At 41.9% G+C, this 71055-nt stretch overlaps 6 protein-coding genes across 7 annotated transcripts in view; 4 read left to right on the plus strand and 2 right to left on the minus strand.

Annotated features, from left to right (window-relative positions):
• The window catches only part of cysltr1 (cysteinyl leukotriene receptor 1), a 3661-nt gene extending 2017 nt beyond the window's left edge, over positions 1-1644 (minus strand). Inside the window, exons 1-2 of the mRNA XM_030395756.1 lie at positions 1486-1644; positions 1-355 (exon numbers count right to left, since the gene is read on the minus strand). The exon at positions 1-355 is cut by the window's left edge and continues 2017 nt beyond it. Coding sequence (XP_030251616.1) covers positions 1-334 — 334 coding nt within the window. The 5' untranslated portion in view covers positions 335-355; positions 1486-1644. The remainder of the gene's footprint in view (positions 356-1485) is intronic.
• A 6694-nt stretch (positions 1645-8338) lies between these two features.
• Positions 8339-10768, plus strand: LOC115569096 (uncharacterized). Its single transcript, XM_030397019.1, has 2 exons — positions 8339-8469; positions 9039-10768. The coding sequence occupies exons 1-2, from the start codon at positions 8435-8437 to the stop codon at positions 9823-9825; spliced, it is 822 nt and encodes a 273-aa protein (XP_030252879.1). The 5' UTR covers positions 8339-8434; the 3' UTR covers positions 9826-10768.
• Positions 10769-17548: 6780 nt separating this feature from the next.
• On the plus strand, positions 17549-25109 carry lpar4 (lysophosphatidic acid receptor 4). Its single transcript, XM_030397268.1, has 3 exons — positions 17549-17908; positions 22750-23531; positions 24023-25109. The coding sequence occupies exons 2-3, from the start codon at positions 22956-22958 to the stop codon at positions 24509-24511; spliced, it is 1065 nt and encodes a 354-aa protein (XP_030253128.1). The 5' UTR covers positions 17549-17908; positions 22750-22955; the 3' UTR covers positions 24512-25109.
• Positions 25110-28129: 3020 nt separating this feature from the next.
• p2ry10 (P2Y receptor family member 10) lies at positions 28130-35455 on the plus strand. Its single transcript, XM_030397267.1, has 4 exons — positions 28130-28491; positions 31014-31219; positions 31344-31524; positions 32895-35455. Exons 2-4 carry the CDS (start codon positions 31041-31043, stop codon positions 33819-33821), a joined length of 1287 nt encoding a protein of 428 aa, XP_030253127.1. The 5' UTR covers positions 28130-28491; positions 31014-31040; the 3' UTR covers positions 33822-35455.
• An 864-nt stretch (positions 35456-36319) lies between these two features.
• gpr174 (G protein-coupled receptor 174) lies at positions 36320-43395 on the plus strand. Of its 2 annotated transcripts, XM_030396505.1 has the most exons (4): positions 36320-36414; positions 36668-36845; positions 39859-40285; positions 42411-43395. In XM_030396505.1, the coding sequence occupies exons 3-4, from the start codon at positions 40088-40090 to the stop codon at positions 43215-43217; spliced, it is 1005 nt and encodes a 334-aa protein (XP_030252365.1). In that variant the 5' UTR covers positions 36320-36414; positions 36668-36845; positions 39859-40087; the 3' UTR covers positions 43218-43395. The 2 variants fall into 2 exon arrangements, with proteins under 2 accessions (XP_030252365.1, XP_030252366.1); XM_030396506.1 differs by lacking the exon at positions 36668-36845 and having other exon boundaries at positions 36336-36414.
• Positions 43396-44218: 823 nt separating this feature from the next.
• Positions 44219-54003, minus strand: LOC115568852 (integral membrane protein 2A). The gene is made up of 6 exons (XM_030396507.1): positions 53585-54003; positions 53055-53192; positions 49907-50092; positions 49713-49823; positions 46633-46777; positions 44219-45741 (listed from the first exon to the last, which is right to left on the minus strand). The coding sequence occupies exons 1-6, from the start codon at positions 53654-53656 to the stop codon at positions 45647-45649; spliced, it is 747 nt and encodes a 248-aa protein (XP_030252367.1). The 5' UTR covers positions 53657-54003; the 3' UTR covers positions 44219-45646.
• Positions 54004-71055: the final 17052 nt, after the last annotated feature.

A 71055-nucleotide genomic window follows, 5' to 3' on the forward strand; every position in this document is an offset into this window, starting at 1 on the left:
TGCAGTAGAGGTTCACATAGAGGGCATAGGAGCTGATGCGGCACAGGAAATCCCCCTGGTGCCATTCGCCCTTTCTGACATAGTAGAGAACTCGCAGTGGCAGCGTCATGACACACAGCAGATCAGACACAGCCAGGTTCAGCATGTAGACATGGAAGGGCGAGCTCTGGTTGTAGGTTTTGATCAACACCATGAGGGCTAAGCCATTCCCAAACAGGCCTAAAACGGTGATAAGGGAGTAGGATGTGGAGTAGACCTGGTTTCGGAAGTCATCGATGGATGGACAGAGAGTAGAGTTGCTCATTACAGCATCCGTCACGTTCGTTTGCTCCATTTGTAGGCACACCTGTTGATGCTGAGAGAGAAAAGACACAAGGATGTGAGCTGGCAACTCATCTCTTCGAGAAAAACACTGATGACTGAGATAGTCTTTATTTTTTGCTGCTGCTGCAGAATCAAGACGACACTGGTTAAGACAAAAAAGAAGATAAGCTTTGTAGACTTGTATCACGCATGTTTGGTTCTCTTTGGGTAGAGAAAGAATGAGAATGAGAATGTGAATGAGTCATTTCCGTTTCTGCTGTAATCGACTCTGCAAATCCCCTTAGCTGATAACATTCTGATCAAGTCTATTGTCCTCAAGGAGACCAAAGCATTCTGATGCTGAATTGTTTTGTTTTTTTTCGTATTTGGACATCAGGCTATATTTAAAGGGACACCTTGTTGTTTTAGAGAGGAAATTCAAACTCATAATTTTAATATTTACAATATTAATGAGGTAATAATAGTCACTCAACTCAGACATATTTATTTTTTCCATATCTGAATAAACAAGTTGTTCTCAGATGAAAATAACATCCCTAGAACAATGTTTGACACTAGAAAGGTGGTGGTGTCCGCCACATATAAACAACCTGTGTTGTCCTTTAAGGTCGGTTTGTTTATCCAGTTCATTCAGTCATGGAAACAAAGAGAGATTGTTTATATAGTTTGTTGATGCACAAAAAAACGTCAGAGAAGATCTATCTCTTCTGATGAAAATGTCCAACACAGTGCACTAGAAGTCACTTGCATATTTTCTACGTTAACATCTTAAATTAAAATTCCAACCACAATTTATAAAAGCTTTTTCGCCTTCTGATTAATAATATAAAAGGCATCTGGTGAATGCACTTTCCAGTAAACTTGTTTATCTGTAGCTCTAATGCACTCTTTGCATATATTGTAGTTTGTGTACCGAGTAACACAACAGAACCGTATCAAATAATTTGCTCATTCATTGATTCAAGCAGGCTTCTTAAAAGAACGTCAGATGTACAGTCTGAAAGCATATACAGTAAAGTGCTCTAAGCACAAACATGATGCAACTTGATTTGATCGTAATCTGTCAGTTTCTTTCCTCTCAACAAAAGTGAAAACATCCCTTGTCTTCATTTAATAAGCATCAGCGTAGTAAATAATAAGACTTCATGAAGTTCTCCTTACCACTGAATTCCTGTTTTGGTGCCAGAGATTTGCAGCCACTCTGTTGATCTTTCTCTGCTGAGCTGATGTGCACAACAGCAGCGCAGCTCCAGTTTGTGTTTACTCCGCCTCTCTGTCTCATCTGCCAGATGTCGGAGCAGTGGTGGGAGGACGCTGCAGCAGGTGGCTGCCTCCTAAGAACCTCAGCAGGACCAATATCTCTGTTTAAGCCATGTCAATCGAATCATCACAAAGACCTGTACTCTGGTTATTTAGTTGCTCTGGATTTCATTCATCGTAAAGGTCCAACACGTAAGAGTTAGTCAACTTGAATTCATGCTCCCAACGAATACAGCAGGGGCAGCGTATCACCAGAGTAGCAGCTGGCTGCTGCAAACAGAATTACCTTTACACATCAGTGACAGAAGCTACTGTTAGCTTGTTAGCTCAGTTAGCCATGCAGCTAGCCATGACCACCAGGAGGGCGTTGAAGTTTACAGCACCAGCACAGGAACTTTTGAAAAAAAAAAGGGCTATCTGGTTAGCATGCTTGCTTAAGAAGATATCTCTTCATCATAAAACATTGACGTCTTTGACAGTACCTAAGAATAAACTATTAGTTCTTCACGTTCTGTTGATATGTTTTTTTTTTTTTTGAGAGGCACCTACACACATAGAATAGAATAGATGTTTTTGTCATTGTTCCAGAAACAACAAAACACAGCTAGCAGCTCTTTGTTTAGACAAATAAAAATAACAATTATTAAAACAAATAAACATAAATATAAACAGTATAAAAAAGATAAAAATCCCAACATATATACAACAATAATACAATATATACATTTATGTACAATATAGGTATTTCACTGCCTGTAGGGAGAAACTATTCTTCAGTCTGTTGGTCTTTAGATCTGTATCTCATCCCAGAGGGCAGGGGAGAGAAAATGTCAACGCCCTGAAAAATACACTTCCTCTGCAACTTTTACCAACAGGCAGAAGTGAGATGCAAGACAAGCTCCTTCTCCTCGCAACGTATCACATTACTGTATGTTTACACAGTGAGCATTGCGAGTCCAGGCAGCATTGTTGATTCTTTTTTTTTTTTTTTTGCATGTGTCATCAAACACCTTGTTAAGCCTTGTTAAGCTATCTGTTGAATTTCGTCCCGGTGTTCTGTACAAACAAGTCAAGAAGATGATTAGATGATGAGAGGCGGTAAGCCACACAGCTTATGGACACAGCCAAACACAGTATGTCTCGACCGATGATGGAAGACTTTTGTTATTCCACAGCATTTCCTTTGGATGATGCTAATGAGCGTGAGTAAATGGAGTGCGGATACTGAAGTGGAAATGGCCAAACTCATTCTCATAGCTGAAAGGCCTGTGTGGTGGAAGAGCAGAGTAATACACATGTAACTCATTTAGTGGTTAGGCACCAGCAAAGACAAAGATGCCGCCTCACTTATGCATCAAAACCACTGACTCTACATGGGCCAAGAATATTCATCTATGCGCTTGATAGCGCATTAAGTGCATTGAGAAAGCAGCTATAAATGCTTTGACCCCTCTGAGAGATAATAAAAGTGCATTTGTAGTTTCTGAGTAATCCCATTATTAGTTCTCCAAAGTACCAGCTAAGTCTCTTAATTGTTTATTGATTGCATCGTGATTGAGGTCTCAGTGCTGGTGAGAGATACAAGTAAGCCAAGGAAACTGCATTTATGAACAGGTTGATCACATGCAGATGGCAAAATATAACATAGGTGCACAGATTGCATATTAAAATACTACTTGTCTTCATTTGAAGGTGGAAGACAATACAATGAGATGAGCTCAGTGTCATCAGCTGGTGCAGCTGCTGTGTGGATCATAATTGTAGTGATCTGCAAAATCCAATAATGTGAGTGGGAAGTCGATGCACTGAGTGCATCCTCCTGTGGTTGAGCCAGTTTTAATTTGTGAGTGGATGTTACAGTAATTCACTAAAATCACTTCATGCTGATTTTGTTAATGCACATCAGCAATTCCAAAACATTTTATTTTTTGTGTTCTCACAGTCACATATTAGTATCAAGTACTGGCTCTGTTCCCCTGATGGAGAGGATTGTTGGTTGGCTGGTTTGATGGGTGTCGGTTGGTTCCAGTGTGTGTTTATCATCCGTGTGTGTAAACTTGATGTAGACCTGGTTACGGAAGTCAACGATGGATGAACAGAAATGAGAGCCACTCTCAACGTGCTCTGTCACATTTACTTGCTCCACTTGTGGTCACACCTGCAGCTGCTGTGAGAGAAAAAACAAGATGATGCGAGCAGGCAGGTCGACCAAGGCGAATCTCTTCGAGAAAAACACAGAGCCCTGCAGTGACTGATGACTGTGGCAGATTGTTTCTGAGATAGTGTTAATATTCTGCTGCTGTGCAAAACAATTTTTGTTCTTAAAGTTGGAAAAGCAAAATACGAATAGTGATATGCAAGAAGTTACACAAGAAATACGCATTTATGTTAGTTTTAAGGCAACAGCGTCATCAGAAATTCACTGTAAATACCACATTGACATAACCCTTAAATTGATATTGTGACAGCCTGGCTATACTCATCCAACAAACACAGAACAATAGAAACATTTATTTAGAGTCTTATGGGCTACACTTGACGAACTTCTGCTAATTTAAAAATACTGATTAAAAAAGCAGCTTTGATATGAACAGGAAATACTTAAAATCTCACACTGCATGTTATTTCACTCCAACTTGTGTCTTTACCATGGAGGTTTAGATTAGATTTAGATTAGAAAGCACTTAGAGTTTGTGAGGCGTGTTCTTCCTGCGCTGTCATTTTTCCTATAAACAGTTATAAACTTTTGTTTACTGGACACAGACACCATGCATATTTGACCTGGGCCCAGCAGCTCCTCTGCCTTCGCTCCAGCACCTCTCCTTTCATGGAAGTGAGAGCAGCTGTTGCCCTTTGAGCTCACACACATCAGTTATAACATTGTGATTCATCTAATCATATCTGTGGTTTTTACACTGCCGGGAAGCTGTTAGGATCTCCAGCGCATCAGTTAATTTATTTGTCATCATTTGATAGACAAATTTATGGAGCTGAATTTATAAAAGACAGGATTATATTTAATTATGATTAAGTCAAAGAGCGTTAACACCTAAGAGGTCTGCTTACATTGAGATATGTAGGCCAAATGGTCCTTTCTGTGGCTCCGACAAAGCCGCTCATATAGCCTGCCCTGCAGACGAGGCTGTTTATGTAGGTCGCTTTATCTCTGAAATGTATTGTTCATCTCAGCAGTTGAGATGTGTTTCACTAAGAAGCGTTCAGAGAGACAGACATAAGAGGTCCTCTGTGGTTTCCAAGTTGCTGACAGTTTACATGTATGAGTTAAGACTGCAGATATTGTTCATACGTTCTGGATGCTGCAGGTCAGTGGAATCATCCGAGTCTGACTACTCAGGAACCACATACTGCTTATGTACAAAGTTAATGTTTTATATTTTATTACCGATATTATGGCACTTTATCGGTGCAGCATTCAATAAAAATAAAATGATCATTTACTGCTGCACAAGGCCCCAGGTTATAATGCTTCATATTTACATCCAACAATCACATGGCTTAAAGCCTTGTTAAGATAAGTTAAAATAACTCTTCAACAGAGATGAAAAAAAAAATAGTCGAGCGTGTGCAAACAAATACACACACACACACACACACACACACACACGCACACACACACACACATCTGCATCTAATTTGACAGTACACTCTAAAAAGTGTACGTAAACGTAAATTCTGAGTGAGTGTCATTCAGATTTCTGCTTTAGTGAACGCAGTCTGCATTTGGGGAGTATCAACTTGGAATTACATGTTGTTCCTTCAGTACACATGTAACCTTTATGGAAGCGCATTGCATTCACTGGATAAAAAAAAAAAAAATAGATAATAAATATTTGTGTTTGTGTCCTGTACCCCTCTGTAGGACTCTGGAGCAGATGATGCTCAGAGGGACCTGGAGTAGCTCACCATGGCAGTGTTTGTTATTCGGAAGGAGGGGGAAGGACTGCAGGAGCCACCTGAAGACATTGGCATCACCACTGAGGGTGTGGAAGTGTTGTATGAACTGACTTTGGTTGCCTCAGCTTGTGCCCTGCTTCTAGGTTTGAAAAAAATGTATAGCATAATCTGTATAGCATACTTCAAAGCTCGCAGTAACGACACACTACAGTGTATTCCTCCTCTGGAACAACAAATGGCCTAGTGCCATATTGTGCTTTTACACAGATTTTATAACGGGTTTGGCAGAAGTTTGCTGTTTTCTCCAGACATATTTCCTCCCGTTTGTAGGGAAAGGTTGCATTTCAGTATTGTTATGTTCAGTTACACAACAAACAGTTGTGACAGTGTATAACAGTGTGATTTAAAACTCTAAAAGAAGTGTTCATATTTTTTCATTCCCATTGTTCAGATGCATAATATTCATTGGCTATAGCTGGTTAAAGAGGTTTCTGTATACTCTGCACTTTTTCATAGTTGTGATAACACTATGTGTTGAGGTTGTTAGGTATATTTGTATAATACTTTGTTGCAGTATTTTGCTCTTTGCTGACAAAATAACTTTGTGGTCCTACTAACAGTTACTTATGCATTTTGTGCATGTGTTTTAAAAAGGACAAATGTCTAATCTTTAAATTGAATTGCCTTCATTTTAAGTTGGATTAATGTAAAACGTTGATTTAAGAACAATTAAATTAATAGGTACATGTGACTTAATCAATTGTGTTAATCGAACTTATTAACTTAATTTCAAAGAACTTAATTCATTTAGGTGTTACCAATTGAAACAATTCAATTAAGTTGGTCCAACTATTTTCCTTTTTCAGTGTATGAAAAAGGGAGAGAAGCACAGTTATTTAGAAAAGCACTCTATGACGTTGCCTTTTCATTCGAAGTTATGAAAGGGCCAAGGTAGCTCGTTTTTGTGGAAGTTGTCACTGATCCTGGTCGAGATGTGACTCATCAGATTGTCCTTCCTTCTTTCAACGGCTGCTTGAAATCATCCGTGTCCATTAGTAATTTGAGACATCACGGGCGTAAATGAACAGGCAGATTCACATTCATACCAGGAAATGTTCTCTTCATCTGTAAATATTAGAATTGATTATATATGACCTGTTTTTGTTTAACATAAACATGTACAAAATATAACCATTTCATTATATACAAATGAATGTGTACATTCATCTATCGTATGTTCTTCAGTGAAAATCACATTTCCTCCACAACGTATTTTAGAAAACAAATGTTTACTATATGAAAATAATTTCTAAGTATAATGTATAATGTTTAATGTATATATATTATCATAGCCATAAAAACAACACATTAGAACATGGTGTATGGATCTTAATTGAAAGTAAAAACCAGATCTAACATTTTAACATGACAACAGTTTAGCAGTTTTTGGCTAAGTTGATTTGATCCTACGGGGCGGCTGTAGCTCAGCGGGTAGAGTCCTTGAGCAAGATACTGAACCCCAAATTGCTCCAGATTGGCATCAGCAAAAACCCTGCAACCCCATAAATGGGATAAAGCGGTTACAGATGATGGATGGATGGATGATTTGATCCTTATTTATGTAAACTGGACTCAGAGAGTCTGCCCCCCCATAGTTAAAACAATGACAATACAATTACTTTATTATCTTAGTTTAGAACATGAGCATGCGAACATTTGTTAATTAGCAGTAAACACAAAGTACTGCTGTAACTCTGACGGGGAAATCTCTCGCTTTGTGGGTATTTAGACGACGAATCAAACCTTTGACCTGATGATGGTGCTAGGCGCTATCTGCAAAGCTAAGGTTTATTATCACATTAACCATTGTTATTACAATTCATCCTGAGGGACATTTCTTAGTAGTCCTTGAGATGTCCTGTTGGTTATTTTAGCTTGGATGAAATTCATGGGAAAAAATACAACAACAAACACGTCAGAGTTTATCATGAATGCACTGTGTCACCCCACGCACACAAACACACGTGCGCACACACACCCACACATGCGCGCACACACACACACACACACACACACACACCTGCTTCCACTCTGACACCCCCACATTTCAATCCTTGTCCTGTTATATTTGGCAAAGATGTTCATACCTCAGCTCACTCACAAATGCTCACACGCGTGATACACACTTACTCACATACCTGGCCTATTAAACGCCATCGTGTGTGTTGTGTTTACCAAATTAAAACTGAAGCCACATGTTTCCAGTCGACCATCAGAGAGGCACAGCAGCTAATGAATTAAGCAATGCAGAGTGAGTCGTTGGATTAGTCAGTATAGACAGTCAAGGCGGATGGCAGCGATAACAAAGGCAGTTATCATGGTGATCACGCCCTGGTCGCTGTGGAAACGTTACGTTTCACCCCGCCCACCTTAAAACAACATGCTGAACCCTGCCAACACATGTGGGTAGTTATACCTATGCTGAAACCATAAAGTAAATTCTTCATTAACTGAATCTATACTGATGTGATATTAGTCAGTGTTAGAGGTTCTTCACCCGTTTCTTTCCTGACCTTTGTCAGAATGTATGCATGGCATCCTGGCAACTCACCCCCTGGCACCAGCTCTCCCATACAAAACTCCTTTTTTGGCTTGGTGTTGCATGGAAAATCACATGGACAGACAGGTTTACACTGATGTCAGCAATGCAGGGAAACCCCTCAGGCTCAAATCCTCCACCAACGTGACTCAGTATGGCTCTCCTCCAGACCAGACATGATGACATTTACAGACTGAGACCTAGCCGAGCCGAAGCAGTTGATAAAGTGAGGAGAGAGGGGACTCCTCACACACACTCACTCAGCCTCTTCAGGAGAGGGGCTGACGTGGGAACGAAACAAAAAGCTTTCGGCCCACATCCAGGTGAGACAGGACAATGACTTTCAATCTCAACTTCCTGCCAACACACAGGTGAGTCCCACACAGGCTACATTCAGCTATTTGTTTAAAGTTAGGGACATGGCTAATTTTCTGAATCAGCTGTTGAACTTAGGAGACATTAGGGAGAATGACACGGAGGTCAACATGAGGAGATGCCTGACTTTAGAAGATACTTTAAAAGACAGAGTCAAATAAAAAAAATAATAACTTGAGCTCAGTTGGTAAATATTGATGTTTCCTGATATAAAATACACCTCCCTGACTTTTTTTCATTGTAACCATCCAGAAACTGAATTGATTTTACATTCTTTAAAGACTAGAGTGTCATATTCCTGATCATGAGGCTTCTTTATCTTTAAATGAAATACATTCCATTTAATTTTGTTTCAAATTGGACTTGGATGAGGCTCAACTTCAGTCATGTTAAATAACAGCTGTAAAACTGAAGAATGTATTGGTAGCTTGTTTGCATGCCTGGGCATCTGCCTACTTACACAACACTGACACAGTCATAAAACAGGAGAAAGGTGTAAAGGGAATTTTTTGGAAGAGGTATGAAATCACGCTGAGCTAACCTTCATGTGTGCAACTTTCTGCAGATCAAACCAAGTGTTAAAGTCAGTGTGGGAGATCAGCTCATGGCTCTGGCCTGGTTCCATCACAGCAGGAGGCCTCTCTGCCTATAGAGAATGGCTGCGTTGCTTCCTGCTGCTGAAGCTGGTGACAGTGCTGCTGCTCCCCCACAGTGCAGGCCTCCCCCTGCTGGTGGGCTGTATGTTCAGCCTGCGGGTCCTACTGCTGCTCCGCTCCCCTCAGGTCTCCACCAAGCCCTCCACTGTGCTCCTGGGCCAGCTGGCTCTCACAGACAGTCTTGTGCTGCTGCACTGGATGCTCCAGCTGGGAGGGACGCTGACCTGGTGGATGGAGGGGGCAGGCTGGGAGATGAGGATGGGCCCCATGAAGGATTCAGGGTGGTGGAGGGAGGCTACGGACCTGTTCTGTCTGCAGCTGCTTGATGCTCACCACCTGGCCTCTCTGCTCCTGCTGGGGCTGCTGGGACTGGAGGCCACACTGGTGTCACGCTGGCCACAACAGACGAGGAGATTCAGGACTTCTCGCTGGGCTCAGCTTAGCTGCAGCCTGGTCTGGATGCTTATGCTGCTAGAATTGCTCTTCATGCTCCACTTAAAACAGGAGTCTGGACCTCATATTCCTCATTCCTCAATGCTACAAAACTCTCAAACTTCATTCCTGGGCCTGGTGCCTCTTCCCTCTCTTTCAGCTTTCTCCTCTTGCCTGAGGAGGACATTATGGCTGGGGAATTTATGGCTGCATTATGCAGTCCTCTATAGCAAACCACAGAAGAGAAAGAGCTCCTTTCATTGAAAGCTTAGGCTGTAAAATAGCATTAAATCAACCAAAATTATTGTCTATTCTGTGCCATTTCTATTTTATTTTATTTATAGAATAAAGCTTTATTTAATTTGTGTATAATTTCTGATTAACTTTATCTTATATGGATCTTCCAAAGTTTTATTTTGAAACACAAAAACACAGCTAACTTAAGATTGCTTTTTATTGTTTTTGCACATGACTTCTTATTTGTGAACAGGGAGTGTGTTATTTCTTCTGTCAAAGGTTACATACTCTCTCCACTTTAAAGGGGCAATATGTAGGACTTTTAGTTGAAAACATTCAAAAATCAACTAAAACTATCAAAAGAATGTGAATAAACAGCAGTTTTGACATTATGATGACTGTGTACTGTTTGGCAAAGACTTTTTTACTGAAGTTAGTATGCTCCCCTGGTCGCTGCACAGCTAACTGAGCTAACTAACTCACAGCAGCTACAGTTAGCAGCAGTTAGCAGGCAGATATGCAGCCGCCAATTTTTTTTAGTATGAACTGAAAAAGTGTTTTCTTACATGTTGCACCTTTCATGAAGAGGAGAGTCACTGAAGTTCATATTGAGTTTGACATTTTGTTTAAAAATGTGTGGTACTATGAATATGTTACAGAAGGTGAATAAATATTGTCAAATCTGTGGGATTTCTTCAGTATTAAAAAAAATCAATGCTTCAAAAGCATTTTAGATGCTTAAGAAGTAAGCTGATCACACGTTCACAGTGAGAGATTTAGATCTGTCCATGTTGTAAACGTGTTCTCATCCTGCAGCCTCTCAGCTGTTTGATCTGGCAGACAGCCCAGGAAAGGGTGACAAAATAAAATACTAAACAAATACGTTGGGACGCTTCAACAAATGACATCGTCTGAAGTCCAATTTTATTTCCTGCTACTCTGGAATTTGAATAAACATGTTTGCAGATCATGTTTCTTGCCCACTGATAGTTCACAAATGTCCGTGTTTACATTACATTACATTTTTCTGTAACTGAATCATTTGTATAGCAAACGCTTCCCAATAAACTATGACTCAGGAGCAAGACTTTCACTTTTAACTCTGCTCCAGATTAAATAGTTTTAAGTCTGACATTAACCCAGCAAACTTCTGCACACTCTCTGAATATCTATTCATCACACACACACACACACACACACACACACACACACACACACACACACAGTAGAAAAGCATTTCTGTGTATATGAGTCAAATTCTGGTCAAACTGATAAGACGAATATCACAGACATAGGGGTTTCAGGCTTGAAAGCAGTGCCCTGGCACGCTATGGCTTCAGCTCAGATATCAGCCGCTACGATCATCCTTGCTTTATGCAAATTTGTCGTTGAGGATGTGAAAGATCAGAGATGCACATCCTGTTTGCATTTGTAACATTTTGAGGAGATCTGTCACCACATTACACGGCACAGTTGAAGGCCAAGAGCAGGGAGAAGAAGAACTCTTAAGGTGGCTTAGGGTTAGGTGGCTTTGGGTGCAGGTAAGGGAATCATACAGCTTCACCTTGGAAAATGTACAAGTAATTCAGCTGAATTTTATTGTGTTAGTGGCAGCTGTGGCCAGCAGAGGGAAGCACAAAGCAACTGAGTTCACTTTTCCCAAGCTGTCGACTGGAAGGAACCTTCGACAGAGTGCAACAGTCCGAGGAGGATGGAGCTCCTACACTCAGCTAATTAAAATGGCTGTTATTTGTTGGTTTGTGTGTCTCTCTGTGTGTGAGTGTGTGCAACTTCAAGTGTTCCTGGAACTAATCAATTGAGGCTGAAAACCGAGGAACAACAGGGTGAGGGAGGAGTGAGGAGCACGGGTGGCAGCTTCCTTCCCATGATGCTCTCTGCTCTGCTTGGCAGTCGTAGGCCTGCACAGCGTACCTTGGCACTGGGACTGTCAGTCACGAGTAAACAATGTGGGAGGTCAGACTTTTAAAATAACAATAGGTCCTTTTCTTATCCTCTTCAGCAAGTCAAGGTTCATTTATTAACCAGAGAGGAGCATGTACTGTGGTAATTAGTAACAGACATAAAGAGAACGGACTTCACCTGTCATGAAATCACCACAGGAAAGTGTACAAGTTAAAACATTTTGCAAATAAACTAAATTTATGAGAAACTCTGTAGATGTCGTAACAATTGTCTGTCTCTGGATGATGGTTGAAGATAACAAACTCAAATCATAGCGTGTTCACTTCCTGCTGCTTTTACACACCACATCCTTTCTAATACACGCATTGCGCTAGCTACCAGAGTAGGATAAGGAGATAAGTGTTATTTATCACAGTCTAAAACTGTCCAGTTCAGGTGTCCCAACACTTAATAACAGCATGAGAGGCAGCACAGGCAGCCAAACAAAATTCAGCCATCATTCATTAAAACAACACAAAAAACGTATATTAAAATCAACATGTACAGTAATAAGGTGCCTGTGTTCCCAAACAAGCACTCAGCAGGCACATTTAACAGATCTGTCTCCAGTTTAACGTAGGGTAAAACTGATAGAATTGCGTTTAGAGGTAAAGAAAACCAATTAAAAGTTTCAGTTCTTTTACATCAAGGCTGAAGACTTGCACAGCATGCACTGTTCCAAAACTAGTATAACGTGTATATCAGGTTCAGTGGTAATAACAAGAATCAGAACAAACAAACAAACTTCTTGTTAAGGATGTGGAGCATGATACATGCATGAGACAGCTGCTAATATGTTGCCAAATTGCTTTCATTGGCATAATAAGCACATCATTTACAAACCATGATACCATATGTGGCTGGTTGCATGTGCAAGTCGGTTTGCAATTCAGCGGTAAACACAGAGAGGAAGGGTTGGATAGAGAGGATGGTATAAAGTCACAGCAAATCTTATCACATCAATAAAAAAATGAGAAATCATCAATTTTTGCTCACTACAGCCTCACTTTTCTTACCCTCAGGTATGAATCGGTTATGAACTTCTTTCCAAAACACAAAAATGTGAAATTATTGTTGATCATTTCGGCTAAAAATAATCCATAATGTGCACCCCCACTTCTTATTTATTGTGAGCAAAAAAGAAAGAATGCTTTTATTCATCATCGTTGTCAAAACAATTTTATTGGTGAAGTTCAAAGAACAATCAGCATTGATAGACTCTGATTGATCTGTGAATAAACCAGCCAGTCAGACTTCCTCAGTGAGGGAGTTGTGGCCAGATAAGGAGACACAACAAAGAGAAATATCACATGTAAAAGATAAAAGATTAATAACAAGACTGGAAACATAGAGCAAGAGGCTATATATAAAGGGCCATACCATCTAGATATAATGAATGAAAACAGAAATCTAATTGTTCCATGTTCAAAACTCTCCAAGACTCCATCACATTCTGTGTCATTCTTGTGAAAGTGATATCTCAACATCTCTTTGACATATCACTTGGACTCAAGAGTGAACTGATTACAGTCAGGTAGTCGGAGGTCAAAGGTCACTGTGACCTCACAACACACACCAAAACTCAGCAATTTATATTATAACTATGACAAATGTTCCCACAAATGTCTAATAGGATAAATGATGAAGTTATGACATGTACTAAAAGACTACTTCACTGTGACATCATATTGTTATACAAAGAGATTCTCTGCTCATTATTCAACATCGTAGCTCAGGTACAGCAACTTGACTGGTTATTTTACCCCTGAAATCTTATTTGAAGATGAACTATGTAATGTTTTAAAGTGATGACGAGACCTTTGTCCTTATAGTATTCCAAAAGATAAACACAGAGAAATCTGTCATTTTCGCTCAAGGTTTGGTCACGTTGATAGATTTTCATAACTCCCATGATCCCACACTGCTTACATCTTCTGTCATGTTTTGATTGAGAGACCTCTAGTGGCAGAAATGACATACTGTGTCTTTAAATGTGACTTTTCATATTGTCTTTTATGTCTGTGCTGTACTTTTAATTGCCTGGTTGTAAGTGCTATGAAAATGAAACTTGCCAAGAAGACCATGTTTGGAAACGAACTGATCAAATCTTTGACACTTGACTTTTTACTGTATTTATCCCAGGGCACATCAGGTACATCAGACCATTATATCACAGAGACAAACAGCAGGCTCTGTCTGCACAGGCCGGGGTCAGTCTGGTCAGCCTGTCTGTCTCGTCTCTCACTGCTCACCCATGGCTGCTCATGCTGCACCTATCAGTGCTGTGGGGTAAACAGCGCGGCTCGATCTCTGGAGCTGCCGAGTGTCTCCGGTCTGCCTCTGCGGCCTCGGTCACAGCCAGCAGCATTGATCCGGGGTCCGCTCAGCTGTGGATCAGCTGCTCTCTAATCAGGTCAGAGCTGAGCGCTGGCTTACAGGGGCTAAGGTCTCGTATAGACATGTACACATGCACACGTAGGACACCCTACTGCGGTCATGTTAATATTAGTCAATAAAGCCTATAAAGCTCAAGTCTCCTGTGTTGTACTGCCTTGCTGCCTTTGTCCAGCCCTGTTGTCAGGGCAGAGGCATGTATGGCACGACGGGGCTGCCCCTAAACCCTCCTGGAACCAATGAATGAGAGGATGGACAGAGGCAAGGGGAGGAAGGCAAAGGAAATACACTCATCATCGCATTAAAGGAGAGCAGGACAGAGGGGTCGAGGAAGAGAGGAGATGGAGGGAGGGAGAGAGGGTGGAGGGAGTGCAGTAATGGGGTCTTTGTTCTGGTTGGTGTGACTCACAAAGCTTTCGCCGGGGCAGCACAGCTTAGTTACCGTTACCAAACACAGAGAAAAGAGAGGAAGAGAGGAGTGTGTGTTTGTGTGTAAGGACGGGGGGAAGTTTCTGCAACCCAATCAAACCTTACATGTCCTCTGGTTCATCCAATCATGACGTTTCAACACCGTTTCTGCTCCTCTGCTTTCGCTTTAATTAGTTTGTTTCTTGGCTCCAGTTGGCTGCTTCGGCTGTCAGTATATCAGGGACAAACAGTAGTACACTTTTATTGTACCATTACCTTGTTGGACTTTTGTTATGTGTAAGTTACCACAGACCTAACTGATATATAACTCTGTCACTTACTATGTATGTACATGTAAATCCAATCTCAGTGGGTTCATCCAGACAGAAATATCTGGATAACTATAAGATAAACTCCCATAATATTTGCTTCAGACATTTATGTTCCCAAGCTGAAGGAACTTTGATGAACTTTTCAGCAAAGTGATCAGGTCGAAATGTTTTTGCCTAAAACCAAATTACTACGACGAAATAAAAAGCTAGCTAAAAGCTAAAGACGTTAGCATTTTGAAGTAAGCATTTAGCTTAACACACCCCTGTGCTTAAGTGCACAATCCAATGTAGTTGTTTCTGGAACATCATGATTTGGCGAATGTTGAATCATGATGTTCCAGAAACAACTGATCAGTCTCGTTTGTTTAATGTCTTTTTTGTCTCTTTTTTGCTTGCGACTTGGAAAAAAATGATTGGAAAAATATGAACACGGGAGAAGTTATCCTTTGTAACACATGTTTACAGGATCTATTTTATCTGAAACCATGTTTTGCTCAAGCTATCCGAATGTTTTTATTACCTAAACCTTACCAATCAGTGACAGAAAACAGTGGCGACACTAGCTTGCATGACGCCCTGGTGGCTGCCTGAACATGTTTCAATTAGGAGGCAAAACCTCAGTCTCCGGGGTGAGAGTCCTCTGTTTAACTAATTAAACCACACCAGCTTGCTTAAAACATGTAATTCATCACTTTCTCATAAGAGAACATCAACTTGGCAATATCAAGTAGACCTATCATACATGGTGTCATGAAGCCATAATCATGGCTCTGGACAAGACATGTCTCACTTTTGATTATACAGGAATTTGTTGTTGGCATGAGACACCTGCAGTTCAAATCCTCAAGAGACGTTTAAACTGTTTTGTTACATGAAAGATTTTTGTGAAAACTTGTGAATCATTTAAACACCACAGGATGGTTTAAACGTATTTGCAAAACAGCATCATAATCCAGTGAATCAAATCTGTTTTTACCTTTTACCCCCTTTTAATTCAAATCCACCCCATAATGGTCCAGTGTGTCACTGCTGCTGCACTGGGAAAACTCTTGCTTGTTACCTAATGAATGCTACAATATATAAGATGACTTAAGGACAATGTAGGAATCGTGTTATGAAACGTAATTAAGCAAACATGTTCCTATCACAATGTGTGACTCATACACATGACCTTCAACACCAACAATCAAGAGGTTAGAGACATCTGGTGGTATCTAAAGTGTGTGTGTGTGTGTGTGTGTGTGTGTGTGTGTGTGTGTGTGTCTGAGTTCAGCCTTTGCAGTAAGCAGGATGTCCTGTCCTCCATGCTGCTATTGTGGAGTGGTCAGCCTGCCAGGCGCAACCCCCAAAAGACCACTTCCCCTCTGTCAAGTGCCTCTCTCTCTATCTCTGTTGCTCACAGCCACCCACACACACACACGCACACAAACACACAGAGCCCCCATGCCAGCCTGAACACAATGGGAATCTGTCCAACACCGCCCAGTCACCTGGCTAAAAATACCTCTTTTGGGGTCTCAGACATGAAGATTGTATTGTAACAATAGTGTGGCAGCACTCTGATCAACCAAAATAGCTCTATGATGTGAGATGCTGATGCATCACACAGCACAGCGTATGTGACTGGTGTGAGACTCTGAAGATGTCATCCCCATGTCGAACTCTAATGACACTGTCGGCTTCTTTAATTGCACTGCAGTGAAAAGATTATGGTCTTGTTTGGTCTACAGTCTATCATCATGGGACGTTCAGTTATTCCATGATGTACACAAGCACTTAAATCTCAATTCACACCATTACAACTCGTCAAATAGAGTTTATGAACCCTTCAAGGCCGATCTAACTTTATGTGTTTACACTGCAAATTAAATGGAATATAAAATATTTTGTTAAATGCAAGTACGAAATGTGAAGAATTATTATTTATAAAACAAGTAGTATAAAAAGAAGTATGTTGTAAACTTATCATGTATACAATATTTTGTTCTGTTTTTATTAGCCACTGCAAAGGAAGACTAAATCCTAAAATAAGTCAACATAAACATAAAAGGGCTCACCTGCAACTGTTTGATAGCTGTTTAAGAAACGTATTAACCATTTACACACCACTTTTTCAATAACATTGCAAAGTGCTTTCAACATATAGACTGAGGCAACAAATTAGAGCTGATAAGACTATGCAATCTAATCTACTGAAGTTGATTCACCGATTTGAGTTATTTGAAGTTACGGGTCTTATTGTAAACAGTGAAATAAAATAATATAAACATGTTTTAAAGTATCATTTCACACTTTTATTTAGTCGGCTAATAGGGCCGCTGAGCTAACTAGCTGGCCGTTGCAGTTGCAGAGGTTTGGCCATTAAAATGATAACATGATACCCTCTAGCCTATTCATTTTTAATGATAAATTCAATTTCAGTTTTTACATACTGTACCTTTAAATACTTGAATAAAGCTTAACAGCAGCAATGTCTGTCATATGAAAATATAGCGTCATGAGGCCTAAATGCAGGCTAATAAAGGTGCTTCTGCTCCTGGCACACTGTTGCGCTCCAGCTCATGACACCAGCCTGTGTCCCCTCTCTCCTCCGTCTCTCTCCCCCCTCTCCTCCTCCTCCTCCTCCCTGCAGCCCAGTCGAGGTGCTATTGTCTGGTTTCCTGTGGCCGTGCAAGCAGCTCTCCGCGTGCACGCGCGCTCGCGCACGCCCCCGGGTGAGCCTCGCGGTAGACGTGATGCGATGGTCTCATTTCCAGCGGACAGACGGAGCGGGTCGACAGGACCGACTGAGGAACTCGCACCGGCGGGATTTTGTTTGTCCTTAACGAGCACAAAGGCGTCTCCGAGACTTTCAGGCTGCAGTCTGACCCGGGACAGTTCGAGACCAGGACCGAGCAGCACCAGAACCTCTGAGAGGAAGAGTATGGAGCTTTTCTTTTGACAGCTGCGCCGCTGCCACACTGACAAACATCAGTGACCGGGGAGGTGAGCTGTCACCATCCATTCAGCTGCCAGTAAGTGTCCTCTGCTCTGTCCGCGCACAATAACATTTCTGTGCACAGTCACAAAAACATGTTTTGTCTTCAGCTGGGGAAAACGTTCAGTGGCTGCTTTCCACATGAGAGAGAGAGAAGGGACTGTGTTTAAAGTTGACCAAGTACATCCACAGAGATCCACAGTGTACGACAAGTGTTGTGGTTTAAAGGAGCAATATGTAGTTTTAAGGGAAGACAAGAGAAAAATGTTCATTCACTGATTATCATGACTGAAGAAAGTAAATGAACAAAGTGTCATCACAGGACAACACAATCTCAGACTTTGTTTATATTAGCAGTACCCCTCTGATGACAGCTTGTTTATCCACCACATAGATATTTCTGAGTTTGTATTGTTGCCTTATTAATGTTGTAAATGTTACCTTTCTTTTCCAAAACCTAAATGCTGCACCTCTTCAAATAACACCTTTCTGTACAGGCTGATGCATTTTAAATGAATCTGACCTCAATTAAGTGTTTATTAAATAACATTATGCTTAGCACCTGCACACAGTCCCTGCAGAAACAGGCCTTTTTTTGACAGGAATATTATCATCATATAATTTATAGTTAAAATTAGGGTCGACTGATGTGTTTTTTTCAAGATGGATATTTTTGTTTTAAAATTTCGATGTACAATTTACTCAAACAGTGTTCCTAAGTACAATTTTGAGGTACTTTACTCGAGTATGAGGTACTTTACCCGAGTATTTCCATTTTTCTGCCGCTTTATACCAAATTTACTTGATACATTTAGTTAATAGTTACTCTGCAGATTTGCATTGTTAAGTGTTTTATAGGTAATGAATTATAACGTGTGACCAATCAGATGTTGTTGTGAGAGGATGTTGCATCAGAGCCAAAGTAAGACAGTTTTGAGCGAAACAGTGTTGCAGCATTCTCCTAAACAACTGAAGTAGATGAGGACTTGCTCTAACAACTGATCCAGAACTACAGATGCCCCCAAGACCCCAAACTGATTTGAAAAGAAGGTCTAACTGATGTCTTTTCAAATCAGTTTGGGCTTCCTGAGACTGGGAGGAGCTGTATGTCATTTTTAAGTTTTTTTATTTGTTTTTTTTACGCTTCATTACAAGTTCCTATCTGCTTCAGTTGTTTAGGAGAATGCTGCAACGCTGTTTTCACTGTGAGGCTTCAGAACCACTTCTAAGGACTATGAAACTTCACCCGACTTTTCATCAACTTGAGGGAGAGAAAATCATGGCAAGATTTTCATTCTTTAACTAAGGTGTTTGGGCACCTTTCGTTAAAGCCCTCAGGAACCTGCTGCTGATTGAATCCAAATCCAGCTGGAACCCTTTTGTTTCTCCGCAGCTTCATCAAAAATCTGGGTGTGTCTGTGTGATATTCACTCATTTTATTGATTAATTGATTAATTGTTTGGACTATAAAATATCAAAAAACATCCATCACACCACGTTTTTCCAAGGATACTGCTTTAAACAGCTTATTTTGTTTGATAAAAAGTCCATAAAGTCCAAAACATATTCAAATAACTACCATATAATGCTGAGAAAACCTATACATTAAAATGACAGAACAGTTAATTGACAGTTAGGTTAATTAACCAACTGTTTGACATTATTATACCCAAACATTAGAACCTTATAAAGTAGTATGTGGAGGACTCCTGATGTTGGTGGGGTGTGAGTGTGAAGTTAAAAAACAAACTCTGCAGACTGACTCCACAAGCTCTCCTGGCTGTAATCATCACAGATGTCTTGTTGTCCACCTTTAGCTCTCTGTGCCTTCTTCTTTCTCCTTACATGTGAGAGAAAGGAACAGCTGGATGTGAGCTGAGCCTGAACCCGATCCGTTCGGATCAGCGGGTCCCAGAGGCCTGTTTCTGTCACTGCCACGGACGACTGCGGGGGGAACCCCTTTAACTGTGCAGCTGTCCGCGACCTGTGCATGAAATCCATACACACCGACACAGACACAAACACTCAGGCTTCCTAGAAGTTCAAAACATCTTTAAATGTGTCTCTGCTACATGTCTGAGTTTCTTTTAAACATAAACTGTATAGCAGCCAAGTTCAATGTTCTATAGACTGGACTCCCTGCAGAAACAACATCAGCTGAATATGAAGCCGGCTCTGTCAGAGGTCCTGGGACAGAGCCACAGTACACAGAACCAGAGCGTGTGTGTGTGTGTGTGTGTGAGGACTGGCACATATGAGTATTTGCCTGCTTGTGTATGCACGTGTGCAGACTTGTGCATATGTAAGTGTGATTTTGGTGCAGATGGGTACAGTGAGGGTATTGTGAGGGATGCTGGAGACTTTCTGGGAGGCGTGTGAAAACGCAGTAAAGATGTCACACTGCAGCTGGCACAGGACAGGCCTGATGGACTGCATACACTCACAACGTCGCCTTTATGTGTGTGTGTGTGTGTGTGTGTGTGTGTGTGTGTGATGAATAGATATTCAGAGAGAATCTTATCCGGAGACACTCAGAACTTTTACAGGCTATGCCAGAGGCCGACCACCTCACAGTTGCTTTAGCTCTGTTGCATAACACAAGATAAGGCCACTTTAGCTTGTTACATTGGGTACTTTAGGGATTTAGAGCTGCTCTCACGTAAAGCTGGAGGACCTAGGATGGAGGTTTTATTAAAGAAAGATAAAAGAATGGTCAGAATCAATAAAGCAGAGGACAAGATGTCCTGAGCTTTTAGTCCATAATATACAGTGTAAACTCTGTGGATCTTACAAAATAAACAGCCATCTCTCCACCTCAGCTTTGACGTAGGATTTCTATTGTATTCTCCAATCCCAAGGTGAGGTAACCCTGATGACATCACTATAGTTTATTTTGCAGAGCTGCCTCCAAAGCCACGTAAGTGTAGTTCTCCTCATGACTACAGTTGACAGAAATTATGAAATAGATTGTTACTTAAAGCAGCACTACGCAGAAGGATAGTTGATTGTTGAGCGTCTTTCCATCTATCTGTGTTTGCATAGTCACGGGGGGTCTGTAGTCAATCCAAGCTTACATTAGGTGAGTGGCGGGGTACGCCAGTCTCATGCCTAGATCGCCAAATGCCAAGCAAATTCAAATACCAAATCAGATCATGGCCCTGACCCAAACCATTAACCCAAAGCCTTGGTATTTGACGATCTGGGACTCAACAATCAACTGTCTTTCCTTAGAATCACCATAACAGTTGCACAGTGTTGCTTTAATTTAGAAAAATACCTGTTCTGACTGAGAGTCATTTAGATGGCGTTCAGTCTAGCACTGTATATTTGTTTGGCTCGTGCCTTTGTGGTTCAGAGTTTGAGCAATATTTATCTGGCAGGGACTAAGAGAGCTTACTGTGAATCACAGTGTGTCAGTGTTTGTGGAGATTTACACAGCGGTGTAGTTGTTTGTGTTTACTCGCTTGTTTTTTGACAGAGGGTGCAGGGGAGATGATGGGAGGCTCAAACACTGAAACAGAAGTTTGTTGTGCTGCTTGACGCCCCTTACAAGAACACGTGTAGTCTCTCATTCTACTTAGTTGGTTTAATTAAATCCAAACCGATGTCTTTGTAAGCAGCAAGTCAACACCTTATAAAAGTACAGATGTGATCACTTGAATCACATGTAGTGTAATAGTCATGACACAACATGATATTTACATTACTGTTCGAAGGCATTCATTTCATGCAGGGCTATCAGAAAACAGTATAAATGATGTACAGGGTTCAAAAAGTACCCAATCGTCATACTTGAGCCAAGATATTGTGTTGAAATTTTACTTTGGTAGAAGCGAATCTCAACTAGACAAATAGTACTTGAGTAAAAATCTTAAAGTAGCTGATATTAAATGCACCTAAGTGTCAAAAGTACAAGTAAATTCTGTCTGTATTTACGTGTGTGTCATGTAGGTTTGGCTCTGATGAAGTTATCAAAAAAAGTACAAGTAAAGTAAAAAACAACATCTTCCTCCAAAATGTAGTGGAGTGGAAGTAGAAGAAGCAGAAAATGGAACTAGGCAGGTAAAATAAAAAAAACTGTATTTTACTTGCAGCACTTAAAGGGAAATTCTGTAGTTTTGGAGAAGAAATTCACTCATAATTGTAATATTTACAGTATTAATGAGGTAATAATACAAACTCAGAAATGTTTATTTTTTGTCCATAACTGAATAAACAAGCTGTTCTCAGACGAAAATAAGCTCCCCGAACACTGTTTGAAGCTTGAAAGGTGGCAGGGTCCGCCACATATAAATAAAGTAAAACAATATGAAATTGTCTTGTTCTTTCACGTCAGTTTGTTCAGTTTTCACTCATAGTTAAGAAAGTTGTTTATTTAGTTTGTTTAGGCATAAAAAAAAAACAGTCAAAGAAGATCTTTCTTTTCTGATTAGAATATCTCTTCACCAAAACTACAGAGTGCACCTTTGAATTATAGCAATGACAACATTTTGATCCCACTTTACCTTCAACTTTTCAGCCATCTCCGCACTTTGAATGTTGAACTGTGAATATAGAGACTGTTAATATTATACAGCAAACTGTGATAGAGATGAGATAGTTGGCACTCTAAAAAACTCAACACATTCCCAACAATCTAAGTTCCTGTTCTGATGTCACACACTCTAATATATACAACATTGCTTCAAGTAAAACAAGTAAATACATTGTGCTCCACAATGTCAGATCATTTGGATTGTTCTTGTGTGCTTGGTGTGATGTTTAAAGGCGCACAGGCCGACCATATGCTTCATCTCATGGGGAGCTGGAATTGTTTGCTTGTTGCTCTGTAACTTTTATAGTGAGGAAGTGACCGTGTGCTTTTCCTTTTCTCCACAGGATGACTGACCAGCCCTGCAGGCGTGCATCCTGACTGTCTCTGTCTCCGTTTGTGTCTGAACGTCCACGATGACTTGGAGGGGACTCGACTGGTGGATCCCCTGCTGACACCATCGATCCCCAGACATCCGCTGCCTTTCCCCCCTTTCCTGCCGCTTTGGTGTACCTGTTTTCTCTGGAGCCCCGCATTCTTTTAAGCTTTCATCATGGCAAGCCTGGTGCTCAACGAGACTGGAATGGAGGACTGCGGCATCGACGACTCCTTCAAGTACAACTTGTACTCGGTGGTTTACAGTGTGGTCTTTGTCCTGGGCCTGATCACCAACTGTGCTGCCCTCTTTGTTTTCTGCTTCCGGATGAAGATGCGCAACGAGACCACCATGTTCATGACTAATTTAGCATTATCCGATTTAGTATTTGTCTTCACGCTGCCGTTCAAGGTCTTCTACAATGTGAACCGCCACTGGCCATTTGGAGACGGTCTGTGTAAGGTATCAGGAACAGCCTTCATCACCAACATCTACGGAAGCATGCTCTTCCTCACCTGCATCAGCGTGGACCGCTTCCTGGCGATAGTCTACCCTTTCCGCTCCCGCTCCATCCGCACTCGCAGGAATGCGGCACTTGTGTGTGCCGCCGTGTGGCTCACCATCGTAGGCGGCGGGATATCGGTGACCTTCTTCTCCACCATCAACAGCACAAACAGAGCCACCACGTGTTTCGAGGGCTTCTCCAAGAGCACCTGGAGGACTTACCTGTCCAAAATCACCATCTTCATCGAGGTGAGTGATAATTCATGTGAACATATACACTACATTGATACTAAACAAATGTTTAATAGGATATAAATGAGGAAGTAATGATGTTTGATATCCACGGTCGGAGGTTAAATGTACTGTGACATCATAATGTTATGCAGAAAATGCCACAGCTCTGGAACACCAACATGCCTTGAACAAGGGGGCATACAACCATGATGTGGTTATTCTAGTTACTGAATAATCTGCTGATTATTTTCATGATTAACTGATTAATTATTTAGTCTGTAAAATGTCAGAACAAAGTCTTCAAATGACTTCTTTTGTCCGACCAGCAGTCAACAACCCTAAATAGTCTTCATTTATGGCCATTAATGTCAAAGGAAAGCTGCAAGTCCTCACGATTAAGGAGCTGAAACTGGCGAATGTTTGACCCTTTTCCTTAACAAACTACCAAAATGATACTTGATTATCAAAACAGTTGGTAACCAAATTTTAATTTGTGTATTTCACAGATTGTGGGCTTCCTTCTCCCCCTCCTGGTCAACTTGGTATGTTCCTCTCTTGTACTGCGGACGCTGCGGCGCCCGGTGACTGTCGGTCATGGCTGTGACAGTAAGAGACGTGTCCTACGGATGATTCTGGTCCATCTTGGCATCTTCATCATCTGCTTCGTCCCCTATAACTCTATCCTCTTCCTGTATGCCCTGGTGCGGACCCAGGCCCTAGCTAACTGCGCAGTGGAGCGTTTCGCCCGAACTCTTTACCCCATCACTCTCTGCCTGGCCTGCCTCAACTGCTGCCTGGACCCTGTGGTGTACTACTTCACCTCAGAGAGCTTCCAAAAAAGCTTGACGATGGGAGGAAAAGGGTCCGGCTCACGGCCTGAGAGCATCCCCCGCAGCGACACTGAGACCCAGGACACAGCAAACACACTCCCCAGAGACACACACACTGTGGCCAGCAACGGGAAAGACTCAAAGATGTCCGAGAGTCAGTTCTGACTCAGCAGGGAAGAAGGAAGGTGAAGAAGGACACGGTGGGTTTGATTTGAAAAATAAAGCAATCAGCTGTTTGTTCCTTGAAGTGGCAAACACATAACTCAGCAGATTAGTTTAGTCCTGAGGTAAGTCCTGAGGTATGGCCTGGGCTTTACGGATTAATCCACCACTGGAGAGCAGAGGAATGTATCTGTGTGTGTTTGTTATGAGACACTACAGGGACCAGAGACCCAGCCATACGGGGACTAATGTCCAGAGACACGCAGAGCCTCTAAAAGAGACCCCAACACATCATCACTCAGGCTTAACACATACACACAAACACTCACCAACGCACTGGATTGTGGAGGAGACGGAGAGATTTCCGTCCACATTGTTGAAATATGCTGTTTAGTACTTTTGTAATACACTGAGCCCTTAAATTGTATTGTTCTAAAGTTCAAGCTTTCACAGTACATTGTATCATTGTAGACATTAATGTTATGACACTCTAAAGTTTGGTGAGAGCCATTGTTATAATAACACAGCAGCGCGCTGACCTGCTGAGTTAAATGTGTCTCATGTTGAAGTTTGAGGCCATTAAATGTCTGTTTTGAATCGCTTTCGTGGCTGCATTTATTATTTCTGTTCCCCGCCTGGTGCCTGTTGGTTCGCTCAAACGCACTCTGAAGTGGCCTTTGTCAGCATGACTGTAGGTTTGATCTCACGGGGGAGTTTTTCTACTCTACTCGCCTCATTTTCATCTGGCAGCCAGTGAAGATATTGTTCTCGGAGCAGAGGGCAGCGCTGATCCATTCGAGGACCTTGGCCCGTGTGCTGTGTCACAGGCCAAATGCTTATTATGGCTGGTGCAATGGTCCATTGTTTGCTTCTGAATGAGGTCTCTCTGTCTTAATCTGGCCTTAGACTACAGATCTGCTCAAAGTCTCTTACACACAGAAATGTGCACACACTCCAAAGTACGAGGGAACACTGTTGAATAAATACTCGAAATCATTGTGTTACACTGCACGGAGCACAAAATGCAGTGTCAGCAGATCCGGGAGTTTGCTGAATTTGCATGTATACATGTGTGGTACGTTTGGTGAATAATTTTATGCAAATGGTCCTGAGTGCAATATCAGTCCAACTTTAATTGTGCACCACTGCAGTGGGAAACCTGGTCATGCCATCATTTTAAAGGCAAAATCATTTATAACGGGCAAAAGTACATCTGTCTTTAAATCATCTAGTTCATCTTTGGTCATCACAAATTTGCATTGATGACTGATGACAAACCGTCTCCACTGTGCTATAAAGGTCCACTGTGTAGAATTTAGAGGCAGAAATGGAATCTGAGATTCATAATTATGTTTTCATTAGTGTATAATCACCTGAAGCTAAGAATCCTTGTGTTTTTGTTCCCTTTGAATTAGCCTTTGATATCTACAGAGGGAGTGGGTCCACCACCATGTTTCCACAATAACCCAGTTTTTGGACGAACCAAACGCTGGCTATAAAGAGGGCCTTTTGTGTTTTTAGTGGCCAGTGTATGAGCAGGGTGAGACGAGGGGTGTTTATTTGGTTGCAAGCTGCAACTGGACCCCAACGTGCTACCAAATCCTACACACTGGGAATGACTGCTTTAAGGGAATGATGAGCTAGAGTCCAAAATAGGGGAAGATTTGGTAGCATATTAGTTGAGTTACACCAAAAACATTTATTTAATCTCCCTCTATTAGAGTGTAACCTGTGTTACAAATGAGCAGTTGCTTGCATACAGTTATGAGACACAAGTAAATGGTACAAATACTTAAATTTTCCCGTTAGCAACTGAGCTAAGAGGGAATTGGTATGCTAGCTAGCTTAGAGAGCATTTATACTATCTTAAAAGGACAAGTTCATCCAAAAATGTAAATTCAGCCTGTGTCTACTCCCCCTCATGCTGATGGAAAGCCCAAAAAACATTTCAGGGGCTTCACAGCAAAACAGTGTTGCAGCATTCTCCTAAACAGCTGAAGAAGATGGGGACTTGTTATATACACAAAAACAAAATCATGAAATGAAGCTCCAGAAGTGTTTTTTGGACTACAAAACTTTAATTTTTGGGTGAACCTATCCTTTAACTCCTTATTGAATTTAACTTTGTACAATCCTTTAAACAAAACAGGACAGTACAGGGAGATCAGAGTTTAGAGAGCTATTGTGACCACTCGAGACGTGCTCGCTTTAACAGTGACAGCATTGAGCTGTTGTGAGGACCAGCAGTGTTTTGTCTCATATATATGCTTCTATGTGCATACAGGCGTCTGCTGGAGAGGGGGCATCATACAAGTTGTTGATCCTTTCTGTCATAAAGCCATGCACATTTAGAGATTCATGGCCGAACTTGGGAATGTAACAGGCCTCTATACCTGCAGAAGCTGAATGAACAGTGGGTGAGAGAGAGAAAAAAGCTGTAGTAATCCTAGTTGCCCTTGCCCTCTCTGTTAGTGTGAGTGATGTGACCATGTGCATCCAGCAGCAGCAACGTAGAGACAACAGTGGATGGACTTAACTGGGAATTTGGGGTCAAGGGTAATACTAATATACTGGAGTGGACAGAAGTGCTGTTGAGCAGGAAATAAGTGGAGTGGGAGTGTTTGAAAAATATGCAAGAAGCAGCCGTCCTCCCTTTGACTGGTTCATGTCGAGAATGTGTGGAAACACAACAGGAGACACTCGGTCCCTTGGAATGTCTCCTTTTAAGGAGCAATTTGCCCTTTTAATTGTAGAAGAAAAACAGTTTACTGACATGGAGTAAACTGAGCGTATTGGCCTGTTCTGACCTCTAGTGGCCATCAGTTGGAACAAGCATTGTAGTGAAAACACCAGAATAGACACCACTAACCATTAATATCATGTGTTTCTTGCTGATCGCCAGGCTGTCCCGGCTCTGTACTGAAGTGTATGCATTGAGGTGAAACTGCACTGCAGCTGCACAGGAGGGCCACAGAAAACGTGGCATTGCCTGAGCACGAATGCAGAAGTCATTTCCTCAGGCTTTTGACATCATTTGCATCTAGAGGTGTGAAACAGGGTGGGTAAATATGCATCCACGTTGCCAAACTGTGGCTTTAGATGTACAAGGCACGTGAGAAAACTTTTTCTCCCCTGGAACTGAAACCATTACTGGGTTGTCACTGCAAATAGCTGCTTTTCAAGATCGATTACCACAGAAAAAGTACCATTCGGTCACAGGGGACTGTACAGGACCGAAGAATTGATAAGGCAAGAGTGCTCACAACATGTTTGCACACAAATCTACCTTACGAAATCAATGATTTGATATGACACAGCTTTAAAAAAAAAAAAAAAAAGGAAGTGTAGCATCTGATAGGGGAAGCGGATGAGCACTTACATTTTCATTACAACTGCAAATACTGCAGGATGCAAATTGAGGCATTCACTTGCCCATGTAGTACAACATGTTAGTCTACATGTGTCCATAAAAACTGCAAGAAACTGACACTCTGCTGTGTTCACTCACCAGATCACAACATTTCAAAGGTAAGAGGGACACTCTGCTATCTGTCTGTCTGTTGGTCTTCTCTTGGATGAATGTCTTCACCTGTCAGTGCTCTCATTTTGGCTTCCTAACCACAAAAACACCCTTGTGGCCAACACTGCCTGCATCACAGATGTAGCAGATGGTAGAAAAACACTCACATGCGTGAGGGCAGAGCTTCCCCTTCCCCTCATCCCCATTAGACAGAGAGAGTCAGTCTGAGAACAGCCCACGTCAGACATCATCACCTCATGCAACAACACAAACAGAAACCACATCTTAAGCGAGTAGATGCTGAGTTTTTCTCTCTGCTGCTTACAGTGCGACAGGAGGGAAGAAGGAGAGCGTGTCGCTGTTTACAGAGGAGTGTGAAGCCGATGGAGCATGTGGCCACTGGTGGTCACTCCTGGCTCTGACCTCTCCCCCTCCACGCTGATCCTATAGAGGGAAACACAAGGTAATCATACGGCTTTTAGGAAGAGAAATAATGTCTGTGAGGGCGGTGAAGCTTCTATGCTTTGTCTGAACATTTGTGGTTAAAGTCATGCTTCATGTTCTGCTGATGATAGCGGATCTCTTGTTATATCCTCTTTCACTGTCGCATCTAAAGTTATCAGCATGTGTCAGAAGTCAGAGGCATAATTGAACTGGGTGAAGGCGTTTGACTTTTTTGTCTTTTGTCATGCATGAGAAAGTCCTGAAACTGTTCTTTGAACTGACACGAGACAGAGTTTGTCATAGAGAAAAAATGTTCAAATGTTTTTTAGAAGTGACATGTTTTTTTTTTACACAATGTTGAGAAAAAAGCTAAGCACCACTTTAACTTAAGTTTTATGAAAGTTGACTTGCAGTGTGACTTCCTCAAACTCAAGTGTTAGGACACAGTGTTGCGCAAACGTTAACTGTACAGGTAAGACGAGGGGGTCCGTTGGCTGACTGTGCCCCCAACAGCCAATAGGAGGAAGCCAAATTTACAGTAAAGCAGCAAAAATAAAGGCAGTTGCTGGTTCTCTTTTCTCTGGCGTGGGGCTGGCAGAGGAAGGGTGTGGTCTCATCTTAATGGCAAAAGGAAGGCCGATGCTTCTGTGATAAGCAGTTTTTTTCTGTCTGTCTCTCATTGATACTTTGCCTGCTGCAATCTTTGTCTACACAAAGTCAGCTCTGATTTGTGAAACTCTTTGTCGGCTTTTTAGTTCAGCATCCAGCAAGTACATGGCAAAAATACTCCGGTTTCATACGATAATCTAGATGACAGATGTAAGATTGGGCAAGATCTTTTTTGCGGCAGGTTGCTGCACATTTCCTGTTTCATTTATGAAATACAGGATATAATATTTAACGGTATCTCTGTCTAATATTTGGGCACCACTTTCTAATCATGCAGAGAGTTAACAGGCTTTGTTAATAATTAATGAGAAGAATTTGTAGGTTTCCAGGTTGTAAACATCTCGCTGGTTGCTGTTTATCCTGCACTTGTATTCTGGATATCATTCAACCACTTATAATTATTCAATGAGCAGATTGTTGAAAATCCTTATATTAAAGGCCAAGTTGTACTTGTTATAACTTTGTGAGTTCTTATTAACATTAATAACTATCGATTATTTTATAGTTACATGCAGGGAGAGCACAAACAAACCTAAACTATACATGATGTCTGCAAGCTTTATATGCATTTTGTATCTAACTGTATCTCTCTGTCAACCTGCTGGCTTACTACAAAATGAGGAACTCTGAAACAACTCATGAAGTCTGTGGTTGCACATGCTGGTAAAAATAAAACGCGGTCCAAAAGGACATTGGAAGTAATGTCAAAGCCAAATAAAACAAGCGTTAAAGGAGGAAGAACACCAGCCAAAGATAGCTGAGTGACTGAAATTTATACAGTTTCATGACAGCTGTGCAAACACTAGCTGCTGAGGAAGATTGTGATATATTTACTTGAAAAATGTACTCTATTACAGTTACTAGCTTTTAAAATAATGTAGTCAGTAAAATAATCAGTGTTTCAAAATATTTATGCAACTGGATTAATTTCCATTACTTCTGGATTACTGCTATGCCAAACATACAAATAAAGACGAGAGAAGATAAATATCAATAAGATGACTTTTATTTAATCTTAAGTAAGGAGTGTGTATTCTGTGAGAACTCTTACAGTAATCATGTTACTAATCCCCTTTTTTACTGGATGAATACTCTGATGCATATTTTTTTCTGCAACTTTACTGCAATACAGTTTTGGTCAGTTTTTCTATCCTGATTACATATTCCGGTCTGTCACTCCTCGAGACTGTGTATGACCAAAAACCCAGAAAAGCTCCACATAGAACTGGAGGAGAGATTATTTTTCGAACTCCCAGCTAGAAGGAAGAATTGTCTTCGCAACCTGGAAACCAAGTTGCTCTGAACAGTAGTTAATCAGACAGTATTAATAAACAATGTATTAATGTTAACCAATGGAATAAAAGGGACAATATTTCTGGTTCTGCTGTATTGATTTTGATCATTTGTTTGTAAACTGTTCACAATGTTAAAGTATTGCAACAGTAGAACTGTTTTCTTGTAATCTAGTGCCTACACAACCAACAATGCCACTGAGTGACTACATGCAGCTTCCTCTCAAGCCACAAAAGCATTTATTCTACATCTTCCACATGTTCAGTAGTACTCCATAAGACCTGTAAACAAACTTCAATGTGGGTTAGGGTTCAATGAGTTAACCTTTTATGTATTTCAATAATACAATAATAAAGAAATACAAGCTCTTAAAGTATTTTGTCATATATTACATCTTATTTTTCTGCCCTACAAATACTCAGAAGTCTTTAGAATACATATTTGAAATACACTGCTGCACATCTCTGGTTAATGCTCTTATTACACCAGTATAAACAGAACCAATACAATAGTAATGTATACATTATTTTAGAAATGCATCACATCAATCAACAGTCAACTCATTGTTCTCTCTCTCAGGTGTTATGGCAGTGTGAGTACATTCAAATGACTCTGAACACAACTAGAAGCTTTGGGGAGGACCAATCCTCTTCAAATTGTGGCCACAATATGACCAGTTGGGATCAGCGCATGGATACGATGTACTTCTACTTCTACCTGCTGCTCTTCATCCCCGGGCTGCTGCTCAACACCACTGCTCTGTGGTTTCTCTGCAGTCATATCAGGTACACACACACACACACACACACACACACACACACACACACACACACACGTGCACACATGCACGCACGTTACTCAACAAACACAATCTGGAGGTGGTTAACTCTTTTGCATGTTGCTCCACAGCAAGAAGACCAAGGCGGTGATCTTCATGATAAACCTGGCATTAGCGGACCTGGCCCACATCCTTTCTCTGCCCCTCAGGATTTATTATTACAGCACACACTCTTGGCCATTCGGAAAAGGCGTCTGTTTGTTCTGCTTCTACCTGAAATATCTAAACATGTACGCCGCCATAGTGTTCCTGGTAAGCAGGCAGTTGATTGGATTATTGTGAAGACAATAGAAATGACAGTGCAGCAATTTCTCATGTATTTGATAGGAGTCAAATGTCAGTGGACAACTTTGGAAATAACAGGAAGTAATCCCAGTCATGCCTGACTCCCTTTTCCTCAGCTCCTTGGTTCAAATGCACTGCTATGCATCTGGTTGATTTTTGAGTGCCGCAGAAAGATTTATTTTTGGAGGCTAACCTGAAAGTTAGCCGACCCTGGTTGTCTCGACAAAAAGCCAGTGGGATTTTTCCATTTAGGACTCTTGCAGAATTTGTAAGCTCTGTGGTAAACACAAGTTTATGACACTTAGTGGTTTAATTCAGCAAGACAATCTTCACAAGCAAACACCACTTTTATGATTTTTGAAGATGCAATCGCCATAAGTTAAAAGCTAACATTAGGCTATAGACAAACTACACCAATGCCACATGACTTCATTATCACAACCCCTAAGATTCCAACTACACTCAATTTGGACAGTTTGCAAGTCAGCATTTGATGTTTAAGTCCCTGAAAACCACTGTAATCAAATTCAGCAAGTTGTTAGCAACCAAACTGTGAAAGCTTCAGAATCTCAAGTGGGTAATTTCATTACAAATTTCATGTCATGGAACAAAACATAAAAATCTCTTAAAGTGAAACTCTCGCCAAAATGCAACCTAAGATTTTTTGTGAATGTGTATGAGTCAAACCTTCATGCAAAAGCATTATTATGATGAAAGAGGCACTATTAAGATTTACCGCATCTTCGTTTTCGGGTCAAACTCATTTTCAATGGGAGTGCTTGGGGCAAATTAGCACTAGCATCAAAATCGCTATTTTTAAAACACTAAGAAGGCTCGACACAACATGAAACTTTGCTTATCACCAGTTGTTCAAAAGGACCGAAGTTTACCAAAGTTAGTAAACTCTGTGTACACAAACAATGTTCTCAATGCTCGTGTTCATGTGTAGAGACCCTGGTGATACTCAAGCAAAGTTTCATGTTGTGTCAAGCCTTCTTAGTGTTTTAAAATAGAAATTTGATGCTAGCGCTAATTTGCCCCAAGCACTCCCATTGAAAATGAGTTTGACCCGAAAACGAAAATACGGTAAATCTTAAAAGTGTCTCTTTCGTCGTAATTACGCTTTTACACGAAGGTTTGACTCATATACATTCACAAAAAAAGCCTAAGATGCATTTTGGCCAGAGTTTCACTTTAAGCTTGTGTCAACCACAGACTGTGTGATTTCACACATCTGACCCATCGACAAAAACAAAAAAAACAGGAAGTGCTAAAATGCTAACACATTTTTTGGACTCATTCCTCTATTGTCATGTCCCTATTTTTTCTGTTTCCAGGTGTGCATCAGTGTCCAGAGGTGTGTCTTCCTGCTTGATCCGTTCGCCGCTAGACGTTGGAGGCGGCGCTATGACCTGTTGATCAGTATCATAGTGTGGGTGGTGGTCGGCCTGGGCTGCTCACCTTTCATTCTGATGCGGAGCAGCAGCAGCACCACCAGCAATGCCAGCATTGGTACACAGACAGTCTATAATGTGTCCTATCCTTTCGATGCCACATCCACCCAGCATCCCTTAGCTTACTCTGGCCTTTATCCACCACCTGTGAGTGCAAGCACTGGCGAACCCCAGACAGGCTCCCATCCCAATGGAAGCTGTTTTAAGGACCTGCCCATGCGTCGTCTGCCCGTCTCTCTGGCGGTCACCATGATGGGTCTCGCTGAGCTGTTTGGTTTTGTGATTCCTTTGGCTTGCATCAGTTATAGCTCCATCCGCATCACCCAGTCCCTCAACCAAAGAGAGACACAGGATCGGCAGAACTCAACTGCATTCAACCCCTCAGCACGCAACCGACTCCAGTCAGTCACCTCCAATGGTCAGACTGATCATGAAACTTACATGAGCGGTGAGAAGCAGCGCGCTCTACGGATGGTTCTGAGCTGCTTTGCCCTCTTCTTGTTCTGCTTTGCCCCCTACCACCTCAACTTCCTGCTTTACCTGATGGTGTCGCAGGGCATTGTGTCCCACTGTCCCACAAGGCTGGCTGTGCGGCAGTTCCACCCAGTGTCTCTGTGCCTGGCGAGCTTAAGCTGCTGCCTCAACCCTCTGCTCTATTACTTTCTAACAGCTGATTTCAGGCTGCACCTCCACAAGCGCACCTCCTCCTTCACTGCCTCGCTCCTTTCTTCCCCGATCAGCTCCCCGGTCCAGCGTCCTGCACAGCACAGGATGACGAGCATGGAGAGTAGCTGCTCAGACAGGGATTAGCATTATCCAGATGTGTTTATTAATTTTGCCTCATGGAGTGACACAGCTTAATTTGACAAACAGATGTGTCTCCATCATGAATTCTGTTGGACTTGATGAGATTTACATGAGATGAGATGATTTCACATGGCGCAGCTGCCTGAATACAAACTGACCCGAAGGGCTTTGACCCTAATGTGAGGAACCTCCCAGAGGATACGAGTTCAGAACAAACAGCTCTTGAATCTGTAGCTAAAATGATGTCCGTGTCAGCACCCCATATCAATGTGAATCATCATAGTTGCAACACAATACCCAGAATAACTGTTGGCAAAGTTTTTTTCTGCAGAACCACAGATAAATTCAAACTTTTCGTTTCTTTAGGTCCAATTTCCAGCGCTTTGCTTGTGCTCTGGTTAGGTTAAGGTACAAAAACCATTAGGGTAAGAGTAAAGAAAATGACATGGTTTGGCTTAAAAATACTTGTTCTGGTTGCCACAAACATGGCTGGAAATGTCCAGAGGTCTCATTACAAACAGCCAGTTGTCACAAAGGCAGCCGAAGATGGCCTGACTTTCTGTTAAAATATCATTTTATTGTTGCCAACAACATGGCTGCTGACAGGCTTACAGATGCTAAAATGCTGTGGCCCCTCCTCAGAAATATCCAGTGTTTTAACACTCACAAACCCAAAGCAGCAGTCTGCTTACCAGCATTGATGCCAGATGAGATGTTTTTTTTTTTTGTTGTTTTTTTTTTTTTTTTACCAAATTGCACTGTTTTATTATACAATTTACTATTTGCACTGTTTAGCTGGTTTCCACATATACAAACTTTGGCTATTTTCCAATACACCTGTCACTCTGAACTTTTGTCAAGTTTGGGCAGTTTTACCTCAGACTGGGCTCCTCTTTATCAATCCAATCTGGCAACCCTGCTTGCCAGCCTTGTAATCTGTAACTCTTACCACCGTGCCCTCCACCTCTCAATATGGAAGTCAGGTAATGCATGTGATGTGAACGAAGTGACACATTTTGTACAAATGTCAATATGGCACATAGTCCATGACACATACGTATGGGCGTATCTGTGGTTTGCTGAAACATTAAATAAAGGAGCACTATGTAGTTTAGAGAAGGACGTTTTAATTAGAAGAAAATTATCCTTAACAATTTATGTCTAAACAAACTAAAGAAACAAGCTATCTTTGTTTTCATGACTGAATAAACTGAACAAACAAACTGACCTTAAAGAATAAAATAATTTCATACTGTTTCACTTTGTTTATATGTGGTGGACCCTGCCACCTTTCTAGATTCAAACAGCGTTCTAGGGACCTTTTTTTCCTCTGAGAGCAGCTTGTTTATTCAGAAATAAGAAATAAATGATTTAATATTTATGATATCAATGAGGTAATAATTGTATTATTGTCTCATGATGTTATAAATATTAAAACTTCAAGTTTGAATTTCTCTTCCAAAACTACATAGTGCTCTTTTAAAGCGAACATTTTATCCTGGTGACTGAGCTGACAGTTGCCCTGTGTGTAGTTTAACTTTAGTAAAAATGCGACAATTTTAAATAAGCTATGTAAAGCTGCATGTAAACGCATGTGAATGTACTGTAAATAAAGCAGGTCTGTGCTTTTTGTCTCATCTGGTGCTGTGATGTTTACATTTTGTGTTTCTGCCTTCAAAGTGAGGTTTCCTCTGTGCAACAGAAAAACGAAAACAGGTGCCAGCTCTTTTTTGCTGTACTTCCTCTCACAATGCAAAGTGGTGAAGACAGTTGGCAGCAGTTGCAGAAGCTCTGAAAACTGATAACTGCCAGGCTCTGAGGTCGGCATTCAAACTGACAGCCACCCCGCTCACCCACCCACCTCCTCCTGCATCTGCTGAACGCCCGAGTCTGAGCCAATTGTGTGGCTACTCTCACCACCTGGCAGATGTACGCAGCCCACCTTCACAAGAACTGTCTTACTCACCCACCAAATATCCATCCACTTCTTTATTCATAATTATTTTTGCTGTAGTGCAGCCTCAAATTTTGCCTGTTTAGCAACTGAAACCATCATATTGTGAAATATGTAAAAGAAAGAAACCAAAAGCAGTTTAAAAAAGGCCCAAGTGAGATTTCTGTTTCTGCTTTTAGTACTGACTTTCAGTCTTGAAACGTTTTCATCTGTCACCCAAGAGAAAACATTGCACTGAGACCTCATCGTCCAGAAGGAAAAGTAGCCATAATAGCAGAAGTCAGTCTCAAAATTTTTGTTAAACCACACCCCCACTCTCACAGGAAGTCCTGGGTCTGCTAAAACCCCCAGCACAGCAGAGACACACAGAGAAAGAGTGAGTGAGAGAGAGACAAACAAAAAGACAGGTGGAGATATAAACAGGAAATACGAGAGGAAAGAGACAAAAGAAATTGGAGACAAAAAAGTGATAAAAAGATTTAATAAGAGCGAGGGTGGGGCAGAGAAAGTGAGTAGTAATAGAGGGTGGAGGAAGGAGGGGGAAGGAGAGGGGAGGAGGGAGGGTGATGGCATGTGTGTTGGCTGATGCTTCACTGTTCTGCTTTTCGATGCGACGCAGCAGCTTCAAGTCTGAAGACAGAGGTGAGATATCGATTTACAATCATACAGATTCTCTAACAAACCAGTGAGTTCTTTGTGAGCGGCTGTAACAGCTGGATGCTTTCTGTGTGGAGTCATACCTCGTGGGGGACTCCGCAAGTTTCTCCAATGTGAGGAATGTCTGTTATGTTGAAGGGTGTGAATGCGTGTCTGTTGGGGCCAGCGTTCGGCCATGGCAGTGGACAGTGTATGTGTGAGGATGGGGGATCATGACATGTTTTGTTTGATGAAACAGCACACGTGGAGAGACCTTGGTGCTCCCCACCAACACTTAAGGAGCTGATACATGAGGCCAGGTGTCGTATCTGAGTGGAAAAGCTGTTACACGCCAACAACCCACAGACAGATGAATCACTGAAGATGAAATAATGTGTTTCCATTGGCAAGATCAGGAGGACTGAACACTGCTGAAGGTAGGGGTGCAGCTCTTTTTTTGAAACAGAAGCCTCACAAAACTCTTCTGAATCTCACCTCAAGCGTTTTTTTCCCAAACTGTACCCCGAAAAATCAACAAGAGTCAAAGACATACGGCACAGTGACATGTATCTACTGGACATCACATATGGGCTGTCCTTGATCGCTCATCAGCGTACACATTACGGTAACTACAACCGTTAGCCGCAACAAGGAAATGAAAGAAAAGTGAGAGGTCATCATCAATAAGTCCTTCAAGACCGTAAAGATGCTTTCCGACAGAGGCATGTTGTACGTGCAAAGTGAGAGCAATGACAGACAAGTCACGCTGAAACAGTCGCGCACGGGTCAAAGGTCAGTGAAGCTAAAAGGAAGACTGGAACCGAGGGTCCACTGGGAGAACCGTCTGAGTGCTGTGGGATAAAGTGGGATAAAAGGCAGTCGGAGCAGAGGCCAGGCTGTTGTGGAGGAGTTTATGTCTCTGAAAGCAGATCCCCTCTTTTATTTATCCAAAAATCTTCCGCCAATTAGTGTCGTCTCTGGGAAGCAGTGGTGGAAAGTACGGTACTTTACTGTACAATCATTAGGTGCTTGACTTGGGTATATGTATTGTTTTTGCTTCTTTATGCTTCTATTCCACCACATTTCACAGGGAAATGTTGTGATGTTTACTCCACTACATTTACGCGACAGCTTTAGTTACTAGTTACTTGAAATGTGTCATTAAAAGACATTTAAGTTGCTCTACAGTTCTTTGGTTCATCGATCACTGGACTCTCTGTCAACAGTGACAAACAGGCAGATCTGCATTATATCTGCTTCTCTCCTCTATGAATCGTATTGATCCCGACTGTGCTGGATTATTATCGCACCTTCCTGCTCTAATTGCAAATAAACACATTCATCTCTGGGATAAACTGCCACAATGCTTTGAATGTATAACATATGGCAAATTTATACTCGTCAATGACAGTGTTTCTCAAAGTTTAGAAAGTTTCTCCTAACTCAACAATTCACTATATAGGGTGATTTATAAGGGAGTCTCTTTTCATCTCCTCAAGTGCAAACAATCTCAAATTGTTAATTAAATCAATACAAACACATAAATATTGCAAACTATTTACTGTGATGTCCTTATATAGACTGACCACTCAGCACCCTGACATGTGACTTCCCGCATCCCTGGTAATGTATCTATTTGTGGCTATTCATATTCAAAAACTGTTATGGGAAGATAGTGAAACAAAGTATACTTTGTTTTAGTGCTCTACCGCAGCACCACACTGCAGAGCAGCTACTTCCACAGGCTGTGAGGCCCCTCAATAATTTCGCAGCACTCTACCATAAAAAATACTCTTAATTTTATGATTTATACAGTCTAGATATCGTTCTCTCATGTAGGTCATATAAAAGCATCAGAGTTCAATTATAACTCAATTTTTACTGACAACCAGTTAAAGTAGTTAAGAGTAGTACAATAAAAAAACTAAATCAATGGTTCCTAGGTGCTCTTTGTCATGTCGAAAGGCCAAAAACTGAATATAAATTGAACTGACTGAACAGAGGGTTAGTTAGCTCAGTGGCTACGACAGTAAAATGCATCAACAGTCTAACAGTGTTATTTAAATATCTCTCTGTTCAAAACACTGACTTTTACTTTGATAGTACGTTATGCTGATAATACTTCTAAACATTTAAGGTACATTTATATGTGATTTTACAACTGCAGGCTTGTGAAAAAAAACTAAGCTGAAGTCCCTCTATCCTCCTCTCAAGAAGCTGCCCTGTAGTCTGGTGGAGCGGCAGCAGCTATTCTGTATCTTTTGCCAGATGGCAGCAGGGTGAACAGACTGTGTGGGTGGGTTTGTCTTCTAGTATCCTTTGCGCTCTGTGCAGACTCTACTTTTACCTATGGAAAGATTTTGAATACAGGACTTTTACCTGTAACAGAATTTTTAGCCTTAACTTACATATAGGATCTGTTCACTAGCTGTACTCCTGGCTGATAAAACATCCCCAAAAGGACAAGGGAGGCAGATGTTAAGCAGCTGCGCATCATTAGGAGTATTTTCTCAGATTGTTTCCTTGCTGCTTGTCAAGCTTTGCTAAGTAATATTGTCCTAAATTGTTAAAATGCAAGGCAGTAAATGCCTTTCAGTCTCTGGACATGACAGTCTTCAAGGATCTCGGAAATGTCTCAAAAAGCAGCAACTCATTGGCAGTAAACCTGATTCTCCACTGTTCTATAATCACTTAGGATTAGTCAAGTCGTATCAGAAAATAAAAGAGACAAAACGGTAACAGCACAGGATATTCCTAGCTCACATTGTGCAGTTTACACAAGTTGAAACAAACAGAAAGGAAACATACTGAACCAGTGTACTCCTACTGATGTTAACAGCAGTGGGTGATTTCACACCTACAGGCTGAAAGTTCAGCTCTCAACATGACTGTGCATTTCCATTAGTGAAGCTAACAACATCAAGTTCATTAGGCTTTAGAATTAAAAACAGTTTATGAAGCTCATCAATGTCTCAATTTCAAATGTGTGAAAAAATCATAATGAGATACGGCAGTTTTGTCACCATCGGACCTGTAAACCACGCGTTCAGGTCTGACTTTACAGTAACCACGCTAGTTTCACTGGTGCCTCGCTCTGAGCTGTCACACCACCCTGTTGTCGGCTACCCTGCAGGTGGAGATGCTATGTGGGAGACTGTTGCATCGACTTCTCTGTGGGTTTTGCATATTTACTGTAAATGGGGTAGCAAAAGCTGCGATTGCACACATTTGATCTATTATATAATGCACTGTTTAAACACGGGTACAACATGCTCGAGTGGTTTACGTGTGTGTGTGTTTGCATATATGGCTGAGTGTTGTACAAGTGAGGTGTGTCTGAGCGAGAAAGCCTCTCTTTCATAACCTGTGTATCTGCCCAACATGCAAATCATGCTGCCACAAGAAGCCAATTTATTGTGGCATAAACACATATCTTCCTGTTTTCTACAGATACCTGCTTTCATCTGTCAGCATGCACTGGGATTGGGACTGACTGCAGTCTGAAACATCCAACTGGACACACACTTTAACTTCACCAAAGGAAGCATGAACTCCTCCTCGCCATAACAGACAGCATGGATGCTCAAACACGTCCTTCACCAGACTAGAGGCAGCTTTCCTGATACAAGCTTCCTGTTGGCTCACTAGGCAGCTTGTGTTAACGGTAAACAGGCTTAAGATGAGCTCTACTAACAGCTGTGAAGTCAGTGATCTGCGCGCATACCAGCACCAGGTGTATGCTGTGGTGTACAGTGTGATCTTAGCACCAGGGCTGCTGGGTAATGTGCTGGCACTCTGGGTGTTCAGGGCTTATGTGAGAGAAACCAAGAAGGCTGTGGTGTTCATGATGAACCTGGCTGTGGCCGACCTGCTGCAGGTAAAGATCCCTTCATGTCTTTGATTCTTTATATCTGATTATTAGTATCTTTCACATATCTATTTTTCTTTGTTTCAACTGATGTAATTTGACTAGAGATAATGTTTTATCATTGATGTTTCCTGTTTAGATAAATCCACTTCCGTATTGATAGATTAACTTACGAAAGATTTTTTCAAAAAACATCAAACCCTGAAACACTGTAAGACATTCCCCCAACAATTATATTATTATAAGCATCTATAAATTATAAGAATATAATAGTTCCTTGATTGTTTATAACAAACTATAATGTAGTTGCAAGCAGATATAGGAAGCTTTTAATAGTTTATTCATGTTTTTGCCAACAATTATAACCTTATGGAGCAGCTAACTGGTGTGTTAAAAGTAAAATATGTTATTGATAACATGTAGCCACTAAATGTGGTATAGCTGTTGTTCAAACCATCCGTCCCCTCAATGGCTTGCTATTCGATAGCTGTGGCTAACGGTGTCAATGCTAGCTAGCTAATATTGGTGATGCTAGCTAATGTTAAAGTTTCTAAACTAGCTATCTAACATTAATGTTGCCAATGCTAGCCAAGGTTAACACTGCAAACACTAGCTAACTAATGTCAGGAAAGTACAGCATGCTGGGCCCATACTGCAGAACTTGTTTGTTTTCATATAATCTCACTTTCTGCATTGTGGAACCTTTAATATAAAGATGCAATATGTAAAAAGTGGCCACCTCTCAAAAACAACAGCTAACTGCTGCTAACTGTAGCTGCCCTGAGCTGGTTAGCTAAGTTAGCCATCCAACTAGAAGTTCAGACCAGGAACGTCGATGGCTAACTGGTAAGCATGCTAATGTAAATAGATAGCTCTGCAACACCATACAATAACATCATAATGACAAAAATGTTATTTATTCACATTCTGTTGATAATTTTACAGAATTTTTGAATGTTATTACTAAAATTCCTACATATAGCCCCTTTAATTATAAGAACGAGTAATAAGTACAATACATGTTTTCTACCAACATTGGTAACACTTTATATCAGGGCATACATATTAATGAGTTATGAAATGTGACTAAGTACATTTACTTAATTAAATACTAAAGTACAATTTTGAGGTATTTTCATTTTATTTGAGTGTTTAGAATTTCTGCCATTTTACACCTCCACCCCACTACATCTTGGATGCAAATATTGTAATTTTTAGAAACTACATTGATTTGGTATCTTGAATTACTTTGCAGATTGCATGTTGCATTTATAAATTGATATATGTGATTGGCAATCAGATAAAATTTCCACAAAATGTGAGCTCTGAGAAGCAATAGACCCATAGTATATAGTATTTACATACTTGTAAATTGGACTTCTGATACTTTGATACTTTTGATACTACTATATTCAATATCAGATACTTTAAGCGCTGTTCATAAGAATAACTTTCAGTTTTATCAAGGAAATATTTTTCATGATATAGTATCTTTACTTTTACACAAGGATGACTTTTGGATACCTTTTACAAAACTGCACAAAACTACAAGTGCTATTAGTGTCCAGATAATTTCAAATGAACTGTCATTCTAAAGTGAGGTCTTGCTCAGAGCTAATTCACAAGTAGCTGGACACATATTAAACACACAGGTTGAAGTTGGATTGGTACTGTAGGTATGATTGCCAGTTTGCCATCATATTTATTGAATGAAATGATTATATACACTTTGAGCTGCGTCATTAAGTCCAGCTGTTCACCATCCCAAATCCAACACCTGATGACGCAGACTAGGCAGAAAACTGATCTCGTCGTTTCTGGCTTGTCATCAGATGTGAGATTTAAGGTGCTAAATGGCACCTGTCACTGAGAAATATTACAAGTGTCAGTATTTATATTTGTGAAAATCTGTGATCCTTTAGACATCAAAAAGCTGTCAGCTCCACATTATACACACATCCCTTAAGAATGGGAAACAGGTCCTCAGTTATTCTATGTTATAATGAATACTGAATTGCTCAATGTGTCATCACATTAAGATCATATCATCTAAAGATAAGAGGGTTTTGCTTCCTTTTGGCTCCTGTTTGTTTTTTTCTTCTTCAACCATCTTGGCTCTCTCTGCTCTCCTCAGGTGCTCTCTCTGCCTCTGCGGATCTACTACTACCTGAACAACACCTGGGCCTTTGGTCACTTTCTCTGCATGATATGCTTTTATCTGAAGTATGTCAACATGTACGCCTCCATCTACTTCCTGGTGTGTGTCAGCATGCGTCGCTGTGAGCTCATTATGCGTCCGCTGAGGTGCAACTCTTCCACGCGAAAAAGAGACTTGGTTATCTGTGCCTTTGGTTGGCTGTTGGTCTTCCTGGGCTGTCTGCCCTTCCCTCTGATGAGGACCACCAGCAATGACCTGAACTCTGACTCCAGAGAGAAAAACACCTCCAAGTGTTTCTCAGAGCTGCCCATGAGGACTATCAGTGGTCCAGCAGCCGGGGTCCTCCTGATCACAGCCGAGCTGCTGGGCTTCATCATCCCCCTCATCCTGGTGTTAGCCTGCACCTGTCTGACTGCAGGGAGCCTTCGTGAGCGGACAGCGGGGCCGATCCCTGACCGAGGGGAGAAGCGGAGGGCGTTAAGGATGGTGCTGAGCTGTGCTGTGGTCTTCCTCGTGTGCTTTGCTCCCTACCATGTCACTATGCCCCTGGACTTCCTGGATAAAGCCAATGTCCTGAGCAGCTGCAAACTCAGGAAACTGATTAAGCGCTGTCACCCCGTCACGCTCTGCCTGGCCAGCCTGAACTGCAGTCTGGACCCAATCATTTACTATTTCACAACTGATGAATTCTGGAGGCGACTGAGCAAGCCCGACATACCAGAGAGCAGGCTTATGGGTAGGCGCCTGTCCTGTATAACTGGTGGCGAGGAGGCCGATGACTAGACGGCAGCGTGTCCAAATCTCAACCACTAACAACTGAGATAACGTAAATGCATTCCTTAAAACTAGGCAAATATAACAGACATGCAAATGCTATGTGAAAATATGGAAACGAATATCAGAAATGTGAATATTTTTTCTATTTATGTTCTCAATAAAAGGCGTGTCTGTTTTTTCTAAATTTGTGTGACCCCGGTGAAGAGTGAGCCGTTCCTGTTGTGAAGGACGAACTTGTCATCAGTGCCAACATCTCTAATCAGCATCAGGAAACACAGAATAAGGGCACAACCTGTTCCTGATGACAAATTCATGATAAGAGGATGATAAAGGGGTTTGTGTTGGCTGTCCAAAGTTTTCATCAGTCCCCAAAAGTCATTAAGTAAAGCTAAAGATATTAATTATCTGATTTAAACCTGTCAAATTCATAACCCAATCAAATAAGGGGCAGCATATCCGCTAACTGCTGCTAACCAAAGCTGCCATTACCTAGTATCTACAACTAGCGTATTGACTTACAATGTGGATATGAGCTAGCTGGTTAGCATGCTAACCTCAACAGATATATCTTATATTTCATATTATCTTATATACATATTGCACCTTTAAGTATAAACAGTAAACGTAATTCAGAGATTTACATTTTTGTGGATTCTGTATAATGTGGGTCAACATGTTAGTGGCCTGGATCATCAATCTAATGTTTTGTTAGCATTTTTCTGCTTATCAGAATCACAGTTGATTTCTTTTTCAATTGCAGATAAATTTAGTCAGTTTAAAAATGCTACTAGCTACTTCCTGCACTACTTTGGCTCTGATGCAGCAAGCAATCAGCTAAGTCACTAATTACTAAAGATATCAAATAGACCTGGTGCTAAAAGTACAATTGCCTCCAAAGTGTTGTGTATTTTAAGTATAAAGTAGCAGAAAATGTGCTTGGGTAAATGTACTTAGTTACATTCCATCACTAGTTCTTTTATGGTGATATAATAGGCAAACAACTTTCAGTAGGTAGAGAAACGTAACTTTATTCAGCAACAAAGTGAAGTTCATTTCAGTAGCTGCACACGACATTGGTCTGTATCTAATCTTCTAGTATTGTTAAAAAGCTGAGACAGAAACACATTTGTACAAGCTCACTTCCTGTCTGATTGTCTCTCTGTGCAGGCATCAAATGGGAAACCATCGAAAAAAGTTATTTGGCAAAAGGCCATTTTATCATACTTTCAAGCTTTTCCTTTGGGGGCTTTCAAAATCAAGTGCTTTATGAAGATTTGTTTATTTGATTTTTACAAACATTTTGTTTTAAAGGGTGCTTTTTGTCACACTAATGTATATCCTTGCTTCCTTTATTCATGTCTGAGCTCCTCCTAGCATGGATGTGGAGGACAGAGGATGAAAGGAAGCACAAGTTAGCATAAAGAAAAGCACCTGTAGTGTTCTGCTTGAGCTATTTATTGCAGCTGTCTCAGTTGAGCATCTCAAGTCTACAAATTCATAAATAAGAATTCAAAAAAAAAAAATGACATAAAGTGTTTCAAATTTGGTGAAATTTCCCTTTAGCTTATTCACTTCTGTAGCTCGTCATCCAGTCTTCAAGTTTATTGTCACAAATGAGGTTTTTTACACAAACACAAACACTGCTCATATAGGGTGCTGGACTGTTCACCATCAGGTATGACACCATCGATTACATAAAAGTCATCATCACACAGCGGGACAGCAGACGGCTCTGGGAGCAGCAGGGCACTCTGGGAAATATCTACAAAAGGTGGCTGAGACCTCCGGGCTGGAGCATCTCTGGTACCGACACGGACGACCATGTTACATGTGTACTGTAACTGCACTGTACCATACATCTGCTGAGTGACTTGTGCTATATCACACTACAACATACGGTAGATCTTGTTGAACTGCTCTAGTGGGAACGAGTAAGCTGACACACAGACAGGCCTGATATGAAAGACTCCTCACTAAGATATTCAGTAGTAGGACTAACGACTCTCGTCTGGAGGCGTTTGGATGTAAAATACAGTAACAACGATAAGTCTGCAGGAAGCTACAGCAACAGAACAAAAATCAACAGAACAAAGGAAACTTAGTATACCCTTAGTAAGCAGGCTAACGCTGGTTATCAGTACAAGACTAACTAGTGAATATTAGAGCAAGAGAGCTATGACTCATACAGTTCAGGGGAATACAGCAGAGGAGGAGGGTTAGGCTATATAACGCTGTAACTTAAATTCACTTATCACGGGGGTTAAAGCAGGGGAGGCAAAAAATGCAGTTAGAGTTTTATACAAAAGAAACTTTCTGCTAAAAGTTGTTCCCTCCTTCGCCAACTCCCTCCCACTCTCTTTCTGTCACTCTCTCTATCTGTCTCTCTCTCTCTCCTATTCTCACTCGCTCTCCGACCGACGCTCACACTTTCCCCATCAAGCCTTGCAGATCTTTGTCTCCGTCACAAACTTGTTCTCAAAGTGGCGGATGGTGAAACACTCATCTGCAGAGCGCTTCTGGATGCCTCCACCTGCAGGACACAAAGACGCACACAAACAGTTAGTTTTTAAATATTCAAGTGACACCACGTTTGACGCATTTTAGTTACAAGTCAGACAAAAGTTTGCAGAAATCAGTTTCTATGTTCTTAAAAGTCATTTTAATAACATTGTTATGTCGACAAATCATTTAAAACAATAACACGTTTAGAGTGCTTGTAGAAAGGTGCAGAATAAAAGTTTCTCTTCCTTCAAAACATTATTATGATTGTGAATTAATAATTTTATAATGTTTGTCAGGTCCACAATGATTGTTTTGTTGATCTCTGTGTAAGAATTCTGAGAGTTGGTTCCAGCCAACAAGGTTTGTGAGCCAATCATACAGAGAGCCGAAGTCACGGCCCTTTAGATGGAAAACCACGGGACCTTATTCCAGAAAAACTTTATATGTTAGTGAATGGAGAAAGACAGATAAGGTTGTATCCTGCTTGAATTGTGCCATGAACTACACATATGGTAATTTTTCAAGTCAAGAAGGTCACACTTATGTAGTGGGGGTGGTTTTTATAACAGCCTTTGTTTAGCTTGAATTTACTGTTATCGTGTAAATACTGGTTTCATTTAGATAAACCCGAGCAATGATAGCTCCCAGATGTGAGTCCACAGGGAAGGAAAAGGCGCCCAGAGGCTTGAAGCCTCAACACAAGTCCACAAATATGTCCATAAATGGTCGGAAAGAGTGACGAGAATTTAAAGTCAGTTTGACTATATACAGAGAATCATTTGTTAAAACGTATTATAACTTTAAAAAGGTGAAACCACTAGAACAAAAAGGTGAGCCAAGATGAAACATAAAATAACAAAGCATGCTAGTGCTTTTAAAAATGTAATTGGACAGTTTTAGCTGTACAGCGAATCCACACCTGGCAGGCTGGAGCGACGCTGCATTCTGTACGTTTCCTTTCCATCACAAAGCCGGCGGATGTAGAAGCCCAGCGGCTTGATATCATCGATACGCTCCGTCACCACCAGGTCCTCGTGCACCAGGTAGCTGCGGTAAGAACCAGACTAGGACGAGAAGAAGGGATCGTGAAGGGATTATTAAGTAAGGGATAATGGGAGGTTGCCTCCGCGTCGTCCATTAATTCCTGATTATGGACACCTTGAAGGGCATTATCCCGCTTATACCATGGTCACTTGCCAAAGAAAAAAAATTAAGACCATTCATTTATATTTTCATGCGTTTTACAATCAAAACATAAAGTTTTTCACAAGCCATAACTAAGTTTCCCTGGTAACGCCTGAGGGTTTGACTAATACCGGGAACAATCATTACGCTCCCATAAGGTTCTTATGCAACGGAAGCATTGTTCACTCCTCCAGTAAATAGGACGGACCATAGATACGACTTGGCAACGGGAGATATTCTAGTCCGCTCAGTGATGAGCCAGAAAGCTAACGCTATGCTAGCAAGATTCAGAGTCAATAACATTGCGTACGGTTGACATACAGTAAATGTAATTTGACAGTATGTTTAACAAGACTAGCTAGCTATCCGGATGTGAGATTATTCGCGTATCAGTAAGTTTAGAGGGGAAGTGTACTTTCTGCAGCTTGTGTGTTACAATCGCCATCCTGTGGTGTTCAGAGGATAAGACACTGAGGGACTGATGGACTGCACTCAGTGTTGGAAATAAAATATTCAGATTTGATACGCCAGCTAGCGCATTAATTTACAGCGGCGAACAGGCAATGGAACTGGAACTACTTAGTAGGTGTCCATATATTAGGGATTAATGGACACCCTGTAGCCAATCAGAATCGAGTATTCCCCCAGACCATGGTATAAACAAGTTTAAACCACTTTTAGTTTTGGTTAAAATATAAAAGCAGCTCGCTGAACACGACTGCAGCAGAGTGTTAAAACACAGAGTGGGAAGGACTTTGTCTAATCAATGAATCATCCCCAAACTTCTGCATTTGGTGAAACACTTTCAAAGCGGATAAAGAAATTTGCTGATTGCACCACCGCCTACCGGGCGCCCAATGCTGTCAACAACTTGTCATCGTGGAAAACTGAGTGGAGCCAACTATACTCTCTGTGCCTACATGCAGCCTTGAAACTGACTGTTCTCAAACGTGGTCTTGCTGGTGGTGATCACGCTCACTAAATAAAAGACACTACAGGATCCTGATCATGTAGGAGACAAAATCTAAACTAGCAGAACATCTTTATGATAAAAAACACATATTGTTAAAAGAGTGTTGTACGTGACATGTTTTATTGAAACGTGTTAAATAGCTCTATATTCCTACAGTCATCACTGTTATAGAGTGTTTGGTCAGTAACTCATGTCTCTCCTCCTCCTTCTCATGCAGTAAAAGACAAAAGACATTTCTGGTATCCCTGTCCACTTTATCCAATCAGGACAGAGCACTCCATGAAGAGGCAGTCCCGTCTGCTTGTCATCATGCATTATAGATGACGGAGGGGATTGCTAACTGCTAAATGTACAGGAAGTTAGCAGAATAGAAGTCAACTCTCACAGCAGCTTTAAGTTAAAATTATTTTACCTGTCAAAACAACACTAGTTGCATTTATCAGTTTGTATTTTCTATATTCGCTTTCTGATACCCAGAAATATCTGTCTTTATCACTTTAAGCCTTGTTAGCATATTGGCTCTAAAGCCTGATTTATGCTTCTGCGTCACGGCGACGGCGTAACTACGTCGTCGACGCAGACCCCTACGCGGACCCTACGCCGTAGCCTGATGTGCGCCTCCAAAAAATCCTGACTACGCGTCACGTCGACGCGTCGAGACGCGAACGGCAAGGACTGTGATTGGTCCGAGCGGCACGGAAAAAATGGACCAGGCAGACGAGAGAATTATCGAGGAGGTCAGAAAATATGACCACCTTTACAACTCGTCTTCAAGACATTACAAGGATTGACTGGAAGAAAACCAAGGAATCCGATATGAACCCCCCGAAACCAAACAAAGACACAGCCTCGCCCCCCTTGCGGCTTGGTGGTGAATTGCAGAACAACGCGTTCCCTCGACGCAGAACTTCGAATGCTCAATGACGGCGTAGGGTCGGCGATGTAGCTACGCCGTCGCCGCGACGCAGAAACATAAATCAGGCTTAAGGGATGGCAGTGACCGATCACTTAACATAATCGGCTCTGAATTTTAATCTGCAAACGGTTCATCACTTAAACTTTGTACAACTATTGACGTTCTTTGTCTTTAGTGTTAGATAGCCAATGTTAGCATGCTAACTAAGAGAGTGAACATGGTATACATTATACCTGCTAAACACAGCATGTTAGCATGGTGATGTTGGCATTTAGCTTGAAGCATGGCTGTGCCAAAGTAACCTCACAGAGCAGCTAACATCCCTGTAGATTTTCTTTATCTTGTCACTGTTGTTGTCTTGTATGGGCTTTGTTCTTGAGGTATGGGATTTCTCTTTTTTATTTGTTGTGTATTAAATGCTCATGTGAAGTACTTTGTAGCCTGCATCAAAATTACATATAAATAAATTTTTATATATAGTTTTACTTCACTTTATGACCAGGTGAATTAAACTTGGTAAAACTCATTAAAGCCTTCTACTACAGATTTCATTTTGTTTCCTACGGACCCCTTTTGATATCATACATGCAATGAAAATGAAAGAAAAAAGAAAGTGCACTCTACATTCTGGTAATTACTCAGTCTGAGTCATACCGAGTTACTAATATCCCAGACGGTCTAGGATAGCGTTGGAAATTGTTACTTCACAATAAACAGAAATGTCAGATTTGCACAGGATTAAGCACAGACAATCTCTGGAATTATTATAAATCCCTGGATTTCCCAAGGTACTATTTAGTCCACAGTATCAGGGTTTATGCCTGAGCTTGTGCTGTGTCACTGTTTCCTCTATCATCTGAGCTCAATCTCTCCTGCTGGCAGCTGCATCCTGCGATCCCGAGGAAACAAGCTGATGACTACTCACCATCAGCTGTGAGAAGAGGTCGATGAGGTCCTGAGGGGGGAGCACCACCGAGGTGTTCAGAGGAATCACGAAGCAGGTCCTCAGAGTCAGGTCCAGATATGCCGTCAGCTTCTACTCACAGAGAAAAAGTAATCAGGGAGGAATTCAAAACAAATTAACTTGAACATGTGAGGTGCTCAGTGTGTGGGTGTTACCCTGTTGAAGTCATGGAGGATGTAAGCAGGGTCTCCAGGTCTGAAGCGAGGTGGTGGGACGCTGATGACAGCCATGCTGTCAGAGATCTCAACCTCTTCCTCCACTCGTGGCAGATAGTACGGCTGGTTCTCCCCTCCGGCTCCAGCTGACATGTCACTGAACTGCATCGCGCCGTGATACAGCCTCTGAAGCACACAGGGACAAATACAGGCAGAAGCCCAAATATGAATTCAGCATTTTTAGATTTCCAGAGTTAATGATTAACAAATGAGATGTTAATTTGTGAAGAAATGTTTTAATTGACTTCTTTTAGTTAGAGCCCAACAGATATTGGACTTTGGGGCTGATGCCAATACAATTATTAGGCCATAAAAAACCACCTGGTGATAGATCTGCAGCGTCTGCCTGTCTGCTCTGCTGGCAAACACACAGGCTTTGGTCTGAGCAGGAGTGCAAATGAAGTTTAACCTGTACAAAATGAATGCCAACCACAAGAGGGCAGAAAATACACTCAATACTCCATTTGACTTTGTACATTTTTTGGAGATCTGTGGTTTTGTTACTGTGTGTCTTTGTGAAAGCATGTTTTATTAAAGAATAAAGTCAAACTCATTTGTCTCTCTCTCACATTTTTATTGCCTACATGCCTGGAAACAACTTCCTAATTTCATTGTCACACCCTGCAGAAACAAACTAACAAGGGCATGCGGTTGTGCTGATCTTTCTCATTACTCAAAAATGAGTCTTATGCTTTTTTTTTTTAAATGTCGCCATGATTCATCTCCTGAAAATAATACATGGATTTAACCTGCTTGCTAGATGTTCAACTCAGACAGGCTCTCAATCAAATTATCTTTCTTCCACCTGAGTGTTATCTGCCTGCGAAAGCTTGTGAGGGAGCGCAAAGCAAAATAATGAAAATGCCATCTGTATCTTTATTAACAACATATGTGATGCAATAATCAAAATAAACTGGTGCTTAAGAAACTTGTTGCTTGAACGCCGAGATTGAGGATGTAGGAATGAGCCAGAATGTGATTATTGAGTCTTTTCTAGGACGAATCTCTGGAAGAAAGTTGAATTTTGTTTGAACTGAGAGTTATTAATTCATGGTATTAATGGTCTAATGAGACATTTTAGTCCCTGTTCATTTGCATAATGGAAGAACCCCTCTGGGCTCACAGATACTGTATTGGGTGTGAGACACTCCCACTGACAACGCAGCAGATTTTAAAAGTGGTGAAGTCTGCACTTTGAGGGCGGAAGTCAGTGAGAGTCAGCACTCTGGTTTCCCACCAAGGCAGGAGTGTCCCATCAGCAGCAAGAGCAGCCTTAATAATCTGCATTAAACTCAAATAATACCCACACGACTGGTCAGAAATACAGAATTAAAGGAGAGTATCTGAGATTGTACTTGTTCAAAAGAACATACATTTCCTGTATAATATTCTCAGGGACCCGCAAACAGCCACTGCAGCATCGCTTACCTAAATCTATATTTGGTACTTGTCTGTTTTCATAACTCTTGTATAGTCGTCCTGTGTGTTGCTGTGTTTGCACCTTTTTTTGATCAGCTTATTCGTTTACGTCATATACGTGGTCTGAATGTTGGCTTCAATCTCACTGAATGTTGCATCATTCATATTTTTTTTTGTGAAGAGAACAAAAGGCAGTTTCATTCCTCCGTGCTCTGGATACAGATGGATGACATCAAAAGCGGCACCATGTAGTTTTGGAGAAGAAATTCAAACTCAGGGTTTTTATACTTACAATATCAGTGTGGACATAATACAAACTCAAAAATATTTATCTTTCCACAACTGAACAAACAGACTGTTCTCAGAGGGAATTAAAGTAAAATATGAACAAAGTAAAACAGAGTTGTGATTTGTTTATTCAGTCATGAAAACAGAGATTTTTTTAAAATTTAGTTTGTTTAAGCATAAAATATATATCATTCAATGAGGTTATTTCTCTTCTGATTTAAAAATAAAATAGTAATTATATAAAACTACATAGTGCACCTTAAATTTTTTTTTATTTTTTAACCAAAAAAAGGGTGGAAGCAACTGGTTCGCTCTGTTTTGTTTTAGATAACAACAACGATAGAACGATAGAACGATAGATAGATAGATAGATAGATAGAATTACTTTAATGATCCCAGAATGGAAAATTATTTAATAATTTTTAATAATAATAACAGATTAAATCTAATTTTGGACCTGAATTATATGTTACATCACATTTACAGGGAAGTCAAAGATCTTTAGTTGCACAGTTGAGATCTGGTATTCTTCCTCTGGCCATTGAGGTTGGTCGATTTAAAAATATTCCCGAGGAGAATAGAATATGTGAAATGTGTGAGCTAGATGAAGTAGAGAGTGAGTCTCATTTCCTTTTATACTGTACAAAGTATGACGATTTGAGAGAGGTATTATTTCATGAAATCTATGGACAAAACCCTGAAATATTTTCGTGCTCTGATGAACAGAAGCTAGAGTGGTTGTTTAATTTCAATGTGTTTAAAACTGCTAGCTTTATTTGTCAAGCCTGGACAAGAAGACAGGTACATTGGTTTAATTAATTTTGGATGTGCTGATGTTGTTGTGCTCCGGATCTGGTTTGGTTCTTTCTTTTCTTTTTTGGTGTCCTATAAGCCCATGCGGGCTGGGCATACATGTATGCATGACACAATAGTAAAAGTAATTCATTCATTCACTAATAATAATAATAATAATAATAATAATAATAACAATAACAACAACAACAACAACAACATTAGTCTGTCTTCTGGTTGTTGTTTTTTTGGCAATTTGCCTTTATTAGATAGTGAAAGTGTATCATTCAACAAAGCTTCCCAGCCTGAATCAAACCCTGAACATTAGACTGACGGTTTATATTATATATCCTCATAACCCAGCGCTCCTGACCTGCTGCAAATATAACAACGAAAAGAGATTTTTGAACATTTTGAAATGTCAACATGGTCAATTTTCACCACTGTGCCACGGATGAACCACATTTCCTCCCTGCCTGCTGGATCACACCACAACTCCTCTGGGACAAAGTTAACACATGTCAGTGAACACTAATGGCATTAGTTATGACAATGTGCACCAACACGCAGAGAGACACACGTTCATTACCTTCGGGGTGAAGTATCGATAGAGGCATGCTCCCCCCACGATGAGCCCGCTGAGGATGAAGGCGATGCCCAGCAGGGTGAGCAGACAGCGACCTGTGGAGCCCTCGTTGCCCGCTGGAGCAGTGGCCAGCTCGGGGTCCTGAACACACACATGCAGGTATTTAATGGAGGACTGTTTCTACAAGCGGAAAAAACACTATTACATTTACTCAGCATCAACGTTTAACGCTTCGACGTGATAAATCTAACGTTACGTATAATCCCTCTGGGTGTCTGGCCTCTGCAGAACAGCTGTGGAGAAGATGGGCGGTCCCTCTGCGGGCTGCACCAGGCACAGTGTGGCTCTCAATGCATTTTAACGATAACACTGCAATTCTCTTGATAAAACAAATGTGCACAATTCCTGAGAACACACAGAGACAATAATACAATCCTCGGACACAGCCGACTGTCTGCGGCCGGTGCAGGCCTGCCGCTAGGCTGCACACCGACACCGGGCTCAGACGCCGCGCTGAAGCCCCGTTAGCTCACCGTCAGAGCGGCTGGCACCTCTTTGCCGAGCGCCTTCTGCGCCAGAGCCGAGTTAAAAGCGATCTTCACCATCCTGGAGAGGTTAAAACAAACGACAGCTCGGGTTTACTTGTACAAACAGAGGAGGGGGGAAGACTGTCGGTGCTGGACTGCAGAGGCTCCGTTTACTCTCTGCAGCTCCGCGATGTGACGCACTTTGCAACCTCGGCTTTATGTAGCGCTTCCGGTGGCCGGAGGGGATTAAGACGACATCCGAAACGGAAGCTGAAGAAACTCCGTTAACCTGGAGCGGCTGAACATATAAAAACAGCTCACACCTGGGAGACTTCAGAGTGCTGTTACTGCTGCTTTGATAGAGACCACTGAAACCATATATTGCCACATATAGTGCCCCAGTCTGCTCTCCGGAGAGTTCATGTCTGTAGCTTTGGCGCCATCGAGTGGCTGCAGGTGGAACATACGCAGGTTTTCCTCTAATGAAGGAGCTCCCCATCAGGACAAATCAGCTACCATTCATTAGACTGAGCCTAACACCACAAGACTTGAACTATTTCAACTTTGAATTAAACTTGTCTCCTGTTACCGAGCATATTCTGCACAGCGCATGGCAGAAAGATGACTCAAATTTGTAATGAAAGTGATATTTTGAGTGCATAAAGTAGGCTATTCATCTTTGTAGAGTGCCTCTGTAAATACATCCCCGCCTTCGGGCTGGGTACTACCTGCCCACTCAGTACACAGCCTTGCCTGCGCTGTGTGGAAACACAGGCCGGTGCCAAGTCCATGCCATGTGTTTGACACATATCCTCAATCCTCTGGTCTGTGGTGGTCCTCTGCTTCCTCCTGCTTTCACTCTCCTGACTCACTTAAGGTCGAACGTATGAGTAAATAAACACGTACTTCTGCACCGGAGCTCTAATTCCACACAACTCTGTGGCATCTCTCCAGCCCTCCGCACTGCAACTGTACCATATGCATCTCCGAGTCTCACAAACACACACACGAGCACACACGCACTCTGATATTTCCTCTGTTAAACAGACAGATTGGACCGGTAATCACCACTGAAAGGTACATAAACAGAGCAGCTGATTTCTGTACCTAACCCCCCTCCCCAAAACTGACTCTCCCTGAAAACCCTAAGTGGTCCTGAAGGCTTGTTTATGAGCTCGTCTTACGCTGTGTTTGATCTGAGAGGGTTGCCCACACATGCATGCGTGGACACACACTCACACACACACACACACACATACATGCAGCAGGAGAAAGGGAGAGCCAGCATTAGCAGTAATAGCTGAGCTGATAAACAAAAGACTTAGATTTAATCCCGAGGGCTTCTCAACATCACACAACAGAGGAAGAGCAGAAAAGCAAGGCAGTGGGCGAAGGATGATTGTGTGTAGAAGTGTGGGGGCAGGTGGGGGTGTAATGGAGTGATTCTGGGGGAGTAAGTAAAGTGATGACTGGGAAGGGAGTTACAGAGAGAGGGAGAGCAATCTACAGTGTCTGATGCTTGAGTGAGTTTTCCGTGGAGCTGATTAATGGCAGATTAAACTCGCCGTCGATCCAGTTAACGTCTCAAACTCAAGCACGCCTGCAAGGTAGGATTTCTGAGCCGCTCAGACTGAAAAGAGCAAAACACACACACTCACACACACGCCCGTTGTTTTTGTGCACAGGCACACAGAGGCGGCGGGCGTCATTATGGTGGATGGCAGGCGTGGATGATGGAGCCTGCATGCCAGTGTTTTCCCTGTGGTCTGCAACGTACGTCCAAGGAAAACAATAAAAAAAATACACACATATGTGTATAGGCAAACACACACTCATTGCCTGCAATGTCAGCAAACTGTGAAGGTCTGCAGGGGCACGGCTGGCTTCGTAAAGTGTGAGAAAAAGACGCTTTCATGCATGACATCACCCGCACACAGGCCAACAAATGTGAACACACACACGGACACACACCTCATAGATTTGTCATCAATTTCAATACCAGACATCTGAAGCCGCAAGTGACAAATGACTTTGTCCCTTTCACTTCTCCCAAGCCATACATACAGTACACACACACACTCACACACACACACTCACAGACCCAAAACTGCTATGGTAACAGCTGGCCACAGAGTTGCGTTGAACCAAAAAAGTTAGACACTGCTCAGTGCTTCATAACGTCACTGACATGTCTTCATGTGGACCCACCATAATCACCATGTGCCTCCAGTGGGAGAACATTTAGTGGTCAGAGAGAGAGAGGGAGAGAGAGAGAGAGCGAGAGAGAGAGAGCGAGGGGGAGACGGGGAGCAGACAGAGATGGAGGAACACAAGAGTAGAGCTCATGGGTAGACATGTGGCGGAGAGCAGTGATGCTGCTTCAAAGCCCCGTTCAGATTCCCCCTCCAAAATCAGCGTGCATCACACTCTCGAGATCCTTGCCCCACCACACACACACTTTTGGCAATCACATATGGCTCCGAGACAAGGGTGACAAATGAGTCTTTCCTGTGAGTATCAGCTTCTAAAGGCTACCTTCTCTCTCCCATAGCACAGCCTGTCTGCCTGCCTGTCTTCATCCTCTCAGCTTGGCTCACCTCAGGGAAATGTAATAATTTCATGCTGAAGGAGCTCTGGTGGGGGGGGGGGGGGGGGGGATATTCATAAGTCTGTGTGGAGAGCCTTGAAGGTAGAGAAGGCGATTCCCATATCGTCCAATACCAATGTTTTGGGTTAAAGCCTTGGGGGGAATTGACCTTCTTACTCTTACGCTCTCAGTAACTAGACTACTGGCTAGTTCTCAGCTAGCTAGTGTGTGTTGCACCTTTAAAACCTCAGACATGTCGTAGCTACAACAGCCTTAAATACTGTGTGATCGTTAGCTAGGAAATATTAGCAACACAGTCCAAGAAAAGCAGTCAACAAAACAACCAGAGAGTCACTTTAGTCTATGGCTTCCAAAAATTGATCTTAGCGATACTATACAACCCAGGCTATATCTAAATGAACCTGTTTGAATGCCACTGTATGTGTACTGTACTCCATTTGAACTGGGAAGTCGGAATTTCCTAGTTCCACGTCAGCGGTATCAACTCGAAAGTCTCCTGAAGTCAAATTTCCTTCTTGGAACGCATCACAGCAGCCCTGAGTTTAAAATCCAAGATGGCTGGTTGCTGCATTAACAGAAAGCTGTAGATGCTGTTGACCAGCACTTATGTCTTATATGTGTTCCATTAAATCAGTCTCACACAGTACTGTCCAACTTCTATCTGTGGACATGTTTCTCTGGTGTTTGTATGCACACAATACATTATAATGGATTGTTGTCAATTGGGATTGCTATCAATGGCTGACAATGGTCAACTCGGGCATGAAGTTATTCCCAGCTCTGACTTCTTACTTCTAAGGTAAACAGAATCTGAATTAAGTCTATGACTCCTTATGCCAATCTAGCTGGTGTTGTTTGTTTACACAGCAAAAATATCAGTTTTTGAAGCTTTTTGAAGTTTGAAGTATGTTAAATTATTGTTGTGAAATGTAACTTTATTTTCAGTTTACATTATCAATGTCAGCAAGCTAACATCGGCTTTTCCAGCACACTCAATTAGCTTTGTAACACATCATTGTCCAGCTTCTATCTGTGGACTTGTTGCTTTCATAATAGTATATGCAAATGCCGCTCAAACCTGACTAGAATTGTGTGTACGACTTGTTGGATTGGAACACTGTTAACTTGTGTCTGAATTCCCAGCTCCAGCTTCCAACTGCCGAGGTAAATGGTACACACCATAGGACTATTATCCATTATGTTAACCTAGTTGACGTTATTTGGTTACTTAGCGAGATGTACTTTTACTTATTGTACTCTTTTAATTTTTTCCATTATCATTTCACCACAGTTATCAAGTGCTGGTTTACATTTATCAACCAATACCCTAAAATTTATCATGTTACTGTGTGTAAATGGTAACAGCTACTGCAACTTTCAGTTAGTGAAACATAAATCTCCACTTAGTTTCCTGGTATGTTATACCTCTGATAAGTTTGAACCTATGGAGAGCCGCTACCAGAGTATGTCATGCCCACATCTTTACAGAAACCTGTCTCCAACACAACATCCCAGATCAAGTTTTTGCATTTACTTGGCGGGCCGTGTTCTGATCTGACAGAGAGCAGGACTTTAGTGGGAGCAGAGGAGGTGGACTCTGTGTTTTTAACATTGATGCTTGGTGCTCACAGACAGTAGAAGTTGATGGACAGTGTTACCCACATGTCGAAACAAATGTGAAGATGTCGACTATATTATAATCATCGTCTTGTTTTTGTTGTTGTTGTTTACATTCATCCCGATGCAAATTTAGAAAATGAATTATTTCCAAGTTTGCATGTTGATGTACATATGTATACCATCTTGAAAGTAAACCCTGATTAAAATTATTTTCTGATACACATCTTCTTACAAACACATTGAATTTGAACACACTTGTGTTAGGGTTGTTGAAGTCATTAATTGAGGATAAAATAACACATGATGTAACGTGGAATATGAGTTTTATATGACTGCATCCAAGAGGAATGGGTGTTTTTCTCTCAATATGTGACCTAATGTTGGTGCCAGTCTGTCTGTCTAAAGTAGCAAAGAGGTGGTGAAAAGACAGAAACAGACAAATACTGAGGAATGAACGGATTATTTTTGAAGCGCAGGGGGAGAGAGAAGACAAAAGGTGTGACCTGAAGCAAAGACAAAGGTGGGTGACACGTGTATGTAATGGAGGACAACTCAAGGTAAGTAACTGGTGCAAGCAGAAAGGGAAAAGTGGACAAATCAAAACGATGAAGAAGAAGGATGAAAGGGTAGAGAGAAGAATGGAAGGATGGGGATGGATGCATGTCTGTTCTGCTCCCGAGAGTAAAACTCTGGGGAAATTACCTCATCATCATGAGTCTGCTCCAGAGTGCTACATGAACACTTCGACCATGTTGACTTTGCGTTGGTGGAGCGTGCACGCACGCACACACACACTCACACACATGCGCACCCTCTTCTGAATCATGGCCAATAGCATCATAGCCTGGTCGAATCACTTCCAGATTCAGTGACGTCACCTCTGTCAGGTTCACAGGAGGAGCAGAAAGCACACACACACACACACACACACACACACACACACAAACCACACACGCACACACAGCACCTTTCCATTGGAGGACGATACACTCATCTGTATTTTTCTTCTATCATGAGACAAAGGTCATTTGAAGGCTTTTTATTCCAGCTCCTTTATTGAGCTCAGAGAGAAACTACCCTCACATCATGCAGCGGGTACAACAGAGAACTGACAGACTGAAACTCTGATGGCTGAGAGCCATGAGGCTACAGTCCCAGCTGGACTCTAAAAGGCCCCTAATAAGGTTTTAGTAGCCTGCAGAGGGTAGGGAGGCGGTGTTTGTGAGGCTGTTGGTTCATGTCCCAGTCTGGGATAGGATAGGAAAACTGACTCCCTTGTCCTTCAGCAACTTCTGTTGAAGTGCCACTGACCAAAAATGCTTTTGTACCAACTGCTCCACAACGAGTATAAAACTGCGAGTGTAATGAAAAGTTCTCAAGTGGGTATATAGGTGAAGTAGTGGTACACAGCAAAAAACAGCCACTAGTCAGTGGATTCAAGTTAAAATTACAGAAGGAAGACGGAGAGTGAACCAGGACAATTTCTAGGATTTGAGACTTCCTTTCTATTTAAATGTTTTTCATGCAACTTATGTCTTGATAAATTTAGTTTGTGTTATTTGTCCTTTGTTTAATATCATGGTTAAATTTCCTGTTTTTGTAGTTATATCCTATTGTCTTGTCCTGTTGTCACTTCCTACTTCCCGCTCACCTGTGTTCTCAGTGTTGTCTCCCTCCTGTTTTCCTCCCCAGTCTGATTTTCCCACCACACCTGTCTCACATTATCTGTGTTAGCACTGCCCTGTTCCATGTGCGCACCTCATCCTCTCTTTAGTTTACTTTGTGTTTAAGCCTGTGTTGTTACTTTACTCTATGTTAGTTCGTCTGTTTTCATCCTCATGTCAGCCCTGTTTCGTCCATGCGTCACCTGTGCTCCTCTGCCTTTTTCCAGGTCCTCGTGTGTTCCCTGTGTTCCTGATTTGTCCCTAGTAGTTTTCTGGTTTGTCCTCACTTCTTGTATTACTTTGGTGTTTTCCTCTGCCTGTCTTTTGTTGTCAATTCCTTGTCGTCTGCCATTTACCTGTTCGCAATTTTGATTATACAAATGTGAATTGTGACATTTTCTGAGCACACATTGCTGGACAACTGATTTCATCCGTTACACTATTTTCTATTTTCTGAAGAGGTAAAATATTCTTATTACAGTTAAACTGTCAAATTTCACAGTCCCTGTAACTTGATACCAGTGATGAATTCCCCAGACACACATAAAAATCGTGGAGTTTTGAGTTGTTGAGCAGGTGACACTTAACACTAAACTTAGTGAAACGCTGTCTGAAACAAACTCTTAATTATTTGTCCCATATTGTAAACCTAACAAATGTAATGAGTTATAGCTTAAAGGCTAATGTTACCCTGTCTAGTGGTTGCCTTGGTCTTAAAATCTGCCTCAGCTGTTGTCTCTGTATGTAGGACTACCACATCTTATCATATTTGTGTAACTCTGCACTCATGCAGACATAAATTAATAGCGTCATTATTATTTGTATTATTACTTACAAACAAAATAACCTGAGGTCCATCCAGCAAAAAGTTGTGGATTATCACATTTGCGCAACTCTGTGTTTGGTCACTGCTGCGTGTGTGGCCTCCACAGGGCTGGATAATGATTTCATAAAACCCATAATACCTAAAAGCATCATTTTGTACTGGTATAGTGATTGTGTGTGTGTGTGTGTGTGTGTGTGTGTGTGTGTGTGTGTTTGACAGCGGGGGAGGATTGAAGGAAATAGGAGTAAGCTGCTAAAATTGATGACATCCCCAACACCACCCCCATTTCTCACCATGTCAAAGTTCACCATGCCAGAGAGAAGACAAATGTGATGTGATCTACTGTGGATGAAAGTGATAGCCTGTGTGTGTGTGTGTGTGTGTGTGTTTGCCTGTGTGTGTTTGTCTGAAAGGACTTTCCTGCGCTTCCAAAGTCTAAGCCCTGGTCAGGATGTAGTTATGGAGCGCTAATTTGAGAGCCGTCTGATTGCGGGCTTTCTGTGGGCCCCTACCAAACACACACACACACACACATGGACACACACACACACACACTCTTTATCAGTCATTAATCTATCAGGTGTCATTAACGGGGGAGGATGGGCTGATTGGAACCAGAGGGAGACAGAATGATGTCACACAAACACACTTGACTGCCAGAGCGCTCATGTGTCTCCACTTCTCCGTTTCATCCTCATCATCATCATCACACACACACACACACACACACACACACACACACACACACACACACACACACACACTGCACACACAAACACACACACACAGCCGTACAAGTGAGTGACATGTAGACAGATAAAAGTACAAAAGAGGGAAACACTTATTCATGCTGCTTCGCTCTCCTCCAACATCTGAACCACAGCAAATGAGGAGTGGTCACTGCTAACACCAGCTTCTATAAAGTCGGATCAGTGGAGAGCCTGAAAAGCTTTGACGGGAAAACTTTGACACAATAACAGGAAAGTAATTTTCTGGAAAGATAAATGTGTTTCTTTAAAGAAATAAGATTGTTTTAAGAAAGACAGAGATTGTTTCTTTTTCTTTCTTTTCCATCCCTCCCGCAGCCTACGTACATACACTTTTACTCACTGCTCAGAACAAACGCCACAAAGCTGTGTTTGGAGGACCGGCTATTGTTCAGCAGTGACAGTAATCCCTTAAAGAGGTGCCGTGTATCCAGGCTGAGAATGGATCTCTTTATTAACACTGACGGAGGCTCATTATCTATAAATACAGGCGGGAGCCACTAATAAATCATTTCTCATGGCCCTGATAGAGCACTAACCACAAGGCATTAAGGCATCGTGAATGCAAACCACACGTTGGCAGCCGAGCTCTCGGCGTGTGTGTGTGTTTGTGTGTGAGTTACACCACGCTTTGGCAGGCAGGATGATGGGCCTCGAACTGGGCTTTTGATTGAAATAGCATGTTGACTTTTGAGTTCCCATTTTCGGCAGAGTTTAAATTATAGTGTCTCCACGGAGCTGCAGAGAGTTTCTCAGTGTGGGAATAAAGTCAGAAAAGTGAAAATTATTCGCTGCACATGTGAGGACAATCTGAATATGATGTTGATGTAGATGTTGAATGTTTCTGATTTTTCAGCGGTGCTGGAGCAGGATTAATTAGTTTCTCCATCTTACAACTAGGTGTCAAAAACACTAACATGTACGTGGATTTTCATGTCTGCAGGTGTTGGGTCACAGTGCGTCACTGGTGATGACATTGGTTTCACCACCAGGAACCAATAACAGCTGCTAGCTGCCATCAGCTAGTTGGCTAAGCTGGCTGTGTCTCAAGTACTCCTATTAACTGACTCTAGCTAGCCCATTCTTGGTGTGAGCTACGGTCTGAATCAAAGAGGTCCTTTTGTTTTTCTGAAGTTGGTTGTTGAGGTTTTGTTGAAACGCTGAATGTTATTTAGCCGTCGTTCCATTAGACAAGCAGAATCAGCTGATTTGTTTGAACCGACGTGAACGTTAACATTAACAAACTCACAATATGTCAGGAAATAACTCTTAGGTTTATTTCCCTTGCTAAATACAAAACACAGCAGTGCGCCTTCTGTAACATGGTTTCTCTCTTTTACCAAACTAAGACATCTTAATTTCCTCTTTCATCAACTTGCATCATTCAAACTGGACATAATCTAAATAGAACTCAACAACACAGTCTTGGTTCGTCTTAACCACAGTCACATTTTCAGAAATGTGAAAATAATCCAGCTCTACATTTTGTTTTTGCCTGCTGCTGATGTCCGACTCTCCGGGGCCTCTCTCCTGTGTACACCTCTCCCGGCTGTCAAGCTGACCTCCATTGGTGTTGGAGGCTGTGTCCAGCCATGTTAACTCTCACCTCAGGAGGCCATATCCAGTTGAGCTGGGCCCGGTTGCCTATGGTGACTCCATCTCCACCCCATTATCCGAGCTCCCGGTCCAAACTCAAGGCCTGCAGACTTCTCGGCTAACTGAGCTGTGAACTAATTAGCTAATGTTTGCTAGTTACTGCCAAGGACAGCTAGCAAATATGCCTGGGAATATGCTGCATCATATGGTTTTTGGAGTTACCTTCGAATTCTGACCATATTCTACAAATTACACTTTAAACCCATGCTACAAATGACCACCACTCACAGTAGTTTGATTATGCTAAATTTGAATTTAAATTTGAATGGTGCAACCTGCCCAAATCTGGAGTAGATCACACAGTAGACATCTCAAGCAAAATCAACTGTCAATCAATCATTCCAAAACATTTCTCGTGGACACCGTTTCTTTGCCTCGACCAAAAGTTCTCCAGCCTTCACGGACATTTTCATCTCTGTCGCTGTTTTCGAGCTTTCAAACCCCGAATTCTTGCTACATTAACACTGTTTCCTCTATTCTCATTCTTTGCCCTGTTCATCATCCTGTCAGCCCCAGCAAGAGTCTAACTCGAGCCAGGACGGACTGGCTAAGGTTTGACAGTTTAACCTTCCATCAGAGGTCAGTCGGATCCCTACAGCAGCCAGTCCAGCACAGCCTCCCTCTTCAGTTCAGGCCAGCCCTGTATAACCAATCATACCCCTATCCAGGCTCATTTTGCAGAGATGAGGGATGAAAGGTCCGATTAGGGCCTGCTGGAAGTATTCAGCGCGTAGCCCCCGCCCCGCCCGGTCCATCACCCTAGTCGGCGGCCCCTTCTAACCAGCCCCTCTCCCCTCAACCCCGCACTGCTCCGGGCCGTGATTGACATGTGAATTACAGTGTGTGGTGATGATAATAAGAGTGCTACCCGGGGCCAGGCCTGCGCCTTCTAGCCAGCAGCCAATCCCAGCTGGCACCGCCTGAAAGACAACCGCTGCCACCATCTGAAGAGGCAAATAAAAATGACAAGCTAACTGTTAAAGAACTGCACATTTTTCACATGTTGTCTTAAAAGCTTTTGTGGTTCTGCCAGCTTTTCTTTTTTCGACTCTTTCTCCTTTTTTCTCTCCGACGTTTTCACTCTTCTTCCCCCCTCGACCACATCCAGATATATGAAACCCCTCATTTATCAGGGCAATCTAAAAATAATTCCCCTCCACTGTGGCGTGGCTTTGATAAAAAATGAAAAAAATAAAAAATAAAAAAAATATCTGTGTTCGGAGTGATTGCACTCAGTGGGACAAAAACAGATAAAGACGTGTGTGACTGTGAGGTCTCTCAACAACCTCCAACCACATACACGCACAAAGCCATAGTTATCCCCTGAATAATTACTACTTCCCCTCGCCATGCATGTTTACAACACAGAGAGGAGCCTTCAACACATTTCAAACTCAAGCTGAAGGAGTCGAGCGATGTGAAAGTGTGTTTTTGTTCTAGCGCTGGCATTGTTCGCGTTTATGCAGTATTTCATCCAAACGGCCCAACATAATGTGCTAGTTACACTTCATGACATTAGGAAATTACACTCTATGGCACCCTGTGGATGGGTTTTCCATCCCTCGACATCCAGCCTGGTAAGCGTCTGTCTTGGCAGAGCTGTCACTCCGAGGAGCTGATGAGACGGAGGGGACAAAAAAAGGCGATCCTCACTTGCAGAGTCTGACTCTCATTATCAATTACGGCTGTTTTTGTTTCTTTTTACCGCAAACATTAACCACACAGTTTCTGGCAGTCGGGGAGAGCGAGAATGGAAGACAGCGCGAGGCAGGGACAGAGAGAGAGAGAGAGAGAGAGAGAGAGAGAGAGAGAGAGAGAGGGCAATTTTCATCAAAAAGAATTAGCTATCCAAACAAGTGAGATGAATTGTGCTGCGGAGCCGGATTCACAGCGGGCCTCATGAAAGCATTGTGGACAGATGAAGATCTATACGTGTTTAATGGGAAGAGGGTGAGTAGCAGGGGATAACTAAAGGCTTAGGGAGAGAAAGACAGAGAGAAGATAATTCACAACACACTTGTGGCGAGAGGAGGAGGAGGAGTCCTGGCAGAGATGGAAGTCTTCTCTCCTCTTTTCCTCCTGCCCCGATCCCCCTTTACCCACCCAGCCTTGCGGAGGCAGAGGGAGCCAGTAAGGGCTGGATGCCGTGGCACATGAGCCATTAAATCTTCCTACACTGTGGGCAGGGGGGGAGGCGGGAGTGCCAGGCCTCGTGCCCAGGATCCTCAACTGATGCCAGCCCCGAGAGCAGAGGTGCTGCACAGACGGGAAGGAAAGGTGCTGGATAGCAACACAGAATGAGTAACGACATATTTATTATTGTATTATTACAGCGTGGATCAAGTCATAAAATGGCTGCAATTAATTCAGAAATGTGTTGCCTGAGTGCTGACAAGGACCAACCAGTTTACATTGGACCGGCCCACCTCAGGATCTGAGAGCTGATCCGAACAGCTGAATATTATTCTTAATCCATAAAGTCGCAAATCCCACGAAAGAACCAAAACCAACAGAGACTTAGTCTCTCCAACTCCTTCCAAGCCTGTCTGTGCTGCTCAGCTCCAAATCCAATGATTGCAGCCAAATATGTAAATGTTTCTTTAAGCCTTTTAAAAGAAGTAAATAGTGCTTTTGTTGGGGACAACTTTCAGCTGCTAGTTTGGTGCTCTGGCATTTCTGGCAGCAGAGTGTGTGGGATTAAATTAAACAATGCCCATTATGTGAGGAGCATGTCAGCCAGTGATTGATGTGTTTTCAAAAGTTTAACAGGAACAAGATATATCACAGAAACAGAAAATATGTCTGAGTAAGGCAAATCTAATGTTGGTTTCGGTCCTTTCATAGTGTTTGTTTCAAACAGAATCTCACCAGCCTTAATCTTTAATGTAGGTTTAAACACACTGTTTGTAATTCCTGCAGTGAGGGGTCCCGTCAATATTAAATAAAAAACAACCATTCCTGATGAAAGTCTTGCCGACAATTCTAGCTACGAATCAACAATATAAACATTAGTACACAATAGAGTTGTGGGCCAGTTAGCTGTCAGATGCTGCAGGGATGATGTACTTATGGAAGCTAACCAGGAAGTAAAGTATCAACCTGGTGCCCTCCACAAAAAACCTGCAGCATTTCAAAACTGGATTTTGGATTATATACACAAATTTATGACACTTTAATGATGTTTAAGTATAAATATAATCTCCAGAAGTGAAAAGTTAACGTTGGGCTACAAACGAACCACACCGCAGTCGCATGACCTCATCACCACCACTACACGTTTTCTATTAATTGATCAGTCTACAAGTTGTAAAGTTAGAGTGGTTTGCAACTAAAGTCGGCCTGGAAAGGTGTAAAGTGAGTTTTTGCCGTAATAATGTTTAATGTCCCCCTACAAGGGGGTTTTACTGGCATGTTTTATGTCGCAGGACAAAACTTACTCTTTTGTTAACCACAGACCTTATTTCAGGCACCCAACCAAAAACTCCACTCAAAAAACCACTGACCATGAGACGAGGTAAACGTTTCCGAGTTTTAGGTTTCACTCCTGTGGCGCCGTGTAGTTCGCCGACCTCCTCCCTCATCCTGTATCTTCTGGTGTCTCGCTGTAAAGTTATAGTGAGTTCAGCAGGTAAAGGGGATGTGATGAAAATGAAATTTATCCATTCAAGTTACGTTGAATAAAATTATAGGTTTCTTTGGATTTGAATTTTGTTGGAAACATTTGGGATAATAGACATAACTGAAGAAATTATATAGGCCTAACAAAGGTCCAGTCACTTTAAGATATTTTAATGGGGAAATGTTATATAACATGCCCGTAAACCCCATCTTTAAATAATATTTAAGGCACTTTTATTGTCTAAATGATCTTATTTTTGTTGTTATAATTTCAGCCATCTGCGAAGCACTTTCAGCCCCACTAGATGCTGTATGACAGATGCTGTCCAATCAGTTATATTGGCTGTTTCAAAGAGGAGGGCGTTGATGAAGCAGCACATGTTGGTGAAACAGATCGTAGCATGAGAACCCTGCAGCAGCCAGCTGAAACTCATCTCTCACGAGGTCCTCAGGGTGAGATTTTCCTCTCTGTCATCGGCAGCCAAATCAGATTAAACATACATAAACACACGTTTCTCTCAGAAACAGCTGATTGGAAGAGAGAACTTGGAGGCTTCTCAACGGCAAATCAAGGGGCAAGATGAGAACACGAGGCAGAGAAGGATGTGATCAGCGACATGCTGGCTCTTCCGTTAGAGCTGCTGGAGAAGCCATGAGCAGACTCGCAGAGAGGCTCCCTGCAGGGACCAGACAGGCTGAGAGACACTCTGAACCTCAGACAGCTGTACCCCCGAGAGAGGGACAAGAAAAGGGTTATGAGGAGCAGATGTGACACTATGCAAACACACATCCACACACACAGTACGGAGCTGATGACATTTCAGGGTCGCAGGAATTTGTCACTCTGTAATGGGCCGTGTTGTAAAAAGCTCTGACTGGTTGACTTTGTTCTGTTTCTGCTTTCATCTTCTTCTTTGTCTCAGCAGCTATGGATGTTTTGGAGCAGTCTATTGAGAGTAGAAATGGTAGAAAAGTAACAACACGTGCGGATAACAAACAGCCCATGCACTACTAGAATTTCTCACTGAAACAAGGTTTTCCAGATCTAATTTATTTAACTAGCATTGGAAACAAAATTAACACATGACGGGTGAGGCTTCATTCAGGTCCAGCACAGAGGACTCACATCCCATTAGAGCCACGACACACTAAGTGTGTACAGCGTTCTATACTCAAACACTCCACATGTGTCACGGCGGACGGCTGGTGGAAGTTTGACGTTTGGCAGTGTGTGGGCATCCGCTGCAGCAGCCCATGCCCAGAATAACCCTCTCTCTCTCTCTCTCTCTCCCTCTCCCTCACACACACACACACAATCTCACTGCTCAGCATCAGGAACCAACTCAAAACAAACCATCAGGGGGCCCCGTCACATCCACTCAGCACTGAGCAACAGACAGACAGGCCTGTTTATAAACACACACATACACACACACACACACACACACACACACACACACACACACACACACACATTCATTTGGGAGCATGTGCACATATACAGTACAGACTACAGACAGACGCCTAGCAGAGTGTGAGGCTGGTCATGATTACCTTTTGGGCACCAAGGCGTCAACTACACACACACACACACACACACACACACACACACACACACACACACACACACACACACACATACTTCAGTTTAAAGGCACAATATGTAAAAATTGGCCACCATGTTGATGTTGTTTACTATCATACCATCACCTCTTAAAGTGAAAGGTGGAGTCTTTGGATGTGGGGTTGTATGAGGTACTTATCGCTAGTTTGTGTGTTACCTGACCTTCCTAAAGCTTAGTTCCATATGAATGCAGGGATAACTCATTGTTTTGTCGTTAGCGAAAATCAATATTGACCTTGAAGTTGAAAAAGGAGCCTCATATAAGAAACAATACTAAAATCAAAAGCTGGAAAACTCATGTGAGAAGTCGCGTCGCCTTGTTGCTGGAAGACTGTAGCGTTCCACCTGAACTCTCCGCCCGGTTACGTCACATTAAGAGGCCGATATTTCCCGGCAGCCATGATGGCGGCTAGCGGAACAAGCTACTGTTAATGTGAGTTGCTCAAAAACTTTCTTTTTAGTAAACTCTGTGTACACAAACAATGTTCTCAATGCTCGTGTTCATGAGTAGAGACTCTGGTGATACTACGAGCAAAGTTTCATGTTGTGTTGAGCCTACTTAGTGTTTTAAAAATAGCGATTTTGATGCTATCGCTAAAGTGCCCCAAGCCCTCGCATTGAAATTCAGTTTGACCCGAAAACAAAAATACAGTTAATCTTAAAAGTGCCTCTTTCTACTAATTATGCTTTTACCCAAAGGTTTGACTCATAAACATTTACAAAAAAAGCCTTGGTTGGTTGCATTTTGGCAAGAGTTTCACTTTAAGTGTGTCTTATATTTTGGAAGTTTTTGCCGCTTTATGTTGCCATCGGACAGGCTTTCCTTGGTAACTACATTTCCTAAACCTCACAACATCTGTATTCCTACGCACCGCGGCACACTGTGTTACTGCGCAGATCAGCCATTTGGTTCAGACTTTCAGCGGCTGTCTGAGGCGATGTAAAGCACTAAACACCAAACTTGGTAAAACACTAGGGAGAACTAACTCATATATTCCCTCATCAGAAGACCCAAGCTATCACTTTAAAGTTAAACGCTCTCCAAAAAGCAACCTTTTTCAAAATCGCTATTTTTAAAAAACTAAGAAGGCTCGACACAACATGAAACTTTGCTCGTAGTAACACCAGGGTCTCTACACATGAACACGAGCATTGAGAACATTGTTTGTGTACACAGAGTTTACTAAAAAGAAGGTTTTTGAACAACTCACATTAGTAGTAGCATCTCCGGCGCGCTGCCGTCATGGCAAACAAAAAGTGTCAATCCCAGAGTGTGACCTAACAGGCAGGAGAGTCAAAGTGCCCCTGCACTCCATTGAAAATTAGCTTGCTTGAAAATGAAACTACTGTAAATCTTAAAAGTCCCCCTTTCTTCGTAATTATGCTTTTACATGAAGGTTTGACTCATATTCAATCACAAATAAAGCCTCGGTTGCTTTTGGGCGAGAGTTTCACTTTAAGGTACAATAGGGCTAGCTGGTTTGCATGCTAACTTCAGTAGGCTACATATGTCAGTAAAACAACACATTACATAAAAAAAAAAAAAAAACTGTCTTTTTCCCATTCTTATCATTTTGGTTCTTTTTCAAATGTTTTATAACTAAAATTCTTACATATAGCACCTTTAAGTGTCAGTCAGTGAAACACAAAGCAAAAAGAGAAGAAACTCTGATCACCTAAAGTCCCTTAAAGCCCCTGAAGTTTAAGTTACCTTCATGATTAATGTGCTGTGTTATAATAAGGCCTTCCACTCACCCAAACCAATTATTCACCAATAAGTATTAATCAGGCTGCGGACAAGCAAATCAACACCATGCGGGCGGCCCGGAGGCCTGACTGCAGCTGCTGATCAAACTTCCGCATTAACGGAAACCCAAGGCCCGCGCCAAATTGGATTTGAGTCTCTCGTTTCCGCCGAGCTCGCGCGCATTGTGTTTAATAAGAGGAAACACGTGTGCCAAACATCCCCGAACGGGACGAACACAGATTGGCGCTGGATTAAGAATCAAGCGGCGAGGAAGCAGCTTCCTGTTTCCAGGCAGCACTTCGCCTGCACGCCCGTCATCACTCGGCCGACGTCCCGTAATCCCACGACGAAGATTTATGAGCTGACTGCTGAAGACAACGCGTAAAATAATCTCTCAGATTTGACTGGGAGGAATCTTGCACGGGGCTGTCCGGAGCGCGTGCGCTCGGGAGCAGACAGCCGCCTCCAGGCCTCCAGGCTCCAAGACGCACTTCTGTTACAGCGTTGAATGAAAGAAAAGGGACAAGTAGGGAAAGAGTAAACATAAATCCAAGCCGCAGGCCTGAAACAGGTCATGATGACAGAGAGCATGTGATTCCGGTTGGTCATAGTTCTCCATTTCCCGGCTGTTGTCAGAGATTTCCATCAGCAAGCAAACCAACCGTGCCGTAAACACAGCCCTCATTTGTTTTCTCCTCACAGCAATTATATCATGTGATTAAAAAACATTTTAAATAGAGCCTTCGCTGACTTTTATTTGTGTAAAGCGGATCTATTTCATGTCGAGCCGTAATGTAATAATCCCGAGCTGTCATTACGGCCCAGTTTCCCCCCTTGTGCGCCGAACTCCATCTGATCTCCGCATTTATGAGAACCAGACTGGCGCACACTATCACCGGGCACCGCAAAGACGAGAAGAAGAAAACAAAGAAAATCCCACTTCTACACCGGAGGGACGGAGACAAGAGAGCGCTTTGAGGAAAGCCTGCAAATGAATATAGGAAATGTTAGCTTCAGCAGACACGCAGAGAGCTTCGTGGAGATATTTCAGCTCCCAGATGGTGCGAGTTAAAAGACTTAAATATTTGTGCCTATACGCTCCGCCTCCACTGCTCCAAAATGTTCATTCTATTTATCTATCGGATGTCCAACCTGGAGGAAAACACGAAGGTCAATGAAAAAGTTTGCTTGGGCTCAGAAATGAGAGGCAGTATGCTTCACAAATTTGAGGTAAATCACACTGGAGACGGTGCTTCATGTCATTCTCATTATTATTATCATTTTAAATGATACATTTAAATCGGCCGGACAAAAAGAAATCACAGAAACCTAAAATCTAATCCAGAT

The sequence above is a fragment of the Sparus aurata genome, chromosome 18 (assembly GCF_900880675.1).
Source record: "Sparus aurata chromosome 18, fSpaAur1.1, whole genome shotgun sequence".
In the NCBI taxonomy this organism is placed as follows: Eukaryota; Metazoa; Chordata; class Actinopteri; order Spariformes; family Sparidae; genus Sparus; species Sparus aurata.

Bases quoted from the DNA above. Each gene is read 5' to 3' on its own strand.
- LOC115569096 (XM_030397019.1), top strand. From the start codon at position 8,435: ATGACTTTCAATCTCAACTTCCTGCCAACACACAG. The intron at 8,470-9,038 runs GTGAGTCCCACA...AACTTTCTGCAG, and splicing joins AACTTCCTGCCAACACACAG to ATCAAACCAAGTGTTAAAGT.
- gpr174 (XM_030396505.1), top strand. From the start codon at position 40,088: ATGAGCTCTACTAACAGCTGTGAAGTCAGTGATCTGCGCGCATACCAG. The intron at 40,286-42,410 runs GTAAAGATCCCT...TGCTCTCCTCAG, and splicing joins CTGTGGCCGACCTGCTGCAG to GTGCTCTCTCTGCCTCTGCG.
- p2ry10 (XM_030397267.1), top strand. From the start codon at position 31,041: ATGACTCTGAACACAACTAGAAGCTTTGGGGAGGACCAATCCTCTTCA. The intron at 31,220-31,343 runs GTACACACACAC...GTTGCTCCACAG, and splicing joins TTTCTCTGCAGTCATATCAG to CAAGAAGACCAAGGCGGTGA. The intron at 31,525-32,894 runs GTAAGCAGGCAG...TTCTGTTTCCAG, and splicing joins ACGCCGCCATAGTGTTCCTG to GTGTGCATCAGTGTCCAGAG.
- lpar4 (XM_030397268.1), top strand. From the start codon at position 22,956: ATGGCAAGCCTGGTGCTCAACGAGACTGGAATGGAGGACTGCGGCATC. The intron at 23,532-24,022 runs GTGAGTGATAAT...TGTATTTCACAG, and splicing joins AAATCACCATCTTCATCGAG to ATTGTGGGCTTCCTTCTCCC.
- LOC115568852 (XM_030396507.1), bottom strand. From the start codon at position 53,656: ATGGTGAAGATCGCTTTTAACTCGGCTCTGGCGCAGAAGGCGCTCGGC. The intron at 53,193-53,584 runs GTGAGCTAACGG...GTGTGTGTTCAG, and splicing joins AGGTGCCAGCCGCTCTGACG to GACCCCGAGCTGGCCACTGC. The intron at 49,824-49,906 runs GTAACACCCACA...CTCTGTGAGTAG, and splicing joins TCCTCCATGACTTCAACAGG to AAGCTGACGGCATATCTGGA.